General features: G+C 38.3%; 1 protein-coding gene and 1 pseudogene across 5 annotated transcripts; both read right to left on the bottom strand.

Annotated features, from left to right (window-relative positions):
• Window positions 1-2,949: 2,949 nt before the first annotated feature.
• On the bottom strand, window positions 2,950-4,910 carry LOC146304544 (leucine-rich repeat-containing protein 3 pseudogene; annotated as a pseudogene).
• Window positions 4,911-18,646: 13,736 nt separating this feature from the next.
• Window positions 18,647-52,555, bottom strand: LOC146304543 (poly(rC)-binding protein 3-like). 5 transcript variants are annotated; one of them, XM_084713421.1, is made up of 13 exons: window positions 52,418-52,555; window positions 34,927-35,095; window positions 34,769-34,792; window positions 34,650-34,682; window positions 34,438-34,554; window positions 33,040-33,171; window positions 32,603-32,731; window positions 30,703-30,846; window positions 27,828-27,869; window positions 25,952-26,030; window positions 25,362-25,420; window positions 23,205-23,374; window positions 18,647-22,697 (listed from the first exon to the last, which is right to left on the bottom strand). In XM_084713421.1, exons 2-13 carry the CDS (start codon window positions 34,999-35,001, stop codon window positions 22,643-22,645), a joined length of 1,059 nt encoding a protein of 352 aa, XP_084569547.1. In that variant the 5' UTR covers window positions 35,002-35,095; window positions 52,418-52,555; the 3' UTR covers window positions 18,647-22,642. The 5 variants fall into 5 exon arrangements, with proteins under 5 accessions (XP_084569547.1, XP_084569549.1, XP_084569550.1 ...); XM_084713423.1 differs by lacking the exon at window positions 52,418-52,555 and adding an exon at window positions 50,186-50,383 and having other exon boundaries at window positions 25,362-25,417; XM_084713424.1 differs by lacking the exon at window positions 52,418-52,555 and adding an exon at window positions 50,186-50,383 and having other exon boundaries at window positions 25,362-25,417; window positions 25,952-26,027.
• Window positions 52,556-71,904: the final 19,349 nt, after the last annotated feature.

Genomic DNA, 71,904 nt, shown 5'->3' with positions numbered 1-71,904 from the left:
ACCCCAGAGTCCATTTCTCTTTCTCCATCAAACAAACATAGATTCTTTATTTCCTGAGGGGAAGGAGGAGCAGGATTCTGATAAATGTTAAGTTTCGTTTTATTTTATAGTCCAGAGAAAAGAAAAATGATGCAGCACTGTCTTGTGATAAGAAGCAGCGACACATCTGACCCATCTGTGATACTCACAGACCCATGAACAGGCAGGAGCTGAGTGAAAATACAACTAGAAAACTGACTTAAAGGTGCGGTAGTTCAAATTTTAATTAGAAATACATCACATTTTACTATTCTAATTCAAAACAGGAGGAAACTGTCCTCAGAAGAAAAAAACACACCTTCTCTCATAGCATATGTCCAAAATCTGCATGTTTATGTTGAAGTTCACACTGCAGCGGACAATTAATAAACAAAAACAGATACTATTTATAAGACTAAATGAAAAATCACCATGACTCATCTTTCTTTCAAAGTCTACATTTTCAAATTAACTGACTTTTAATTCAACTCATTAAATAAATTAACTTTGTTCAAGGATTAAATCCAGGCATATATAAATGAAAAATACAGCTGCAACTGCATTTTAGTTGTAAATGTTTAGGTTCTGTTTGAGACAGTTATGTAACATTTAGAGACTTTATGATACTGAATTTTTGGGGCAGATGCCAATATAAGACAGATGTCGATGATATAATGGCCAGTATATAAATGAAGAATATTTTCACCACTTAACCTTTCCGTCAGACAACATTTTCTGACAGGAAAGTCAAAGATCGGTCTCTCCAAATCAACCAAACTCCATTGCTGAAATGATTAATTCTACCTTGCAGATCACAGGACTTGCTCACTAAAACTATTAGTTTTGTTTGTGTTATTGTGTGACTTTGGTGAATCCAAACTGTTCCTTGAAAACATGGAAGTCACATAATAACACAAACAAATAACTGATTTAGTCAGGGGTAGCCCACCAGCTGCTGTGTTCTGCAAGGTTAAATGACTGATTTCACCAGTGGAGTTTGGTTGAGCACTAGAGAGCAATATTTGACTTATATAACAACAGTTTTTCATTGGTAAACATTAAAAATACAGACCACCATTGGCTGTAGGTAATACACTGACTATGGATGAATGCCTCATACAACCCCACTTCAAAAAAATCTGAACTATCCCTTGAACAAGACTGTAATGTGCTGGAATTTTACTGTTGTTTCTGTTCTCATTCATAATTCTTCATCCTAAAACTGTATAGGAATATCAGAAAACTACTTTCTGTGATCTCGAAGTTGAGGAATTTTGCAATTATATAAACTTGTAAGAACATTCAGAGCTGAGACAGGCCAATCTAACTGAAGCTTTCTGTGACAGAAATTGATTATTTTCACTCTCAAAAGTGACAGAGTCATTAAATGTTGAAGCAAAACCTTAATTGTTCAAGCGTGAAATGTAATTCCTGGCTGCAATCCCACCTTTACTGTAAGATGTGGGAGCGCAGAAGGGTTCAGTGACACCAAATCTGCACTACTGGCTCAGGTCCATTGTGGATTATTAAATATACAAACTGTTAGCATTAGGAAGCATACACAAGGGAATTTAACTGTTAATACATCTAAATATTATCTGCCTTTTCCTCTTTCTCAGCTACTTCCCTCCAAAGTCCCCAGTCAGGATGTACTTTTTTGATATAATACTTTACGCTCTCACAAAAACAAACCTAAAAGCAGTATTTCTCTACAGCTTATCCTCCTCTGAGGCTGTGGGGATTATTTTTCAGGCACTCTGACTGACACCAGAGATGCTCTCAGGTTCACCTCACTCTGTGGAGGAATTCACCGTCAACTCTTAAACCACATCATAATATGCAAAACTGTGTGGGGTATTTGGCGAAGTTTCCCTTTGAGATGCTTTTATGCATTATACATTTGATTGAAGAATAATGATCTGCGACCGTCTGATATCACGGAAGGAAAACAAATCAAGAATGCTTCAAACCTCTGAATGTTTTCCTGCTGGTTTAAAGCCCCACTCCATATTGGCATTTTTATTTTCTATTTCTCTAACTTATTCGCTAAAAATGTTGATTAACCCTAATGTTTGCCAAATATTGTTTGACAAATAATTTAATATTGTATTCCATGTTAAAAAAAATTAAGTTGTGGCTAAAAGTGTCATATGTCATCTTCACAAGTGCACTGTCGTAACTCTTTATCACTTTTGACCATCTAGCCAAAAGTGGAGAGTAAAGCACCCAGAGACAAATTATATTTTGTGATTTTGGGCTAACATTATAAGAATAAAATTTAACTTGACTCGAGTATGCACCACACTTCGGCAATACTGTCCCCCTGCCAGAAAGGAGCTCTCTCTCTCTCTGTAGCGTTAGCAAATTACCTGGGGATGTTAGCCACCAAGCATAGAGCTCAGCTCACTCAGCTGTATATGTCCTGCTAAAGTCAACGCTGGCTTTCTTGAGGGACATGTGTAGGAAGCTGGAGGAACCGGGTCCCCTCATTCACCTCACCAGTGAGAGGGGAGAAAGAGGCACCCCGTCCAAGCATCCACGGGGAGCCTGACTCAGAATTTTGTCAGTTGAATCTCATAGACAGCCTGTCATTGCCCTTCATAATCAGAGTCTTCTGGCACTCTGACTGACGAAAAACAAACTTAAAAGACTGCTTGACTGGAAGAATCTTAGGCCACTGCGGCGTCTCCGAGACATGATTCGATTCTTCGACTTTCAGGGGGCAGCCCTAGAAATAACAGCTCAACCTTAAGCTGCATTCCCTCCAGCGGAGTTAAGCTAATGGCTTGAAACAGGGAGTGAGCACGACGCTTTGGCCGTAACGATTGTGGAAGCGGGGAGGGGCAGCGTTGACTTAACCAGCGGGGTATATATAGCTTATTAGCTGAGGGACATGTGGAGGAGTCTGTGAAAGAGCGGACACTGGGTGGAGTGCCCCTCAATGTCAGCAGACTCCCATCTCTTTTTTGTCGTTGTGAAGGAGAAAGGAGGAAGACTTCTGTTAGAGTGACCACTGTTGCTATCCATGCTAATTCTATGTTATCAAAGGTTAGCAAAGGGTTTTCAAAGGTGGGCGTCCTCAGGGGGCTCCAAACAGTTTCAGGAGAGGCTTAGTTACATTATTTACCAAAATATCAAAAGGAAATCACATAGCATAGCCTAAATGTGTGTGATTTGGTTAAAGAGATAGTTCAGAGATACAGTATTAGGAAATGCTTACTCTTTTTCACCTCTTTCCTAGAATCAGAAGGTAATAGATGCCTTTGGACAGACCTTTTTTGTGTGTTTGGTTTAGTTTTAAGTATGTCAAACAGTAATATCAGACTATCCTGGCTCAATTGTCCCATAGACACCCAAGGATGGACCAAAACTAAACAGCCTGTCCGTAGAAGAGCATGCATGTTTGGACAATTGTGCAAGCAACTTATTATGACTAATATGTCTGTTAATTGTTAGGTGGTGCCTCCTAGTGGACGTAGTATGTATAATAAGGAAGTAAGATGGCATATGGAGGAGATGGCGTGGATGGATGGCTCAAACAACGTACAACTATTAACCACACCCCCATTTTCTGTTTAAGAAAGAACGTCAACCTAAAACTGTCAGTTAACCCTGGCTAGAGTACGGCTGTAGGAAACCAGAGACCTTAATTTATTCATTCTAGTTCTACTTTGATGCTTTAAAAAGTCTTGGGCTACTTTCCAGCCTTTACTTATGATGATGGGATTTTTAAACCTCATCCTCATGTCTTTGTGCCTTATGCAGTATCTATCACAGAGAGCTTTATCACTCGCTGCAAAGCTGTCACTTATCAATGTTCCTTATGTGCCGTAAACATATTCATAGGTGCACTTTCATCAGTATTCTCTGGTGCACTTTCATCTGTATTCATGAGTACAGTTTCATCTTTTCTCAGACACACTAAAACACACTGCTGGCTGTGTCGTAGTCCTTGCTAATGTAGGAGGTACTGGGGAGGGACTTGAGGTACTCCATGTGCCTCCTGGCATCCTCCTGGTTGTGTTTGATGTAGTAAATGATGTAAGCCGTCACCATGGAGAACCAGCAGAACATGGCCACAAACATGGCCACATCTGTCGTCTTGTGGTGGAAATTGCAAAAGTTGATGCCCGAGTCCAGGACTTGGATGACTGGTTGTCCCACGTACTCCTCTTGAACTGACGTGTAGCAGCTGACCTCATTCACCGTCTCTGGGTCGAGCCTCAGCTCCCTCAGCGCCTCCTGCAAAGAGCACTCGCAGTGCCAGGGGTTGTGGGACAAGCGGACGCGAGCGTGGAGCTTGGCAAAGGTGTCCTTGGGGAGGCTGCTGAGGTGGTTGTTTGAAAGATCCATGGTCCGCAGGCTCTCGGAAATCCCTTGAAAGGCACCGACCTCCACGCTCTCAATGGCGTTGTGAGATAAGTCCAGTTCCCTGAGGTGGTGGAGCTCCATGAAGGCCTCTTTTGGGATGTGTCTGATCCGGTTTGACGAAAGCAAGAGAACGACAGTGTCCTTTGGCAAGTTTGTTGGGATGTTCTCTAAGTTGCGTGAGGTGCATTGCACCACCACTCCATTCCTGTCTGTGCAATGACAGATCTTAGGGCAAGCATAAGCAGTCATAATCATTGACAAAAGCCACAATGTTCCCAAAAACAAAAGAGGGCCACAGGAAGGTTTTATGGATGACCTTTGAGAGGTCCCCATTAGCAAGCACTCAGACTGAACTCAGCCCAAGGGGTTGCGTTGGCAGCTGTGTGTTGCTTTAGGTACCAGTGAGACATCCAGGAAGTTTAGTTTGAGCAAATTTTAAGGTTTATCAGATCCCAAAGGACTGCACAGAGGTTTATGATAGTCAGAGACACCACACCATTCCTGTCCATGCAGTGACAAGTACAGGTTAAGGGAGTCATAATCAGAAGCCACAATGTTCCCACAAACAAAAGACGATCACAAGAAGGTTTTATTGAAGACCTTTGAGAGGCTTATGATACTCTGAAACAGCATGACGTTGCAGTCCGTGCAGTGACAGGTCTTAGGGCAAGCATATGCAGTCATAATCATTGACAGAAGCCACAGTGTTCCAACAAACAAAAAGGAACCACAGGAAGGAGGTTTTATGGGTGATGTTCACCTTTGAGAGGCCCATATTAGTGAGCACTCAGACTGAAATCAGCAGAAGGGGGTTGCGTTGATGGAGGTGTGTTGCTTTAGATACCAGTAAGACATCCAGGAAGTCCAGTTTGAGTGACTTTAAAGGCTTTTCAGATGCCAAAGCACTGCACAGAGGTTTATGGTATGACTTTTATCACAGGAATGTGGGCTTGAATGTGTTGCTGAATGACATTGCATTCTGTTGCAGCAAAAGCTGAACCAGCTTCAACTTTATTGGCAGATGACCCTGCAGTTTTTGGTTGGACCCCTCTGCGCTGGCACTCCTGTGGCTTCATTCAAATGAATGAAGGGACAGTGCTAAAAGTCTGTCCGGACACAGCCTTAGTCTCGACATTTATGGAAACCAAGTCCCAGTCCAATACAAAATTAGCAAACGTGCAGATGTTTTCATACTCGCTAAATTAGGTGTCAAAGTGCAACCCAGCTGAGGAGAAAGTGTGAGGAAATCTTTTGACAAGCCGAGTCATAACTGTGTGTCCAAGGTGAGAGGGAATGTCTTCAGGGAAGACACCTGTGAGAGAGAAAGAGATGAAGCAGATAGAGGTCAGAGGGAAAATGTCAAGTCTCTCCTTTAAGTTCCTTTGTTTTGTATTTTGCTGCCTGCTGTCTAAGATTAGTGCTTTGCAGTTCTAAATGGTGTTAAAGGGATAGTTCATCCCAAAAATACAATTTTTTTCTCTTAACTTTAGTGCTATTTATCCATTTAGATTGTTTTGGTGTGAGTTGCAGAGTTTTGGAGATATTGCCCATAGAGACGTCTGCCTAGTCTTGAATATAATGGAACTAGATAGCACCTGGCTTGTGGTGCTTAAAGTGCCATAAAAAAGATTTTGAAAAATAACTCAAAAGTAATGTCTCTTTTACAGTTTGTCAAGCAGAGTTGCATAAACAAGAGGATGGATCAACAAAGGACTAGCTCCTGCAGTAAAAATGATTTAATGTGTAAAATCAAAAAAAGCTTAAAACACAAAAGGTAGGTATAGGGGATGGGCAAGAAATTCAAAGTTCCAAATAATCAGGAAAGTCCAAAAAACATAGAAACACTAAATTATCAAAAAAGGTGGGAAATGACCAAGACAGGAAGTAAAGCAACAGAAAGTCCAAAAAAAGTCCAGTAAACACAGACACACTGGCTGTAATGCCTAACATAAAGGCAAAGACGAATTGGCAATGAAAGGGGGAAACGCATGGTGGGACAGTTGAAACAAATGAGTTATCAAAAAAGTTGTGAAAAAGACAAAGACAGGAAATAAAGCAACAGACACGAAAGGAAATGCAAGAACATCAAGATAAAACAGGAAACGTACCTAAAACGCTGAAACATGATGATCTCTTTCCAGAAATCATGACCTGGTTTCTCAAGATAATCCACAGACCAAACTCCATAGGCAAAATCAGTAATGTTACCTTACAGACCACAGGAGCTGCTGCCTCGATCTGTTAGTTTGTTTGCATTATTAAGTGACTTTGGTGAATGTGAATAACAAAAGTCACACAAAAACACAAACAAACTAACAGATCCAGGCAGCAGTAGCCCAGCAACTCCTGTGTTCTGTGAGGTAAAATTGCTGATTTTGCCTATGAACTTTGGTTTGTTTGGAGAAAGTGTTAATTGGCTTCTATAAGAGCAATTAGTTCCATTGTATTTCATTATTTTTGATTGAAGGCAGACATCACTGTCCAAAACTCTGCAAAATTCCAAAACTGTGCTTGAAATACTTGTGATGATGGTTTATATGCTTTCAATCATTTTTTATGTTGTTGAATCCTATCCACTACCAGCACGTATTCAGTGAAATTCCTACACAATCACCTCTCAGACTTCCTCTTTTGTGGGCAAGCCAGTAAAGTTCAGCATTATCATAATAATAGCAAATTTCTATAGTATGAGTCGCTTCACTCAAAACGTGTCCCCGTGAGAAAACGACAAGGCATTAAACAAGGTGTGAGCTCATCAATATGCAGCAGATGAACTTTGAAACAGTGATTTGTGGTTAAATAAGAAAATTGTCTGTACTCTATAAGATTAACAACAGTGTAGCCTGAGAGACGCAGTGAAGGTCAGAATGCAAATTAAAACAACTGTAGGACACGATGCATTCGGGCTGCAAGGTAACAACACAAAGACCAGCTGATAAGCAGGAAACAGGAGGTGTTAAATGTCATGTTTTAGATTTTTCCAGGTGTCTAAGAATCAATATTGATAAGGTAAATGTCTCAGTCAAACTGCAGCAGTGCAGGAATATTATTGAGATGTGACTGGAGGTCCAAAAGAGCAGTGATCCTTGCAGGAATATTATAGGGATATTTTAGGAGATTTAAAATAAAAATAGAAATAGGGTTTTGCATGTGTAAACATAATTATTTTGGGAATTAGGGAGACAAAACCACTAGAATTGAAACAATTAATAATAAATATTTCAATTTTGAGTCCCAGTTAATTGTTAATATTTTTTCTAAGCAAAAATGTCCACAAATTTAATTGGTTACAGTTTCTATTCTTGCTCTAAATATGAATATTTCCTTGCTTTCTTACTCCTCTATGACAATTAGTTAAATATTGGTGTGTTTTATACATTAAACTACTAGAGCTGAAACAATTAATCAGATAATCTGTATTAGAAAGGGCCACAATTTACTGTGTCAATTAATTGTTACAGTTAATTTTTACACAAAAATGCCCAAAATGTAACTGGTTCCTGCCTCCACTCTTGCTCTAAGTATGAATATTTCCTTGTTTTCTTGGTCCTCTATGATAATAAATTTAATATTTTTGGTTTTTAGACGTGGTTTTACACATTAAAATTGCATTGCATTGGACTTTGGTGAAACCCAAATTGTGTAGGGACGATTAAACGATTAACTGACTCATGACAGAGAGATGTAAAAACAAAATTTAGCTTGCAGTCTTGCTCTTAATATGAATATTTCCCTGTTTCCTTACAGTTCTATGATAATAATAGAATATTGTTCTGTTTTGGATTGTTGGTTGGACATATAGAGACATCATAATGGTGGGAAACCTGCATTTGTTGTATATCCCAAACAAATAATTGACTAATCAATAGGTATGTAACAATATATTGAATATTATGACAATATCTACATGGTTAATTATTTTATTTTTATTTTTAGTTGATAAAAGCGCTGCTACTGACAGCTGCATTGATTTTTTTTGAGGTTGTAAACACATGACTCATTGCCAAAAATAATTTGCATCAATTTTTAGCATATGCTTAGGTTATGAATGGTTACTTTTTTTATATTATTAAAAAAGGAGAGCAGAAGCACTTTAGGTTAAAAGGAAAAGGGAATTTATACAAACAAAAATGCTGTACATATGAGGTTTATTATTTAACACAGGACATTTCTTTCAAGTTGTCATTTTGTCATAGTTTTTTGATATAGTATTTTTTATTCAGTCATCACTCACAGTACACTATATATTTATAGTATAATATACAATAAATATAAAAAAAATACAGACAAGAGAAACAGTCTGTGTAGTATGTCGTGACTGAAAAGACACAAGTAGTACATATTCTTATCTTTTTAACCATATCTTCAAGAAATACAAAGATAAAGAAAAAATAAATGAAGAAAGAAATAAAGAAAAAATCATGATCATGAGAATTATTGTATTGTGGTATTACCATACAGTGAGTTTTGGCATCTTTACTAATTAGTCTAGAAAAATAATCAGCAGATTAATCTATAATGAAAATAAATAGCTGCAGCTCTAAAAAAGACTTTAAATGGCCAGTTTCCAAAAGTGCCCTTAAGAATATTATATCTAAATGATGATGTCCAAGTCGGGAGAAATGAATCTTGAAATGACCAAACAGCTAAAAGAGAAAAATTCTGTTTGCTAATTTGGGCTTTTTCCCATTTTTAACAAATGCCTAATAAATCTAACACCCTGATGTATTGATTTCTTTAATTAAACTCAATAAAAAGAAGCAATAAAAAGTGAGTTCAGGTTGTTATTTGAGTCTGTACCTACCTGACAGCTTCGGTCTGTCCGGTACACATCAAGATGCAGTCACTTGCAGGAGGAGGTCCTTTTGTTTGATGAGACATCCTGGAATAAATAAATCATCCTTCGTAAATTAACATCTCCAGCAGCAGCAGCAGTCATATTATCCACACAATGCAGCCAGTCCAACAGACCAGATCCAACTGTTTGATCGCAGTTTACAACCTCCTGTAGTGCAGGCTTGCAGCAGCTGTGTGTCTGTCGGTGTGTGTGTGCGTGTATGTGTGTGTGTGTGTGGATATGCGCAGAGGCGCAGCAGTGCAAGTTGCTCCGCTGTGGTCCCATCTCTCCCTCTCGCTCTGACATAAAGGATCCCTGCTGAACCTGTGAGTCACCAGGGAAATAAATGTTATTAGAAACCCCTCAAAAACTTTATCACAGGACATCATTTCCACTGAGTATCATCCTGTCATGTCAGTGTATTTATTTTACATGATAATAAGCTAATTATGCTAATAATTACACACATACAACTCTGAGACTGGGCTGCACCAACAAAAATGTATTTAATCTAAGATTAGCTCTAATCAGGGTTTAGCAAAACTAGGTTTAAAATGAGTCAGTCCGAATTTAAAATTAAGTAGAGCTCTGTTATACAATTAAAAGCAGTTTAGGAAAGCCTAGTTTATTGACGTAAATTGAAATAAAATAGAATTTAATCAATATGCCCAAATTAAGATAACTAAATTAATAAAAAATCAATTTGAGCTTTGTGGGGACTGAAAAGTGCAGGAAAACCTGTTAGTTGTTATTAATAAGAATATTTTACATTGTTTGCTAGTTAACATTAGCTTAATATTATCAAAATATTACATTGACGTTTGAGTAGTAAGTAAAAGGGCAACTTAAATTGCACAACTGGGAAATAAATGTTTTTTTTTTGAGGAGGGTTACTAATGATCCATAATTCAGAACAGGGGAACTTTTAATTTTAAGTCCAGTTACGATTAATATAAATCTATACCACCAACAGCAGATTAGCGTAGTTTAGCATAAAGACTGGAAACAGGGAAACAGCTAGCTTGGCTGTATCCGAAGGTAACTAACTTCATCTACTAGTACTTCTAAAGCTAATACTAATAGCACTAATAGCACTAATTAACACTTTATATGTAGTTTGTTTAATCTGTCTTAAACCTGAGAGTAAAGTACAATTTGCCATTTTACGGGTGGGTTATGTCTTATTTTCTGACCACTTCCAGTTGCTAGGCAACCAGCTGAACCTACAGTTAAAGTTAAAAATCATGGAGGGCAAAAAAAAGTCTGGCACACAACCTTGGATTGTTGTTTGTACACTCCAATTTTTCAATCGACTAGACAAACAAGATATAATGTGTTAATTAGTGGGTTTAGAGATGCTGGTGATTTATTCTGTAGCTGGTTCATTTTTTTGCTGAACAGGCAAAGTGAGAAAACTTGTGGGAAAACTTCAGGCCTCATAAGTGACTACCACTTATGATGGACACCCAAGATAATTTCTGGTGTTTACTAGACTAAATGATTGGCAGATTTCTTGAAAAAAATATTTGATTGGATTGAAAATGAATTTTTGTTACTGCCCTATTGTGTAGTGTTCGCTATCACCCACTGTATCTGTACCCACTGGTGTATCAAATTTAAATTTCATGCTCACTTGCAGCTTTGAATGACATCTAAACCTCATCTTTGTGGTCTTCAGAGGTCTCCTCTGCCTGCATTAGCACATTTAATGTAATATTTTATCCCTGTACGTGTTTGTTTGAAGCGCATTAAAAGAAAGTGAATTAAAATATGTAGTGCAACAACATCACACCAAAGTAAAGTAAATTAAAACAGCAGTATTTTGCAAATAACCCCTGGGGCCTCAGGGCATTTTCTACTAACCTTTTAAAGGTATCTGCATAAAACATGATACTGATGTGTTTTATATCAAAATTTGCAGAAAAATCTCAACTTTCTGTAGAATGAGGCACCCATTTGTCCTAGAGCATGATATAAAGAGATAAAGCTGAAAAGTTTCAGTCCAATTTTTGAAATCCTTAAAATCTCTTGTAAAAAACATACCTTCACACATGTGGATGAATTATTTTTGTACTTAAACTGGATTTACCAAAGTCTTACTTTCATAAAAGTTTTGGGGTATATTAATAAAAGTAGATACTTAAATATAATGGCATTTTGTAATATGTAATAAAAAGTTTACAAAATATTAGTTTGTATGTTAGCTACAGAGTTAACAAAATGTTACATTATTTGTTTGCTGGAAAGGGCAATGTGACACTGTTTGCTAGCAAGCTAGAACATTTACAAAATCTATCATTGTTTGCTTGCTTGTGAAAAATAAGCTATAGATAAAAAGTTAGTTAGCTTACTTGGGCTACTCGTGATGGCTTGGCAGAGAAGATCTATTTTTTTCTTTGAGAAAAACTTGTTGGCCAAAATGATCAACTGGAGTGAAAGAAAGTAGAGACATGTCAAAAAGGTGGCCATCTTAAAATTTAAACCTCTTCAAGTGTGAGTTTAAAGTTAGTACTGGATCACAGTATAAAAATTTTTGTTTTTTGTTGTGAGTTTTGGTGCAACAGGATTAAATAAATCTAGGTTTAAGGAAAAACTGTGGTTTAGAAAACGGTATAAACTTAATCTTTCTGAATTAGAGACAGTTTAAAAGTTTGGTGCGACATAATTTAAAGATAAATCTTGTTGGTGCAACCCATCTTGAGAGACCCCTTAAGGTCCCCGAACCCCATTTTGGCGACCTACTTGCTTTAATCTGCTCATGCTCTTATTTGTGACTGATTGTTTGCCCTGCCTGCCACCCTCTGTCATTCTTCATAAACATTGATTACAATTGTCCTGCGTTGATGGAGGGCTTCAATACGGCGCCTGTCACACCCACACTGACAGAGGACCTCTGAGGATAAACTCCCGGCTGTATCGCTGTGACCTGAAGACCACCTGACTGCAGCCATGGCTTTGCAAAGCATCTGCATGATTAAACATGCAGAGTTTAGCCCTGTCAATTTTGCTGAAAGGCAGAATCATTGATTATATTGAGCGCTGTTAGCGCGCATGAGGTTACTTTATTGTGGCTGAATCCAAAAATCACAAACTCACTCATAAATATGAAAACAAATGAACACCAGTGTTTGTGCTGCTGCTGAATAATCAGGGTGACACATTTACTTCACTTTGTTTGGTCTTTAAAATACTTTAAAGTCGCCAAAGTGTTTGTTTAGTGCTCTCACTCATCCTGTCAGACTGCTGCCAAAACTCCTGCCTGGTAAATACATTCGTACACTCTGAGGAATAAAGGTGCTAACTAGAACCATAAAGGGCTTATTCGGCTTATCCCAACAGGAGAACCCTTTTGGTTCATGATAGTCCTATTTAAAACGGTTCCACTTGGAGTTTTGCATAGACTTCTATCTGGAACCCAAGTTTCACACAGAACTCTCAATGAGAGATTCTACTAAGAAAACTTCAGGTGTTTTTTCCAGAACCTTTCCAACTTGTAAGGTTGCTAACAAGAACCCACTCAGGGGATTCTACCAAGAACCAGTTTATATTCCAAGGTTTCTATCGAGAACCCAGCTAGGGGTTCTGTTGACAACCTTTTTATATTCCAAGGGTTTTATCTAGAAAACATGAAGGGGGTTCTACTGAGAACCTTTTAATATTTCCAGGTTTGTTTGTTTTTTTTTTTTAAATAAAACCCAGCCAAGGGGTTCCACTTGAACCTTTTTATAATCCAAGGGTTTTATCTAGAACACAGTCATAGGTTTCTACTGAGAACCTTTTTGTATTCCATGGGTTTTGACAAACTCCTAATGAAATCATTGAATAACTCTTTCTTCCCCTGGAAGAACTCTTTCTTCTTTGGAAGAAAAGGGTTCTTACTGTAACTCTTAGTCTTAGAAAAGAACCCCTAACATACCTCTTCAAAAAAGGCTTCTTCAGAAGCAAGTGGTTCTGGGTAGAAGCTCAGCTCTTCAGAAAGTACCCTTATTTCTAAGAGTGTACTCCTCCACAGAATCACAATGATATGGAGCCGAGCCAGCAGAGGGAACCTTTGTGTTGTGGATCTATCATAAAATAATTCATATTTAGACGTATTTATCATATCACCAGACTTATATTTTGCTGTTGATGGGCTGCAGTCACCATTCTGTCCCATCTGCACTTCATGCCTGGTTTGTTACAGATGACATTGTGAAGTGTCTGTCTGAAAGCAGCACTGTGCTGCCCTACAGTATATATTGACCTCTCCACAGCCACGCTCAGTACATTTGATAATGCTTTCCCGCTGCAGAGACCGTCTGACATTGGATTTTTTGCTCACTCTGCCTGCAATCGCTTTCCCTCAGCAGCGGGGACACGGTGCGTTTTAGCACAGTGACCCTGGTGTCCAAACTCAGAGTGGAAAAAGGAACCAGCCCAGGACAGGACTTCTCATGCTCAAGACATCTGCAGGATCTTCTCCATTTGCACATCGTCCCCCTCATGGCTTTGACGTCTCCACATTCTGGAGAAGGTTGTCTGTAAGCAGCTTACACAGCGCTGAGTGATCGCATGGACTCACTCCAACTTTAATGCCAAGCCAGCACAGGGGCGCAGGATGCCTTTACATTTTGGATGAGTCCAGTCGGACAAACCCTTATTGAACCGTTATTGAAGGTAAATTGACTCGAGGAGACACAGTCTGATGCACAGTGTAAAGGCCGCTTGATTTGCTGATGTCCTCTTTTGTTTGAGCTCAAGCCTCAGAGCATTCTGGGTGGGGATGTCACTTTCAGTTAATTCTGCCTTCAATAGCCCGACACCCATTAACCCCTAACTTACAGAGGTGGAAAATGTACACTCTAATACATAAAAGAGCTAAATAGAACCATAAGGGGTTCTTGTCCCTTTTTTTGCTTCAAATCTTAGAACTCTCTGTGAAAGGTTTCATCCAGAGGTTCTACAGAGAACACTTCTATGGTGTAATAGTTCAGAACCCTCTCTAGGGGTTCTGTCCAGAACCAGTCTATCTTCTAAGGGTGCAAACAAGAACCCACCTGGGGGGTCCTACCAAAAACCTCCAACATTTTTTTTTAATCTACAACACACTGACAGGGGGTGCTACCAAGAGCTTTATCTGGAACCCTGCAAGGCGGTTCTACTGAGAACCTTTTTATATTTCAAGGCTTTTATCTAGAACCCAGCAGGGGGCTTCTACTGAAAATCTTTATATATTCCAAGGGTTTTATATAGAACCCACCCAGGGTGTTCTACTGAGAATCTTTTTATATTCCAGGGGTTTTATCTAAAAATGTCCCAGGGTTCCTATGATGAACTCAATGTTTAACTTCACTGTGTTTAGTCAGCCAGCTCTCAGTGGCATAAGCTCAAGATACTAACGTTAACTCTTTGAATCCCTAACACTGTACCTCTGATTGGCGGCATATCACTCTCAAACAACCACAACAATGACTTGATCCTTGGCTGCGACTCAGACATGGCAGCCAAGTGCTTGTTCTTAAACAGCACTGCACTTGGACTTCTACTAAACTGAAGAATAGCGTCACACAATTTGCATTTGACTTTGTTGCCTTTCTGGATGAAATATTTCCACACCAAGGTCCATTTTTTTTTTTACCTCAGGCTAAAGAGTGTTTTTGAATACAAATTAACCTGTAGACTGTCATAAGTCATATTCAACCAATTAAAGGTTGGTTAACATCCCCTTTTCTGGGTTACATTCCTTAGATTCTGTCCTCTCTTGCTCCAGTATATGGTTGCAAAGGCCTCTGCAAAGGATGGATGAAAGTAATTGTGTCTTTTTTAAGTGCAGCAGATTATCATGATGATCCTTGGCTAATGCAGAGTGCCAGGTCAGATTTACTGTAGCTAAGCCTCTCAGGTGATTGAGGAGCTGGATGTCACATAATTCTATTATATGAATAACTGGCTCCAAGTTATTTTGGGAGAGTCCAGTTCATTTTGTGCACAGAGAATATTAGGTGGCAGGCAACTGGAGCACTTCCAAGGCTTCAGTGTACATGAAACTCTCACTGTTGAATCATCAGTACAAAAGATGAGCAACTGCATTAAAAAAGGTTCAAAAGGTAGAGGTAAAAGACTGTGTACATAAAAATGTAAGTACAGAAGTAAACTATGACTCCAAAGGCAGTATCTCTGGGACTTAACATCCCAATTCTTAATGTAGGGATTTATGTGGAGACAGTAACGGTGTGGTACTTTATTTGAGGATTTCTTTCTTTCTGAAAAATGTACTCCCTACATTTTAACATATTTTTAACATATGTGTACTATCTACTCAAGACAAGACAAGCCAAAGTAACAACATAACAAGATGAAAATGACATAAAAGATGTAATAAGACAATTATGATCCAATAAGACGAAAATGATGTAATTAGAGGCAACAATGAAAATAACATAAGAAGAAAATGAAGTAAAAGATGTAACAAGGCAATTATGACGTAACAAGACGAAAATGATGTAAAAAAACGAAAACAACATAAATGGGACGTAACAAGACAATTTTTACTTCACACTCTGGGTACATTTCGGAACCGGTACTTTTTCACTTGTACTGCAGGAAAGTTGAATGAGTCCTTCTACTTTGGGATGTGGTGGGTGAATGAGTTAAACATAGAACATCCATCCAGGAAGTTGGGCTTTGAGTCCTGTGTGAGGCATCTTTTATTCTGGCTTTCAGCTGAGACATTTGGATGTGGTTTCTTAATGAGGCTCCAAAGTGACGACAGGCTGTAATTTGCACCGTGTGCAGAAGATGAAAAGCATCAAAGTAATTGCAAATTATTTTGAAATATGGTCTTAATGTGAACATTCAATCAATGTCCGCAGACAGCCTGTGAACCTATTCTGAACATCTTTTCACCGTCAAGTCTTATCAACAGAAAAATGCTCACTGGGATTCAGAGCTAATTGGCATATCATATGTTTTGTTTTTTAATACATTAATATGCCTTCTTTGCAAGTCTCTCTGTCACGTTCTGTTATTTAATAGTACAGTATGAGTAACTCTGTTCTGACTGTTGCATTGTGGGACTCGACTCCTCCGTCTCAGCTGCAGGTGCAGCTCGTTAAACTCTGATACACTCTGCAAAGCTCTGCGCTGGAGCTCCGCCAATGATCGCGGCCTGCCAACCTATCAACTTCTCCGACAGCTTCTTTGCTCTCAGCAAAAAAAAAAAAATCTTAATCTTCCCTTGAATCCAGCCCTGAGCCCAGGGAGCATTATCTGTTTCACTAAAACTTTGGGCGTCCCCACCTCACCGGCATGAAACTTAACATTCCCTGGTGTTGTCTCGTGTTTTAAGCCGTCTGTGTTCTCTGAAGATAAACTCAGTGGTATTCTGGCCATTACACAACGCTTCACTGCACTGCCACACACCATATAATAAGACCTGCCTTCTGTCCTCAAGGATCTTGTCAGTCTTAGAACAAATCCACACATAGAACAGCTTATCCTCCCAAATATCTCCCGAGGAAAAAACCTCCAAAAATCCTGTGCTGTTTAAGAACTTTCCACCTGTTTAATGGTTAAAGCTCCTCTTTAATGGCCTCTTGGATTTATCTGTTGTTTTCCTCCCTAATCCAAGCTACGTTCCTGCACAGGTGCAAATTTTAACAGCACAACGGATGGTGTATCACATGCTCAGGAGGGGGAAAAAGGCTTTCAATCACTGTCTGAGATCTGGATGTTCACCGTCCACCCTGGCAGGGCAATTTACAGGTTCAGAGGCGGGCCAGCACCTTAGGATCTTACCTCTTTTCTGTCTGTTGCTGCCCTCCATATGTGTGTATTTGTGTGTGTGTTGGAGTCAGGGAAGTTACCAGTCAGCTGGTTTGACGTGTCAAAAATATAATAAGTTTTCTTGAGAATGAGTTTGAAAAAGTGAGGGTAATGGTTTGAGTGGGAAGGAATTAACCATGAAGGCGTAATATGTAACGTTTTCCTTAAAAAACATGTATCCCTTTCAGTCATCACTTATGATGATGGCGGTGTCTTTATCTGCAGAGACCCTGCTCTCTGCCATTATTTCCTTATTTTCTCCTTATTTTCCTGTGCTCGGGTTGCTTTACCAAACCAAAAGATCAGTTTTTGGCGTCCTCGGAATGAAATTCAACAATCAACTATCTTTCTGGTGCATTTATGAAAAGCTTGGACAAATCCTGCACATTCTACCTCTTTGAAAACTGATGGAAAGGCCATGTAGAAATTATACAAAGTACATATATATATATACATACACAGATACATATATACCTCTATTTATTCAGGGAAAGTTCACTGAGAGGGAGCCTTTTCTTTTGCTCCTTCAGAAACCTGTGAATAATGTCAGTTTGTGGCGCCTTTTCATTCACCTGTTTTGTTTTTATGCGCGTTTCCAGTTCATGCATACAGAAGAATCAGAAAAAAGCTTGGTGAAACATGCTGAACAGATAAAAGCAAAATGCTACAAAGTGCATGATTCTGACAACTATTACATGCAACAACTATACATTTTGATGATTTTTGTGCCTGTAAACTGTCTGATTCAGTGTTTGTAGCTTGATAACTCGTCTCGATGACAGAGAGACCGATACTTCTGTTACCAAAATGTACTCGCATATTTTCGATGATGTAGGCTGGAAAAGCCTCTATTGTGTACTCTTCTTCTGCAGTAGTTTATAGCAATTGATTGGAAATCTATGTCAAATTACTGTCATTACTGTATTCTTTGTGGAGTCTGAGTTCAGATTTGAGCAACCAAGAACAGATTAAATTCAACTCATCTAACTGTTAATTTATTATCAAAATACAAGAAAAGATTTGATAAGATTTTAACCCAGGAGATAAATTATCCAACTGACTATACTGTAGCTGCGGAAATACAAGTTGAGATAGCGACCTATAACTAGAATCATCACCATTCTCGCCAGTCACCAGTCATTCTCTAATTAGGACAAATTAAAAGTAAATTAGAGTGGTAATGATAACGGTTATTATTACAAGAAATTATAGATATTCCTGATTTTCCTGCAAAAGTTCCTGAAACTTGTCTAAGACCTCAGATGGTCCCCAAACCTTTCTTTGACCACCACTGCTCTCAACAGTAAGCATGCTGCAACGCTTAATTGTATCACTGGTAATATTTAATTGCCTTTTTCAAATCAGATTTTTAAAGTTAGTTCCAGCTATCTTAAAAAAAGAATAGATGAGATTCCCATTTAAACCTCATAATCTAATTACCATAATCACTTTCCATACAATAATTAGCTGCATTCGATAACTATCACAATCTCCCCTAGGGGATTTTTGCTCGACAAAGGCCCGTGTCAGCTCATGGTTCATCAGGCCTTAATGTGTGCGCGGGGACACTGTAGAAATGATCTGAAGCACCCAAGAGAAACCAGAGGGAAAAACAAGTCACAGAAAGAAAAAATGAAACTTTATTTGTTTTTATACTTACCAACACTTTGAAATTAAAACCTATGTAATTACTCACAACTAATATAGATCTGCACATAGCAAATAAATCAATCGAAAATAGTTACGAAGTTCTATCACTTTTTTTTCCCAAACTGCAATACACACAAACAAAAAGCTGAAAAAACAAAAATAAAAACATGTCTAGTCATTCTTTTTTTTCCTGCTGTTGCTGCCACATGAAAAGTGGATAAAATTCAAAAAATTTCAATAAGCTACACAGCTCTCCTGTATCTAGGCTAATAAGGAAATAACTGAATAAATAATTGCACATTGCACCCTATTATTGCATTAGTTGCAGTTTGTTTCAAAGTATACTCAGCCATATACACAAATGTAAATACAGTTCAAACACTGAGTAACACATGAATATTGATGTTATTAAAATCACACCGCCATCACTTACAACTCAATATTCCTGCTTAGCAATCAAATTCATATTACACAACAAGACCTTTGTCAAATGCACACGCCAACTGTGCTAATAAGCATTAGCAACCCTTGTTTTGTTATGTTTTTAATTCTTACATATGTGTACTAATTTGAAGCAGACATTTCAATGGTACACATGCACTGATAACAGTTGTATAAAAGCCATAATACCCTTGAGGATGTTCTTTACTGCTTTACAGTGCTGTTGGGAAAGAATGCCCTCTTAGGTATTAGCTAACTGTTCTAAAAAATAAAAACAAATGCAAGTTCGCCCAAAAAATAATAATTTCAGTTTGTTCGTTTGACAAACATTCCCACTGAATAACAAGCTATGACAACTCAAAATAAAAAGAAACACAAATTTATAATTTCAATGCTAGCACTACTACTCGAGTTCACATCAAAATGTAAGAATTATTGCAGAATACTCATTGACTATGCATGGTTCAGTATAGCGATACAGCATTTGGTCCATTTACATAATCACATGTATGTCATCAAAAGAAGCGCTTAAAGTTAAAGGGAGAGTTTGACATTTTGGGAAATACATTTGTTCACTTTTTTTTGTTAAGATTTAGATAAGTAGATTAATCCTGCTCTCATTTCTGTATGCTAAATGTGAAGCTAGCAGCTGGCTAACTTGGGTTAGAAATTAAAAATTAACAATATAACCCTAAAAGCAGGTAAGTTCAGCAATTGACACATATCTTGTTTGTTTAATTTATGTAAAATTAGAAGTGTAAAAATAGGTGATTGTACTAGTAACCACCCATAAACAGCATTCATGGACCACTACTTCTTCTTGGAGTCTCTGATGGTTGCTAGGCAACTCTTCCAGACCAAGAAATAGTCCAGGTTTTTAAACATAAAAAATTATTTTGCTTATTTCAATCTGTTTTGGAGAGTTTAATTTGCTTTCTTGCTGAGAGGTAGCTGTCTGCTAAATATGAAGCTTAGACAGTAAGCTTAACTTATTTTAGCGCAAAGACTGGAAACAGAGGGAAACAGCTGCCTGGCTCTGTCCAAAAGTAACACAATCCACCCACTTACACCTTATTAAATCAATGTATCATGTTTGTTTAATTTGTACAAAAAACACTTGTTATGGGTGGGTTTTGTGTCGGGCTAGGCTATTTCCTGGTTGGAACCACTACTCTTTACTGGAGTCTGGTGTTTGCTATGAAATTTGTCTGAACCAAGAACTAGCCTGTGTTTTTGTCAAGTATTTTACTTGTTTAATCATATTTTAATTTGCTTTCTTGCTGAGAGGTAGCTCTTTGCTAAATATGAAGCTACAGCTAGCAGACGGTTAGCTTAACTTCGTTTGGCTTTAAATCAAAGGGAAACCTGCTAGCCTAATACTGGGGATTAAACATAAAATTTAGTAAGTAAGCTTTATTATTATTTATTTAGCTCAACAGAGCCAGGTAGCTGTTTCCCCTTGTTTTCCGGCCTTTAAGCTAAGCTAAGCTAAGCACCTGCTGGCTGTAGCTTCATATTTCCCCACACAGGCTTGAAATTGTTATCAATCTTCTCATCTAACTCTTGACACAAAAGCTGTTAAGCCTATTTCCCAGAATGTCAAACTTTTCCTTGAAGCTCAGCATAGGCTATTGGAAATAAAAACAAAAATAGTGGTATGTATGATGAAATTGAGACACTGAAAATGCAGAATGTTGATGTGTTGGACAGTAGATAATGTGATTCGACAATAACATTCAACAGCTGTTTGTGTGTGTCAGAACTTAACGGAGCTCAGCTGAAGCTCGGAAATAAGATGACTCAAGCTGTCCAATAGTATTAAGAGCATCCTTATGAGCAGAATATGCGAGGGATGGTTGAAATACTTAATTATACCAAATATCATCCACACCTCCCTCTCAACTTAAATACAACAAAACTAACTTAGCTTAAGTGTCATGATCAACAAACAAAAAGTCATATGTGCATCACCACACCATAAATAAATACATACTGGTTTTGCTGAAAACCAGTTGAGCAGGAATTGTCATCCAACCTGTCCTCTTTTTAAATAAAAACAATTAAGTTTTAAGCTGACATAGTCGTGACAATAAAAAGACATTCAAACCTAATGCGTCAAATCAACCGTATGACAACAAAAAGAACATGACAAGATGAACAATCTTGAAAAAGAGACTGAGTGGTCACGTCCGCCCAGGCCCCGTGGGTTCCCCCCAATGAACCCCTGAACATTCCTTGGCCCAAAAAATACCATTCGGCTTCGTCCAAACGTCAAGAGCTGGCTTCTTTCCCTTGGTTTTCACTCTCTTTAAAACACCCCAAAAACCCCCAGTTTTTTTTTTTTGCTATCGTGCTAACAAATATTTTCCGCGACAAAGGGAAGGAAGCCAAAAGGTTTGGACGCAACACTTGGCTTTTAAGTCCAACTAATTCCTCCCACATCAGAGGCAGTCCAGAGTAAAGTGTTGAATAGTCTATTGCATGAGCGCCGCGTAGTCGACTAATGTGCTAAGTCACAATAGCCTTTTGTACAAAACAAATACAGTATAATAATAAATTAGTAAACAATCATTTAAATTTTCAGTTAGTGTTTTAGCCACTGATTTTTCACTAATTCCCATTCATGCATCTATACACTAATAATCGGTGTTGATAGAAGGAGGCTATGTCGGAAAGTTTTTCATTTGGGCAGGGAGTAGGACTAGACGTGAATGGCCAAAAATGCTGAAAAAGTTTGTGGAAAAAGAACGGGAACGCAAAGATAATATAATTAACATCTGAAGGAACACGTACACTGAACAGGCTTACTCAAATACACAACAATACAACATTGAACACATGCAATATAAGCAATAATGTAAGTAGAGGAAATTAATATGAGAAGGGAGGCTCTAGGAGTGATACCATTGGCTTAAAAGGGTCATGTGATGCAGCAAAGAGTCATGGGTAGAGATTGGATTTATAAGTAGACAAAGATGCAAATTAGGACAAAAGCAGAACAGTCCAATTTTTTTTCTTTTTAAATATATATTATCAAAATTTTGATAATTTGGCTACATCCCACCACACACTCTGCCGATAGCATCACTGAGCAGCTGTAATATGCGAATAACTACGTTCTACAAAAATGTTCAATCTTTTACGAGTACTTTTTATACTTTTAAATGATGTTCTATGACGCAGCACTGACAGAGAGAGAGAAAGCAATAGATAGAGAGAAAAAGAAAGAAAGTTTAACACAAGTTGTTCCTAATAAACATTCAACATGCTTCAACAGTTCTCTAAAAAACCTAATCAACAGAGAATTTTTTTGTTTTGTTTTTTAATTTTTTTTTCTGGCTCTCTGAAATAAAAAATGAGCGCCCGACCCCCCCTGACGTATAAACGACTTTGAACCAGGGCGGGAAGGTGGTCAGGGTGTTTTTTTCGGAGAGCCAGAGCCAGAGTCCGAAGGGCTTCATCAGGGTTGTCTGCGGTAGTCAGTCATTGGAGAGGGCCAAACGGAGGAGCCAGTCAGGGATCTCAGGATGTGGTCATGGAAGATGGGTCGTTCCACATGGCCGCCACGTCTCTGAACCTAAGGGAAGATGGAGGAAGGACGTCATTAAGGCTGGGTTGCACCAACAAGGTTTTAAACCCCAAACTTTTAAATTATTTTAAAATTCAGAAAGATCACATTTAAACCTCTCTTTAAACCTCAGTTTAGTTTTCACACTAAACCAAGATTAACTTTAACTCTGCTGCGCTAAATCTTTAAACTTCTTTAACCTAACTTTTAAAACGGTTGCCTTTTTGTGATGGAATGAGCAACATAATTAAATTTGTTGAAGAAATAGGACAGACTGAACCCAATTTAATGTTATCTTTTTATTTAGCTAGCAAACAGTGTAAGATTTTTAACTTTTCAAATGTATATAGACAAGAGGCTGGATATAGCTTTGTGTTCATTAAAATGAGAAACAAAAGTTTGTGCAACATCTTGACAAACTGAGAGCAGCTAATTGAGCACTTTGCTATTTCAAAACATGCTGTATCTTTCAGAGTACCATGCAAAATGAGATGTGAGCAGCCATTGGGTTCTGACCTTGCATTGATGAGGTACTGGGCCAGGCTGATGTTGGCGGGGGTCCCTGTGATGGTGATCTGGCGCTCCGATGACCCTTCCATGGCGTTAGCAATTTTGATCTGCGCCCCAGACATCTGACGGATCTCGTTGATTTTGGTTCCCTGGCGTCCGATTATGCAGCCTATTAGCTGGGAAAAAAATGGGGGCGGGACTTAGGATGGCCAGAACACATTTTTATCTGACGCTATATTTGACTGGACAAGAACTCGCTATGATGCATGTGAGTACGGCCAAGTCACTGTCAGCCTTTCAGATGTAACGTTAATACTTAATACTTTGGTCCAACAAGTCTTTTCCATTAAGGACATTCACTTTACAAAGCTAACTGCCTGTGGCTGCACTATAACTCTGCTGAGGAGACGGAGATCTCAGTAGTTGAAGCTGTCAGATTATATTGCTGGAAACTCCACAGAAAGTGAAAGCCATGTTAAAAGATTTTCTGACATTGTGGTCTAGCAACATTTGTTAGCTCCTGACCAGTGCCAATGTTTGTTTCTGTTTCATGCTGTTATTTTTGGAAACTTAATTTATAATTCAGCCAGTGAATTAAAAATTCATGACTGTCATCTCTCAAAAAATGGATTAGTTCATAAATATGACTGCAATGTCACATCAACCTTTATGGATTTCCTGAAGAGTTTGCTGTCATAATGTTCCATATTTTGTTTTAAAGGTGCAGTATATTGGCAGTGGCAGAGACAAATCAGCACAGAGTGGCCACAAATGATCAAAAGTGCTGAATAAGTGCAACAGTATCTCTGCAATACTGTCGACAATGCTCTCTTTAAGTACTAGTGGTGCTGAAGGCAAAAGGAAGACTGTTGTAATTTAAAAATGGACGCCCTGTCAGTTTTTAAATGACAGGTCTTTCATTTTGAATTTTACACTCTTAGAAATAAAGCTGCTAACTAGAATCATATTGGCCCTTTTCCACCAAACAAGCTCTGGTTTGTGAACCAGTTCCATTCCAGATTTATAGAACCTTGGTGCCATCTTGTGAACCAGCTCACATTTCCACCAGTTTTCAGTGGAACCTTGTAATCAAGGCTGTCATCAACAAAGGGCGCTGCACAACAACCTGTAGAACATGACACGCCAACTTTAGTTCCCAAGGAAAACCTGCTATTTTTGGGGATGGGAACCAACCTTTCAGGTTCTGAACCAGTTTCTTTTTGGTGGAAATTAGGTGTACGAACTGGAACATGGCCAATTATTGGTTGGTTGAAAAGGCCTATCTGGGGGTTCTATTCAGAACCTTTTTATGTTCAAAGGGTACTAACAGGAGGTTCTACCAGAAATCCATTTATATTCCAGGGGTTTTATATAAAACCCACAAAGCGGGGTTGTCCCCAGAACCCTTTTATATAATAGGACAAATAACCCTAGATTTTGGAAGGACATGAAAAGGGAAGGACATGGTTCTCTGGATGAAAAAATGGTTTCAATGGAACCCCCTTTCTCCACAAAAGTTTTTTTTTCCAGAAACATATGGTTCTGGGAGCCTAACATAACACAGAACTGTGAAAGAGTTCACCCAAGATCCCCTATGGGAGGTTGATGCAATGTTGCCCAGCAGAACCTTTTGTGGGTTCTATCCAGAACCTTTCTGCCATCAAAGGGTGCTAATAGAAACCCACCCTTAGGTTGTACTGAGAATATTTTGATATTCCAGTGTTTTTTATGTAAAACCCACCCAGCGGGTTCTACAAAGAACCCTTTTATATTCAAGGGTTTTCATCAAGAACACACCTAGTGTGTTCTACCAAGTAGTCTATGATATCAGAGAAAAAGGAATTCAGAGGGTTCTACCAAGAGCCCTTTTATATTATGGTAAAATGAACCTTTGATGAACCCTTATTGAAAGAATTCTTCAAGGGTTGTTGAAATCTTTACCAAAAATGGTTCTCAGGATGAAAAATGTCTCTTTATCAACCCCTAGTATTACAAAGAAACCTTGACAAACCCTTTCTTCAAACAATGGGTTCCGCAGAAGAACCCTTATTTCTAAGAGTGCAGTGTTATTAGCAGATTTATTTAAAGATAAATCTTCATCAGAGAAAGAGAAATGTCGTCACAAGCGAACATTTTGCACATTATGACAAATGTTGTACTCACATCATTGGGAATGGTGAGTTCATGAGTACTGGCCTGGTTACTGGCATCCAGACCTGCTGCTGAACACAGGAAGCAGACGGACAGACAGAGAGAGAGAGAGAGAGAGAGGAGGGAAGGAAGAGGACATAAAATAGAGTTTGGCACACTGAGGGAGCAGAATTGATGAACTGAAGTTCCTGGAGTTTTTTCATTCTCTGACTATTGACTGGTAACATTCTGTGTCAATGCAAAGTCTGGCTCAGCTCTGAGCAGAGCCTAAACTCACTGTAATACACTGACAATGATTTTACTCTATTAATGGGAATAAAAACAACCTGAGGCATCATTAAAAAGGATACTAAAGGGAAACCAAAGAACAAAAGAAACCTCAACATCAACAAGAGCAGACCACCAGCAGGCCATGTCAATGGCAGAGCACCACAGAGACCATTAGGAGGAGAACGACGAGAAGAAGAAAAAGAGAAAAGGACAGAGACAGGAAAAAGAAGAGAAAGAGAAAAAAAAGGAGGAAGAGAATGTGTTTGTCTCTACAGGTAAAAACAAGAGAAGGAGCTTTGGTAAAGAGGGTCGTCGTGTAGGTGGGTACGTACCGGGGAAGGCAGGGGTGGTCTGTCCGAGGGGGGTAAAGGGGGTTTGCTGCATAGCCAACTGGTGGAGCTTGCTCAACTGCTGAGGGGGGGAGGAGGAGGACAGCAGAGCTATGAGGTCATCGTTAAAAAACACACTCGTTCGCGCTCACGCAGAGACACGCAGACACACATACAGGTCTGTCCGAAATGCTACAAGAGTAGAGAGAGGATCTGAGGACAACAACACAGACAGGTGAAGGACAAAGACCAAGAGAGACAGAGAGAAGAAGAAGAAGAAGAAGCTCATAGAGGACTTGGCCTTAGTTATGTGACCATTCCTTCTCATTTAAAGGACCATGGTGTTTTTGCAGATTTTGAAAGCATATATATCTTTAAGAGTGATTTCGGTAAGACGTCTGCACCGTTTTGCTACAGTTTCCAGGTTAAATTACATGTTTCAACCCCAGGAACTACTTTTCAAGGAACTAAAAGTTTCCTTCAAGCCTTTCCTGGTCTATTTCAAAAAGAACCATGGAGATCAGGTGAATCAGTCCTCTCATGTATGAAAAAGCAATGGCTGTTTTTAACTCTTGACTATACAACAATAATGATGCCATTAGGCAACAGATGGGCAGTATTATTTGTCCGACTGCAACAGGGCCTCAGTTTCCAATTCCTGCTGGATTTCAGCTTCACAATCAATGCTCAGTAAGACCTGGACTTCGCTGCTGGTCCATCTGTCATACGCTTTCTTCTGGAACTCCATGTTAGTGTGTCAAAGCACAATGAATGGCTCATGATGTTTAAAAATGGCAGGTACTCAACCAATCAAAAAGCCCAGTCCCGAAAATTCCTGGACTTTTGTAAACGTCACAGTTTTATGTTTGTTTGTTTTATTTTAAAGTTCTTCTTGTCTCCACTGTTTTACTTCCTGTCTTTTTCCTTCTGTTTTTGATTATTGTTTGTTGTTCCCTGATTAGCCTCCCTGTGTATTTAGTTTTGTGTCTTTGCCTGTTTATCTTCGTCCTTTTCAACAAGCCTCGTAGCGGTTTCCCCAGTGTTTCCTTGTGGATTTTCTTTTGGACTGCTTCGTAACCTTGTTGTTCCTGGTTACCCCCACTTGAGTGGAGACTTTTTGGGAGGTAATGTCCTTGGAACATAATTTGGACCCTGGTTCCTGCAACGGAAAGTTCATCCACAGTTGCTGCGGAAAGTTCCTGTGGTGGCAACACAGCACAGACTGTCATTTCCTACCTTGGAAATCGTCAAAAGATGCCACGCTGAGCTCCATGTTGGCATTATTATTTTTTTCTGTTAAAATGGCATTAATGCAGTTGCAAACGGAAACCTTTTAAATTCAAGAAATGTCTTGTTTGTCTTCTGTTTTTGATTTTCTGACAACATGGTGAATGAAATGCTTCCTGGCAACTGACATTTAAGCCTTGAATGTCAGAACTCCTTTGAACACACTAACAAAGAAGAGTTTTTCAAAATGGTCTAAGCTCTGAACTGCATTTCAATTTTGCAAAGAAAATAATGAATACATTTAAACACTGCTGCAACAGAGTGCCTTTACCAAACTAGTTCCAGGTTTCTACTGCATTTTATTGATCAGAAGTGAATTGAAAGCACCAGCTGCAAAGAAAAAACAGAAAATCACTCTAAAAACTTGGTATTTCCAGCCAGATCTGGTCACTTCTTCAGGCCAAGTCCCATGAGGTTAAATGCCAAACAAAGGGCAGAAAAGTTAGAAGATATAGGAATTACATATCAGAAAAAAGCTGTATTAATATTAACAATTAATATTAATATGGGTGGAAAGAGAGAAAAGAGCCTGTGAAATTTTGGATGCAGCGAGACAGAATGATGGGGACTGCCTCGAGGGGTTAGCACTCACATCTGGATGTGGGATGGCGTACTGTCCTTGAATGGTATAAGCCTGCAAACATGAGAAGAAGAGCTTATTGTTATCGTCGGAACAAGCCCACAAAAGTTAAAAAACACACATAACATCAATTTTTGACAAGATAAAACTGTTGACTCAAGATGTAATTTAACAAAATTGACATTTCTACAACTCAAGCATTTTGTAGACTCATATTTCTTATCCTTTGAGCTAAATTTGTAGCCACATTACAAGAAAGTCATGCACTATAGACTCCCTGTCATGTTCTCCTGCTATTCATCAATCAGATCCAGTTGAACTAAATCAATAAGGGACAACTGAGACAGTGGGGAGGTGACGGGGGAGGGTGTGGAGGAAACCAGAGGAGCGGCCCTGAGAGGAGTAATGTGTCTTGACCTACTGCTGGTGTGGTTTGTAGGAGCCACAGAGGTCAGAACTGAGCTAAATTTCATTTTATCAGTCGAGACAGCGACCAGAGCTGTGCTGTCATCAGAGAAAAATAACATGTTGTGTCCCTGCATCAACTCAGTGTAGAAAAAGTGAAGTGGAAAACTAAAAATAAACTCCAGGTTCAGGTATTATGTTGCTTTCTCAATAATTTCCCTAATAGAAATTTTGAATTAATCAAAATAAAAGTGAAATGTGGTAATTTTTTCACCTTTTAATTGATGAGAAACTCTCATGATCAATCATATATTGTTGATAGCTTGCGAGATATAAGGTAACATAAAGCATGCCAAAGATGGTCAAATATAGACAACATAAAGGATGATCTGTAACAAGTGATCCTCTGCAGCACCACAATATTTCATTTGAAATGATATTTTGACACACATTTTGCCTTCAATAAATATCACGCATCCTGTGATTCGAAAATTGCGGTAGACCATATTGCAATTTTGATTAAATTTCAATGAATTGTTCAGCCCTAGTTGATTATCAGGTCCTTTATCAACTAAAATACCAAACATTTGTGAGGATTTTATTATTTTATTCATCTGATGTGATAATAAACTGAATATTATGGACAAAAACGTATGTTTTGCTTGAGATATTTCATTTTTATGTTTATAAATTATTTATTTTACTTTATTTCTTGACGTTGCTGTTTAATTTGTTATGTTGTTTGGTCATTTGTCTTTTGCTGCTGTTGTTTTATATGTCATATATTTACTGCTACAGTTCTCATGAAAAATAAAAATAAAGAATAGCATATTGTTTTTTTAATTGATTTTTTGAATATTGAATTTCTTGCTTCAACGCTTAAGTTTTGTTCAAACAAGCAGTTCGAAGACCATCTTTGCCATCTTCTGACAATTTGTGACAATTCATCTCCAGCCCACTAGTTGCCCCCGCTGAGCTTTTCTTCTTTTGTAGATCACCTGGTTATCTGACTGTCAACATACAGCTGCTGCTGTGAGCGCACCAGTTGCTGTCCTGCTTCCATCTGTCCTCATCATCTTGTTGTAAAGTAAGTAAATCTACTTCAATGTGTCTGCTTTTGGATCCAGACATAAACCCGACAGATGTGTTTGCTCAGGTCTGATAGATATTTCTGTCTCAGTTAAGTTAGCATGACGACAGTCCAAAGTTATGAAACTGAATGAAAACTTTTTCTTCTGTCAGTTTAGAGCAGATCTATTCAATATCTTTTATCATCTAGAAATAGAAATAAGAAGTACATAACTGATTTTATTTAAATAACATGCAAACATTCCAACTTTATGACTGTTTTAACTGTTAATTAGAGGATCGTCATTTTGGTAGGAGACTAATTAGTCCATTCATTGGATATTCTGTTGTTAAACACAAAGACACTTTTTATTTTTTTAAAAGATTTAATTATGTTTTAGCAAAATGAATTTAAAAAATATGTTACATGCAACTTTTTGATTATTAAAGCCACAACCTACTTTTAATTTTGGAATGCAAAGGTACATAATGTTCCTTTTCCAGTTGTGAAAACTAATACATTGAATAAAGTAAATAATATGGTGCATTATTGGACTGAGACATAGGGAAGTTATGACCGGCCCCTCTGCTCTTAACCTTTTTTAGTTGAATAGGCCTGGTTTAGAGTGTTTTTAGTGCTTTTCTATATTTTGATTTGAGCTCCTTTGAGTCAAGGTTGCCATTTGATTTATTTTATACTGTTAATTTGTTATTTTTAATGAGTTTTATTAATTTACAGCATCTTAAAGTAGTTATGTTTCAAATTGATGGAAACTGAGCCATCAGACAGACTTTTTTTAGCTAATATATTCTCCTTCAAAAGCATATAATCCCAGCATCCCAACAAGTAATTATCATATTATAAAGGAAGAACAATATTAATATAATGGTGATATATTTTGTTTAAAAGGGTTCAGTGACTGCCTGTTTCGCTGCCTGCCAAACTCCATTTACATTTTGCCCAATTTAACTGTTATAAATATGAACATGACAAAGGCATGTTGGACACTGTGGCTGTTGCGTTGAAGCATGTTTCCTTAATCTGTGAGGACACATCATGGTCATTTTATGATGTATTACAGTAAATATATTACAGATTTCTCCTTTAAGTCAAGTTGTTTTGCTCTGTACATTCAGGATTTGGAATGCGTCCCATCAAAGGTGAACACAAGGATGTTTCACCGCGTCTGTTCTCATCAATTAAAAGGTAAGTTGGCCAACTTCCCAAAAAACTTTTATGTTGTTATTCAAATCCTGCGTTAATGTCATTTATCCCAGTTCTGGTTGGAGTGGCCGCGGGTGATGGATGACAGTGAGGGCACAGTAAACAGCAGTGATGGTTTCATGCTAGTCAGGTGGGGGTGGGACAGTGAGGACGGGAGGAAAAGTGAGTAAAACCTGGTGCGACACTAACAGGCAGTGGCTGGTGCTGCAGTAAGAGGCTGAGGTTGGCTGTGGACGCCCCCAGTGGGTCTGCTCTTACCTGGCCACCTGAAAAAATGACAGGGGTGGAGGCAGGCTTGGGGCGGTAGGGGATGGTGGCACCTTTCGGTGGGGACTGAGGAGAGCAAAGGAGGAGAGAGTGGGGGGAAGAAGAAGAAGGAGGAGGAGGAGGAGGGTGAGATGTGGAGAGAGTGTTAGAGCAGAAAGAAAGGAACAGAAAGAGAGAAAGAAAAGAAAAGAAGTTGCATAAAGTGAGACCAAGAGGGACAGTGCCTGAGGGAAGACAACCTGTGACACTCACACAAAAGTGCTCTTCACTGTGTGTTCATGCTGACGGAAATCAAATGTCCAAATCGTGGTTCAGTGCACAACTAAACTTGGATTTACCTGGAACATCACTTTCAACTGGATAATGATGACTCTACACACTGTATTGTAAAGATCTGTTCAAGTCTAGAGACTTACAGTCATGTCACATATGTCCTAGTATCCATGGCTGGTGCCATCGAGACGGCCCAATGGAGAACTGGCTGTGCAGATAATTCATTATTAACATTAATGGTGCAAGAAAAAGAGATACAAAGTGTGTAGCCCTCATGTTGTACGTTGAGGAGAGTCAGCTGACATAACCTGAACAAAACAGTGGGGTTTATGCTGCAAGATAGAACATTTAATACTAATTTTGACATGTACCTACAAGCTAGGATCGATAATTTCTGCTGTTCTGTGTAGCTTGTTGCAAAGCCAAATGTGTTTGCAGCAATACAACAAATGATTGTTTTCCAGATTTGCAAACCAACAAAAGACAGCAAAACACACAAAAAAACAATCAAATGCATCAATTATTAAATTATATTAACAGTAGATAAAAGACACTGACTACGTTTACATGCACAAAGTACTCAGATTTTTTTGGCCTAATTTTGATAAAGACGGTATAATAATAATTAATATTAATTAATATTCCATTACTATAACAGTTTGCAGCTGTGCACACTCCTCTGAATGTAAGTCCTTCTTTCTTTTGTCTAAACACCTTCTTGAAAAGGTCGGCCTTGCGATATTTACATATTCTAAAAACTAGATGTGAGGGAAGTAATCAATTCTTAGATGCATCATGATTCTCTCTTGAAAGGTTATGAATCGATGCAGAAAAGTCAATAATCAGAAATTTAAAATCATATTCTCAACTGGTCCAAACTTGATGTTATTTATGTTTCTATGAATTGTTTATAGTGAGACTCTTCTTCTAACCTGAATTGTTTTTTTGTGCGTGAATTTACCCAGCCTTGCACACTGTTGGCTAGTTGGACTGTGTTCAGCACAGAGCTGACCATGTTTCACAAACTGCATTAAAAACAGAATAAATTCTGAATTTCAAATTGGAGTATGCTATTCATATAATCCATATCAAATTCAGAATATGATCATATTATAGTTTAGTATATTAGTGTGCTTATAAACGTAGTCAGTGACCAGCTTTACTGGTATTTGTGTTTCAGTTGTAATTCTTAAGATTTCCACAACGTCAAACCTTGTTTTTGTGAAGGATTCACAGGAAGTGATGCAGCATATCACTCAAAATTAGTGTGATTTCACTCATGTCTTACAGGAATAGTGCCAAATGTTGTTAAAATAATGTGAATTTGTTTGGCTGCACTGTAAACTGATACAGCAGTGGCTGTGGGAGTGTTTGCTCGAGTTACCACCAATAACAACAAGTATTGGACTGAGGACTGAAATCTTAAGGATTAAAGCTGTAAACAGCCTACTTTATCTTCCATATCAGTCATTTCAATCACAACATATCTTCAGTGTAAATAATGTTTCCTTCATTCCTTTGATATTTTCCCTTCCCTCCCTGATTGTACCTCAAGCATCACCACACATATCTGTTTGACACACTGGATGATGGCTTCTGGGGCCCCTGAGATGGTCACGGCTCTCTCGGTGGAGTTGGGGAGCATGTCGCCTGCAACCTGGACCTGAGCTCCTGTGGACTGAAGGTAAGAAAAATGTTTATTAAACAGGAATTTAATTGAGGAAATGAATGTAAAGCATACATGATTAAAACTGATACCTGAGCAGAAGAATTATCTCTGAGTAGATCCAAATTTAAAGTTAAGCAGAGCTTTGTTGCACAACTAAAACTAATCTCGGTTTAGTTTTAGTTTAGTTTAGTTTAATTTAGCCTTAAACCAAAATTAAATAGAGTTTAATCAATATTGAGATATTCCTCTAAACTCTGGCCATATCTTGTGTCATATTGTATTTATAGAGGCCTTTAGTACAGAGGAAGACTCTTTACCTCTCTCATTTCTTTGATTTTGGAGCCTCCTTTGCCAATAAGGGAGCCACACTGGCTGGCTGGGACGACGAGCCTCAGGGTTACAGGGGGTTTACTGGTGGCTGGACTGTTGCTCATAGAGTTGATTATATCCTGAAGGGAGAAAAGAAAGAGCAGGTTTTATCAGATTCATGCAGCAGCTCCTGAGCAGTGTGTGCAGAAATCCACCTTCATGCATTTATCCTGTCAAAACTGCAGAAAAGTCTCTATTATTTTTTTTGTGTACCTTTAGTATATTTTAGTGTAACTTCAGTGTATTTTAGTATAACCACCCTGGCTGTTTAGGCCTCTGCATGGCGTTTTGGAGACACTCTGGTCCGGCTCGAGGCGTGCTGCTGATCCGGCTCCCAAATCAAAACACAGTACTGGCCCACTTTCAAAGGGTGCTGCAAGGTTAGATCAGCACATTTCTGTCCTACATAACAGGGCCAAGACTGCTTTGTATTCCATTTGGAAACAAGTCAGTACACACACTCAAGCACACTGCTGGAATGTAACTAAGTACATTTACTCAAGTACTGCACTTAAGGACAAATTTGAAGTACTTATACTTTACTTGAGTATTTTCTTTTCATTTGAGTGTATAGGTTGGACAAATTTAGTATTATTACTCTTTTTTAATTCTTTTATACATAAATCTTTATATTTTATCTTTATTTTATAAGTATTCTATTGTCACTCAAACGTGAGTTTCTCAGCTGTGGGATCAGTAAAGTTTCTCTCATCTTTAGGTGATGAACACATGAAAGGGATAGTTCACCCAAAAAATGAAAATTCAGTCATTATCTACTCACCCTCATGCCGATTCAAGGTCAGGTTTAGTTTTTTAGTCCACAAAACACTGCTGGGGTTTCACCGGAAAACAGTGTTGCAGAATCTCCCAAAAAGTGGAACTGAATGGTGACCAGTTTTCAAACATAACCCAACCTTCAATCAGCATAAGGGTGAGTAAATAATGACTGAATTTTCATTTTTGGGTGAACTATCCCTTTAATGCATGAACTATAATCCAGTATATATTCTAATATGCATTACTATAAAATGATCCATCTGCAAAATGAGTATTTTTACTTTTGGTACCTTACTCTAAGTATATTTTAATGCTAGTTAGGCTAAAATGTAACTAAAACTCTGAGTAGCCTTTAAGAAGAATACTTTTACTTCAGTAGTTTTTTTAAACAACAGTAGTTTACTTTCTACCTCTGTATCTAGACATTATTTTTGACCATGTTTTTACAGTGTATTATTAGTACTTTTACTCAAGTAAATGATCTGGATACTTCCTCCAGTACTCTACATGTGCAGTTTAGTAAAAACTGTACATTAAGCCTTTGTCGTGTTTGATGATGTCTGTTTTACCTCCTCAAACTTGTAGGCGATCATGGCGAAGGCCTTGAAAATGGCATCTGTCGGCCCGGTGATGGTGACTATCCGCTCAGGACAGTTCCCCTCTGAGATGTTGATACGGGCACCGCTCTGTAAATGAACAAAAGACACATGATTATGAGACAAAAACACACACATTAGGAGTGTTAACAAGTCTGAAGTATTTTCAGAAAGTTTCAACGTACATCTTCGCGCATTTTCTTCACCGTTTCTCCTTTCTGGAAGTAGAAAAAAAAATTATTAAGATATTTTTACAGGCGTTATGATGCTTTACATGCTCTGATTGTGTGATTGTGATAAATACCTTTCCTATGATGCTTCCAACCTCCTGCAGAAACACAAAAACAAACAATGTTAGGCTCGTAAAATAATCTGTTTCTTCTTTGACAGATAATTGGATGGACAGATAGCAGGAAGTTGAATTAATTGCGGAGTTTCTGTGGTGGTTTTTTTTTTTGGTACCTTGCCGTGCATCAGCAGCCGGATGGTGAGGGTCACATTCAGTCCACCTTCTGATTGGACCTTGATGGGCTCCATGTCGGGATTGGATGTGAAGGAAGGGGCGTGGTCACGTGAGAGAGGAGTTCAAGGGCCAACGCGAGTGTGATGGTGGAGTCAGCCAACCGGTCACCTGCAGGACAAAGGAAAAAATAAAAAATACAGACACACCGTTAGTCCAAGCAGGGACTGAGCTGCATCTCCTGGCTGAAGACGTGACATTTAGGCTCTTTAGTGAGTTTAGAAGTCAGTGATGACGTAGTTTAAATGTTGATTAATTGTGCAGCCCTATTTATTATCTATTCACTTTAAATTTATAGAATTTTTAAGTCACATGTCACTTGATAACAAGGGTAAAACAACTAGAATAAAGTACGACAAAAGAGCGTCTTGCATGGCTGCACAAATAATCAAAATATCATTAAAATTTCAATATGGCCAAGTGCAATATCCAAATCACAGAGGCACCAACTTTTAGATAAAGAGAAAACATAACAAAGTTGTTATGTTTGGTACAGACCCTGACCCAGACCCAGAATACACTAAAAGATAAACTTTAGTGATTCCACACACAACAACTCAAGGATTGATAAACATAAATAGTAGAAAAATGATATAAAATAGAAGTTATAAACACACACTCTACACACTTTTCACTAATACAGATGAATGTGTAGGATAATTGTACACATGTTGTGGTACACACATAGAGTGTAGCATTTTACTAGGGGAAAAAATGTCAATTGTATTGCTGTTAAAGGGATAGTTCACTCAAAAATGAAAATTCAGTCATTATCTACTCACCATCATGCTGATTGAAGTTTCACAGGAAAACAGTGTTGCACAAACTCCCAAACAATGGAAGTGAATGGTGACCAGTTTTCAAACAGAAAAAAACATAAAATAGCTTCATACCACTTGTCTGGTTTAATCCAAGGCTCCTAAACTCCCAACATGCCGTTTGCACACCGTCACAACACACACACACACACACACACACAGTTCAGACAGTGTGCATGTGAACGTGGCTCCAAGCTGAGGATCTACAGTGAAGATTCAGACTAAAAACATGGTGGAAATAACATTTCTTTAGTCGACTTGGCATGTTGAGGCTTTAAGAGGCTTGGATTTCACCAAACAAGTAGTATAGAGGCATTTTATGTTTTTATTTTCACTTCCATTGTTAGTGAGATTCTGCAACACTGTTTTGTGGACTAACAAAATAAACTTGACCTTCAATCAGCATGAGAGTGAAAAGATAATGACTAAATTTTCATTTTTGGGTGAACTATCCCTTTAAGTAGACAAATATGTTTTTTGCCTGCTCTCCTCTGGCAGGACGAAATTGCAAAATGAACTTGTATTTTTTTTTCTCGTAAAATCCAATAATTCATTTAAAATAACAAGCAGCTTGTTCCTGGGAGAACAAAAACACACTCAGTAACCTCACCAAAAGCCTCAGGATTACAAAAAATCTAACAAAATCTGCTTTATTTATAGATGAAGAAGTGCACCAGGAGGTAATTCTACAAATTGGCAAAGTCTTTTTGGAGCTCAGAGTCAGTCAAAACAGCACAGAATTATAAAATATAAATAGATCACTGATAAATGTCAATAACAGTGACAAACCTTGTGTTCTTTTCAGTACCCCTGAGAAAATGAAAAACTATATAAAGACAAAAAATAGAAAATAATTAAACATCGAGTGGTTTCAATGAGACGTACATGTAAGATTTGCACAGCAGCTGTGACTGGTGGCAGTTGTGGGAAGCAAATTTGGACAAAAATTGGGCTGTTGTCCAGAATTCACAGAGATTTGTTGAATTTCTGTTCATTGTTGTAACTGTAACGTTGTAACTTGGAACTGGTAATTAAAATCTCAAAATCGACTCTAAAATGCACATTAGCCAGTGGAATAAAGCTAAAACTGGGCTGATGTGTGCTGCTTAGTTTAGCAGCCAAATGTTGAATCAACTGAAGTCTGTAAAGATTGTTTACTTCAGCATGAGTAGAGCGAGGTGCACTAATCTAAAAGAGATGAAGATTATTATCAGAAATAGCAATGATAAAAATAAAAAAGGGATTATTACCCCCAGGGGCCCCAGTGCTCCTTGTTTATTTTGTAGTTTATGCACAAGATCAACTTACACACAAGACAGCATGATGCTGGTTTAGTCTTTTTTTGTTGAACCCCCTGAATTATTCTTTTTTGAACTGATTAATCATTTTTCAGGCAAAAATGTCAAACCTTTGCAGGCTCCAGTTTCTTAAATGTGAGGATTTTCTGCTTTTCTTTGTCAGTAAATGAAGATTATGTGGGTTTTGGACTGCTGGTTGGACAAAAGAATCAATTTGAAGACGTCACTTTGGGCTCTGGGAATTTGTCATGAGCATTTTTAACAATTTGTTGACATTTTATAGACAAAAAATTAAATAATTAATCGTGGAAGTAATGGCCAGATTAATGCATATTGAAATAATTGTTAGTTGCAGCCCTACATGTGATACATTTTCCTCAGCTTGTGTAATAAATAAAGTACAGAAAGAAGGAGGAAAAAGGGCCCCGGCAGCTGTTTTTTTTTTGTCCCCAAGGGAGAAAATGCGAGAGTATAACAAAAGATACTATGGGATGTAAAAATGCTCCAACAGTCTTTGGTTACTGACAACAAAATGAGCTGTGGTCTGTTTCTGTCCACACAGTCTGATGCACAACACAACATTTGGCAATAAAAGCCATTGAAATGTAGGTCAGCATATGTCTCTTCAGTCACGAGATGAGCCATCGAACGTCGAGCGCCATATTTATTTTTATCGAGCCCATTTCAGCTGGAACGCGTCTAATTCTGCCTGACAAGTGATGTAATGACTCAAGGCTGCAGCTACAGCAGCGACCACAAGAGGGCGCTGCAGCCCTGACAGTGGATCTACATGCACTGCAGCCTGAGCTGGACAAGCTTTAACCTGATGCACAACTTTTCTCTTAATAAATCACTCATAAATGTATTGAAAATTCATAAATTGTGAGATTACAGATAATAAGCTTTAATGGCTGCAAATGAAGATAAAACCAGCATTTTTTAAAATAGATTGTTGTCTGAAAATGAGAATTGAACAGATTTAATATGAGATAATATCTATTTTTACTCTCTGCAATAAAATAGAGATGCAGGCAACTATGTCAGTACAAGAATGATAAAAAATATTGATGATTTTCTTGACATTTGGCACTTTTTTTACAGAATGTAATGCTGAGCTACAGAATTTACTACATTTTGAGTTATAAAAATTATAAAACATGATATTGCACAGTATGAAATAACATAAAAAAAGGTTCAAAACATAAATGACAGCATCTACAGCTCAAAAACCACAAGAATTTTATAATTTTCATCTTATATTTGAAGTGAAACACATTTCGAGTGAGAGACTGCAGGTTCTTACTGTAGAAGATAAACTGACCTTGATGGGAATAGATGAATTAAACCTGTCTGTAGTTAGAAATTTGAGCTGAACATCTTATATTCAAAGGAATTAATTGTGATTTATTTTTTTTTTTGTTCCCTGTCAAGAAAATTAGATTAGAGAGGTAACACAGGTAGAGTGTGAGACTGCAGGAAGTCTGTGTTTTTAGTTGAAATAATGATTGCAAATGATAAAATTAACTTCTTAAATAATGAAAAATTAATGTACTCAACAATAAATGAATGAATGAATGGAATCAGGGACGTGTGCAGACACTTCAGGAGGCGGGTTCACTCCTCTCATTATTTATAAAAACTAAACTAAATAACTAACAAAATACATTTTTACTCAAGTGTTGTATTTAAGTACAATTTGGAGGTACTTTATCTTACTCTTTATTCTTCATACTGCATTTATCTGACAGTTTTATGAGTTGCAGTAGAAATTAAGACTCTTTCACACAAAACATTTGCAGTTTATAATTAAGTTTATAATTTTATAATAAATTTAACTACACAAAAGTTCATGCAAGTTCAGCTGAAATGATTAGTTGATTAATCTGTCTACTAACAGACTGACAGAAATCATTTTTAATGTTTATGTAAAACATTTCGTAGTCTCAGCTTCACACGTCTTTTAATAAATTTAATGTATTTTTTAGTGATTTTTTGGTTTGTCGAGCAAAATATTGTGAAGGTGTCACTTTGGCCACTGGATGATTGCAGTTGCATTATAAGATTCTTGCCTAATTTACAAATTAAAATAAAAGAATTAGAAAAAGAAGTAAGAAAGAATGTTTGGCAAAGAGGGCAGGTGCTTGAGTGCCACCTGGGGTGGATCTATGCCTGAATAGAACAGATAAATCATATCTGTCTGGAGGCAGTCGTATAAGTACAAGAATAATGCAAATATTGCAGATTTTTCCTGATATTTCTCACCGTTTGCCACAAAAATCACCACAGACCTTCACGTCTAACGCTGCAGCTACAGTTTGAGTCTGATAAAAATGATAAAACATACAGAGGGAAACATCTACACCCTGAAATATGAGTTAAAGAATCATTTTTCCTGTGCTGACAGACGATGTGTGCAGAGAAAAGCTCCTGGAGCAGCTGACCTTGACTGCACAGACAGATAAAGTCACCGTCTGCCAATCAGAGGCATTGTTGCTATGTGGAAACGGACTCTCCCTCCCATCCTCCCTCGTGTGACGGCTAATTAGCAGATGGAATATGCAGTTAGGGTCTCTGCAGAACAGAAATGGTTTGAAATGAACAGAATGGATGAAATAATTGGCCTGATGGAACAAAGCACGGACGTGTTTCGGCAGGTTATCAGACTAACGGATTGTCTGTTGAACTGTTTGACCTTGGTGTCACCCTGCTCCGGTCTTCATCATCGGCACAATGGGAGCCCAAATTAACAGCTTGATTCCCCTGAACACGTGTAAATGTTGTGCAGACTGGTGGTCCAGCAGTGTGTCGGTGTGGGAGGGGACGTTTGATGATGTTTAAGCTGCTGAAACTGTGCATACACAACTGACAAAAGCCCCGCTGCTACATCACATGGTACAGAAACACTTGTAAAACAACGCCGTTTTGATCTGATGCCAAATGATACTCATATAATAATCATTTTCAAATCATTCCACCACTTCCTGATTGATCAACAACTGGAAACACAGTGGATAGTGAAAATCTGGAGTGACATCATGCCTTTTTTCAAGATAAAACAACATATTTAGCTACTAGCTACTGTGAGGAAACAGCTAATGTTAGCATTCAGCCACTTCCCAGCTAACATTACTTTTTTACATAATTCAATTTTCAATTCAATTGATAACAGTATGTTGAGCTTCCCTCCCTGAGTGTGACATCAGAGGAAAACGGCCACTTTGACAAAATGGCTAGCAAAGTGCTAATTGCAAAAAATCAGGTGGCTAACAGCTGGAGGACATCAGAGGGGAAAACAGGAAATATTTTCTTTCTAAAATACGATCCAGTTTCACCAAAGTCAGTGAATAAAGTTCAGTGTTTTTTTTGCAGTAAAAGCACATATTCTTCTTCCATGCTTTGTTGTGTCACAATCAGGAAAGCATTTCATTCAGTTCAAACTTAGTAATGCCCCCAGGATGAGTCAGTAACCGTTTTTTAAGAAGGTTTTCAAGAAAAAACAAACTCTGAAATATTAAACATTATTAAATATATATGAGAATATCTACAAAATGATTTTTGTTGACATTGTAGGTAAAGATGCTGGCATATAGGTGACATATAGTGCAATTATGTGTGATTAGAAACTCTTAAACATCAATTTTAACTTCATGCAGACTTTCAGGACGGTGTGATTTCAACTGCTTCGCAAAAATTTCTCTCTATCTTGTGTTGTGTTTTATTCTCTTGTGTTTGTTTAATGAACCATACAGGAAACTTAAATGTTCAGTTGCAGTGTCTGACAAATGATCCTAAACCCAAATATACTTAATTTAATATAGAACAGGGAAAAGCAGCAGATCATCACCAGCTAATCAGCTCACTGTTTCAGCTCTAAAAATAAATTTTCCAAACGACAAACACACCCTGGTGATTACAACATACTGAGCTGTTTAGGGACGATGCATGTATATTGATGAGCATACAATGAAAGCAACACAGAATAAATGGCAAAACATTTAATTTGAAAATACTTTTTTTTTTTAAGCTTTTACTTACACATACACAGCTTTGACTGAATTGGGTTAAATTCACTTTACATGTAAATAAAGTGTATTATAGTTTGATTTTATACGTTTGTGCTACGTATGTTATCTTGAGACAAGATAAATGAGCCTGTTATCATGAGAAAATGAGTGTTATTTCAAACTAATGAGATAAATTAACGCATTATCCCAAGAAACCAAGCACTGCTGTCTCAAGATCACAACACAGCTTAAAATATTTTGTTATCACCTCAAGGAAATAATCTTTGACATCTTGAGACAAGATGAATTTAACCATTATCATGAGAAAACGAGCTTTGCTATCTTGATATATTGAGACTCAAACTCATTATTACGAGAAAACAAAAGTTGTAATTTCAAGATTAAGACATCTCGACACGACTCTAGTTGCTGAGTTGTTTTTGTATTTATATATGCAAAGAAAATTAATTGCCTACTATTTTGTAATCAGTCAATCACTTAAGGCATTTTTCAAGCAAAAATGCAGGTTCCAGCTTCTTAAATGTGAAGATTTGCTGCTTTCTCTGTCATTTATGATAAAAAAAAAAAATCTTTGAGTCTTTGAGGTTTTGGACTGTTGGTTGGACAAAAGAAGACATCACTTTGGGCTCAAAACAGTGAAGAGCTTTTTTTTATGTGACGCTTTTTAGACTGATTGAATTGATTAATCAATCATGACAGTAATCGTTAGTTGCAGCCTGAACTCCACAGTTATGTTAGAAATAAGATATTTTTTTGCAGGAGTATGACAGACCAGAAATCGTTCCTCCTCTATAATCTACGCTGCCTGCACAGCTAAGAGCTGAGGGATGTGTTGGTCGGAGGCCAGGGGAGGTTCGAGAGATAAGGACAGGGATTCTGTTGCCAGCTGTCTCTCCAATCTCCCAGAGGAGACCAGATTACATAAAAAGCCTTAATCCGGGTTTAAGACCCAAGCCAGCGGTGCAGGTCCTCTCCAGGGGCCGGAGGGGAGGGGATGGGGAAAAAAAAAAAAAACCTCTAAGATTGACAGCGAGAAGCGAACGGGACAGTATCTGTGCTCAAAGATGAGAGTTTCGTTCAAAGATTTCTTGTTGAAACTTCTTTTAATAAATCACATGTGCAAATGCTTTCTCACTCATATTTTGCCTCCTTTCTTCCTCCACTGTTGCACAAAGACAGAAAAAAATCACCCTCCCTGTGATTAAGACTAGAAACTGTAGATTTGGGTCAACAAAAACTGAACGAGATGAACGAGGTCAGCGTTAAGAGCTGAATAGTCGTCCTCCCCGACTGTATTTTGCTCATACATCCTGTAGCATAATAGAATTAGGTCAAGGCCCCGTGAATCATTTGCCCCAATGGGCTAAAACCTCCCAGCAAATTGCCAGTTTTTTTATTTTGAGGTCTGAATTTCTTGCTTACTTCTTACTTAAAAGCTACCAAACTGCACCTGAAAAGCTCCTGATTTTGAGCAGATTTCAAAACCACTTCTCCTGCAGATGATGTATGTTTTGCACGCGTGGATTTGGTCATTTTCCTCCGCCTTCTCTTTGTTAATCAGGCAGGAAGTTGGAGGGGGGAAAACGAGAAGCACAGCGAGGGGATGGCAGGGAATTTTTCATGACATCTGACGGGGAAAGTGGGTCATGCTCGGTGTTGCAGCGCTGCTAGCCTCCTCCTCTATGGCGGCTATTGAATTAATCACGCTTTACGCTCGGCTGGACAACGCACTGCACAAAATGGCTACCCCCCACCACCACCACCCCACGCCCCCTCCTCCACCTCCACCCCCTCGCCTCCCATCTCTCCCTGCGTCTGCTCGGCGCTCGCCACAGAAAAGACTTGTGCATTTGCTCTTGAAGAACTTGAATCTACGGTTCCTCTTTTTTATCTCTTTATGTGCTCCTTAACAATGAGGGGATGCTGCTGTTCTGTGGAGCCACTGGGGTGTAAATGATGCAAAAACACTCGCAAATGGATGAAAAAGCAAAGTTAAGGGGCGATTTTTGGCCTGTGAAAGTGCCTTTCTAAGCTGGAGAGGACGATTGGTCATTAATAAACACAAGAAAAGACTATACTAGCGTTTAAAGGTATTAAAAATGTGTAATAATGAGGATTACATGTTTCTATTTGCCTTTTTCTTCTCTTGACTCTGACAGAATGAAAACAGAGATTGCTGCAGACGTGGAAACATCTCATTACGGCTCAAACTGGACGCTGCTCTTCCTCTTCCGCCCTGCACTTCAGGCCGAGAGCCGCTGCACAGTTAAGTGACCATCAACTCGCTTTGACCCCTTTGACATGAAGTGTGGAAAAACTGCAGCGTGCATAGGAGGAAACGTTCAGGACGTATTTCTCTTAGAGCTTTCCTCACTCATTTCTTGTGTGAAGTTTTTCATTGTTTCATTTTAAAATTGTCAGGAAATAGCGAAAATGCCCAAAATTACATTTTTAAATGATCACATTTTTCCAAAACTCCAAAGATATTCAGTTTTTTTGTGACAAACGGTGAAGACACCCACCAAAATTAGCTAGATTAAACTAAATAACAGGCTGGGAAAACAAGTTTTAGGCACAGTTTTTCATTTTTTAAACTTTAACTTGACTTGAAGGGTGGAAAACTGCAGCGTGCATCTCAGAATATCAAGAATAAGAGAAGAAGTTTAAGAATAATTTCTCTTATTGCCTTGAGACACCTGTCCTTAGTCATTTGTTGTGGTTTTGATAGATGAGAATGCAGAGTTCAGAGATTGTTTCATTCATAAAGTATCCAAGAATAGTGAAAAAAGATACGAATCACAATTTCCTGAAGCCCAAAATGACATCTGTGCATGTTTTTTTGTCCAAAATCCAAAGATATTTACTTTATCATGACAAAAGGTGAAGAAAACCATCAAATGTGCATATTTAAGAGGGTTGGAGCGCAATGTTTTAGGCACAGTTTTTCATTTTTTAAAGTTTCAAAACTATTTCTCTTATACCTTTTAAGACAACTTTCCTTGGTCATTTGTTGTGGTTTTGAGAGTTGAGAATGTAGAAATTATTGCTTGTTTTGCTTATAGAATGTCCACAAAATGGGAAAAAACATTACAGATCACAATTTCCTGAACCCCAAAAAAGGCATCTTCACATTTTCTTTTGTCTGAAACCCCAAAATATTCAATTTATTGTGACAAAAGGTGAAGAAAACCATCAAAATGCATATTTAAGGGGGTGGGGACAAAAATGTTGTTATTTATAGACAGTTTTTGTACTGCAAACTGCAACTTGCTTTGCCTCTTTTGACATGAAGGATGAAAAAAATCTGCAGAAAGCAATTCAGAATATCAAAAATAAGAGAGAAGGTTGAACTATTTCTCTTATAGCTTTGACAGTCTTTTCCATAGTTATTCATTTTGCTTTTGACAGGTAAGAATGTAGAATTTATCGATTGTTTCATTTATAAAATGTCTGAAAATAGTGAAAAAAAGATACTGATCATGATTTCCTAAAGCCCAGAAATGTCTAAAATCCCAAGATATTCAATTTCTTATGACAAAAGGTGAAGAAAAGCACCAATATTATATATTTAAGAGGGTGAAAAGACAGAGTTTTATTTTTAGACACATATTTTAAACTGTGAATTAATCATATTGTGTTGTAAAATGACCATACACCAACTTACTTTGATCCGAAAAATCCTGTAGACTTTATTCACTTCTTATGGTTTTGAGAGGTGATAATGTAGAATTTCTGCACAATAGATTCAGTTTGAAGCCATATTTATGGATTTTAGGTGCAGGAAAGTAACTAGCACCTCATGTTTATGTACAAAATGAAGATTAATTCATTCAATTTTACATTTACAGATATTTTAGTTATGTTTATTGCTCAAAATGGACATAAAGTTTTGGTATTTTGGGCTGCAAATATGTGATACTTTATGCAGATGATGATCCTTTCTTTCAATCAGAGTATTTTTTAATTGGACTGAATCACAGTAGCACCATCAGATCGAGGTTTTAACCATGGTATAGACATGAGGCTTCTATATTTATAAACCATATTCTCACTCTTAGAACATCATTTCGAGGACTGGCCATTTGAATTCCCATTTAAAGGAATAGTTTGTGATTTCTCCAATACAGTTGCCCTTTGACTTGTTACTTGCCCTTTTGTTTTGGTCAGTTCCTCACTGTTTGTTGGTGTGGATGCTACATCTCAAAGAATGTCTGATTATGCCAGAGCATCAGATTCCCACTGGTGTCAGTTTAGATGATATAAATACTTTATTATGGAAATTTGCCTTCGGTTTTATCATAATACATGTCCTAACAATACAACATGCAGTGCATACGTTAGTGCATCATCTCTGCACACATAACCGTAAAAAATACAACTCAAGAAGATAAAAACACAAATCATTTGAGCATAAACGTTCATGAAAATACAACTCACAATTCATGAGTCTAAACTGCACACACCATATCACATTTATCCACTGCAGTAAAATCAGGAGCAACACCCTGTATCCTCGTCTAACAGATTATGATTATACGATAGAAACTATTGACTTAAACCACAAAAAACAACCATAAAAAAGTCATAATAAAGTCAAATTTCTGTGCATGTTTTAAATTAATGGTTAATAGATTGTGTTGCAGCATGTAACTCGTTTTAAAATCACAGACTCGCACTGTCAATAAAGTAGCAGACAAACAGAGAGACAGAGAGAGAAACAGAGACACATCTGAAACCCTGTAAAGAAAATCATTAAATGGACGGCCGGCGGTCTAATCTAGGCCAGAGCTGCTGTCATCTGTTCCATCCTAATCCACATATCTACAGAAATGTCATTATGACGTTTTGATATAAAACCCTGCAGGACTGACTGTCCAACAGAGCTGAGAGGCCAGAGAGGTTTCACCCAACGCAAAATTCATCATCTGCAGTGACAATGAACGATACATCTCAAGTGAGAGTCTTTTATGGACAAATGGATGTGTTTTAACTGTGAAAATGTCAAGTCACGTCAAGTCAGGTTTGATTTATGTTGCCCAGAATCACAAATCACAGTTTAAAACTCCCCCAAAACCCTCTTTTAACAGAAAAAATGGAGGAAACTTTGGGTTTTTTGGGTTTTTTGTGCCTCTTTGTCTCTTTCTGTGCATTTAATGATATTAAACAGAATCATACTAAGTCGAGAAAACTCACTTAATTTGCTTTTTATGGTCAAAATCATCCTTTTGCATTTGGAGAAACGTCTGAACAGGGATTCAGTCTATCTCGCTGAAAGTCAAAGTAAGTTCATCTGCATTATTCACATGCTATTAAAGGAGGTGTCCGAGTCTGAGTTATTTGACCTTTAACTGCCAACTTTAAACAGCCGCACTCTCAGTCTTTTAAAAATAGACATACAACACAAACTGCAGACCATAAAAACACCGAATTTAAAGAAAAAAAATTTTCTGTGCATGTTTTACATCATTTATAAGAATGTATGTTGAGTTGCAAAGTTTCCAGCTCCTAAAATATCTTCTAGTGACATTTTACTGTCAGTGTGAGCGTATTTTCTTCTAGAGTTCAAGTCCAGTTTGGCAAACGGCTGTTTTTCAGTGAGGGATGGTGACTCAGAAAGTTGAAGAGGGCATGTTTTGGTTAAAAGCAGCACAAAGCAAGGTCAAACTGTGTCCAGCTATTAAATAGCCTACTTTTAATTAGGATGAAAAGGTAAAAATAGGTGAATAATCCACACATTTGCCATTTCAGACACTGTTAGGCAGCTATTTAAAGCTTTATCAATGTTTCTCAGCAAATAAAAGCTCCTTTAAAATCAATCAAAAAACAGTTTGGTGGTATTTAAATGTGCTTGCCTCTATTTGATTTAAGCACCATATTTTACCCTCACTGTCCAATTCTTACACATAATAACTATATTTTACCTTGTTATTGTGTCTAAATCGTCATATAAATATTGCAGAATGATTTTTAAACCCTTGCTGTTATTAATTTAATGATAAAATAGTAAGAAAACAGAGCGAGACAGTAAACGTCAGCTGTATGCAGCTAATCAACTCAACCATAAGAAAAGGTTTATTTGTAATGTAGCCAATATGTTCGACCCACGACAGGCTGAGATCTCCCCACGTACGTGTTTGTGCTCCAATTAAAGGAGAACAAAAGGAAAATTAGCGTGCATGTAGGGCAGCGGAGGGGGAGCACATAGGGTGACCTCGATGATCCATATGTTTTCACCAGATCTGTTCAAAGAACCTCCGTTCCGCATGGAGGGACTTCTCACTTTCCGGACGGCTCGTGAAATTCAGTTTGGAGAGCAAAAACCTCTCAGGCTGGGCTGCACAAATCTGGATCCGTTTTTAATCCAGACTGAATCACGGTTTAACTTTAAATTTTGTTGCACCAAACTTTGAAACTAGCTTGAAATTAAGAAAGATAGAATTAAAACTCTCTTTTAAAAACCACAGCTTAGTTATTACTAGATTTAAACCTAGACTGAATTTAATTCTGTACATTAAACTCCCATTTAATTTATGATCCAGTATTAACTTTAACCTTAAGCTTGAGGTTTTAGCCTTTGAGATAGATTGAGCAAAATAATCAAGTTCCTCGAAGAAAGCTGACGGACAAACTGAACCCAGTTAAGTTTTATAGTCTCTTCTTTCTTTCAGTCCATTTGATAACAACAAGTTTTTCTTGAAGGAGGAGAAATTAGAGATGCTCTGAGCCATGATGAGGAGACTCACTGACTTTTTAGCTAGCTAGAAAAAAAATATAAACCTTAGTTAACTTTTTAGCTAGCTAGCAAACAATATAATGATAAGTAACCGAAAACAATATAACATTTTATTATCTCTTTGGCTAGCTAGCCAACAATGTAACATTTTATTAACTTTTTAGCTAGCTAGCAAAAAATATAACAGTTACACTTTTTTTAGCTAGATAGTAAACACAAAGTTTAGTTAACTTTTTAGCTAGCTAGCAAAGAGTGTAGCATTTAGTTAACTTTATAGTTAGCAAGCCAATAATATAATTTTTAAATGTTTAGTTAATTTTTATAGCAAGCTACTATCAGTATGTCCTCTAATGCTTTTTCGTAAGCTAGCAAACTATCTAAAATTTTGTTAACTTTTTAAGTAGCTGGCAAACAATACATTTATGTTTTTTGTTTGTTGTTTGCCTAGCAAACAATGCAATATTTTGTTGAAAGTTGGCAGTTTGCCCTCCTTTTTTACACTTAATAGGTCCAGATGGCGCTCAAATTTATTTATTGATTTATTTTAAAAGCTCCATTTTGATTAAATTCTACTTAATTTTGGTTTACATCACTAAACTTGAATTTACTAAAGCAAGTTTAGTTTCTAATTGTGCTCTGATTAATTTAAAATCAAGAATTTACTCAGTTTAAACCTAGTTTAATCTTGGATTAAATGAGTCTTTGTTGGTGCCACCCAGTCTAAGAGTCAAAGTTTGTGACAGGGAAAGCAACAGGGATGAAGAGGGAGAAAAAAGGAAGATAAATAATTGCAGGCGATGGTCGCTCCTGTCAAAAACAGTCACTGCAGGCAGATCAAGTAGAAGAAATCGAGAGGAGTTGCACTGAGTCCTGAGGATCTCGCCCTCAGTTTACTGGTATATGAGCAGCTCTTGTCTCGTCTGGCGCAGGCTTTTGTTGTATGTGGTGCGGTGTGGTGCGGCGGAGTGGCGAGCAGGAGGAGGAGGAGGAGGGGGGCGTCTACCCCATCGGCCTTCCTATACGCCACTATGACAGTGCTCTCAAGAGCTGTCAGCCCACATCAGCAGCCCAGCATCCTGATAGCTCAGCCTAAATCACAATCAAAACTCCGGCCACCACATCCTCACCACAACCAGTCAAATCAGAGGACGCAACGAGCGGAGAAGACACGGGGACCAACTATCACCAAGTAGCTTTAAAAGTGCCTCACTATGAGTACTATGTGTGGCCTGAAAATAGTCCAGGAGTGTGGCGGGGGTGGGGGTTCCAGCGAGCTTTACGATGCAGGCACACCATGTTGTGCTGTGAATGCGGTGCTAAGAGCTGAGCGTTAAGTCGGCCATTTTAGATTTGCCACAATTTGTAATGTGAGATCACCGCTTGTCACAAAGTCATGGCTTCCATACGTGGAGCTTTTCGCCGCGCAGTCATGCAGAACGGCTCGAAAGCACGTTCCCCCTTTTCCTTTTTTCTTTGGTTTCCCCCCTTTTTTTCGCTAATTGTTCTTGTCATTTCCTTCCAAACTCGTTTCAGTCATTGCACTATTTTAGAATTCTCACCTTCTCCTAGACTTTCACTGCCAAACAATGAGCTTTTTTCACCCCAAAACAAAGGAGTTATTCATCGGCAACTCGCTTAGCTTTTGAGCTAATGATGAATGACATTTTTGCTCTATGACTAGCCGAGAATAAGGCCATCAGCAGCGCTAATATCAGCATGACGATAATTGGAATAACGATCTTGATGTATCAATTCCGCTCATCTTATCAATCCTGCAGTTAAAAAGGTCAGTCCAGCTTCAAGATAAATAGCAGTTCCTCCAGTTATCATTCAGTCTTCAACAATAAAACCGCTCATGCTTGAATCAAAGACAATGAACACCCAAACAGTGATAATCAAGAGACCCCTGAAAGCAAAACCGACTGACCAGAAAATTGACTAATCTCTGGGGAAAAGCAAAAATATTTCCACTGCATGCAGCCACTGTATTCAAACTTCTGAAAATGCTATCGACTTCAAAAAGCAAATTAGATAACGAGTCAATAAGCCGTCCTGTGTCACAGCTCATTATCAGGATAATGATCAGTCTTGACTGTGTGCAAGTTATCAAGTTAATTAATTATTGATGGCATCACCCAACTCTACTTGGACTCGTATTTCATGGAAGTTTTCAACAGTTTGATGCCTTTGGAAGTCAAGAATGTGTTCATTTCTTAAAAAATAAAAAAATAAATTATGCATTTGAGTAATACCATTAAAAGAAAAAAAATCTGAAGCACCTTGATTTAAGATTTACCAAAAATAAGAGCCACAAAAAGAGCGTTTACCTTTACGTAGTGCAGGACACCGTAGATGACGACTACTTTCGGCGTTGCAAGATTAAAAATCGCAAAGGGAAAATGATTTTTTTCCCCCCCTCTTCCCTTCTTTTGCTCTGCCCAGGACAAACCGTGCCGTCCGATTGGTCCGTACCGCAGGGTCACATGAGCGAGCGGAGGAACACGTGACGGTTCTCGAAATTATATGATGAAACGAAGCCGACTGGCATCCTCAGTGGGTGCAGTATTTGTCGTACTCTGTTTGCTGTACCGTTTGGTGTCAAGTGTAAATAGGCCGTATGATGAGGCGTAATCTGGGTGACCATCACCCACCGCCCACCCCGTCAGCCCCCCAGCCTTCCTGAGCAACAAAAGGGGGGCATGCCCAGTGAGGCACGCGGGCATCGTGGGGGCATGTCTGTAGATGAGGTGGTCTGAATCAGAGTTGTAGCCTCCGGGGCGCTCAGCTATCCCAGGGGAGGGTCGAGCACCCCTGAAACCCACCGAGTCTATTGTCCTTGTCATTCTTGATCACAATCGACACAAAAATAACCCAGATTCTTCCTCAAATTATGCTTTTCTTAGATTTAAAACACTCTCGGGACAGTTGAGGAACTTTTTTTTTTGGAGCTTTATGCACCCAAACGCCTCCAAGAAGCAGAGGTCAAACTCTTAGACATGCACCCGCAAAAACACCACCATGACATGCAATCCTCTGCAGCCCCACCGCTTTTTTAATCTGCTTCTGAGTTGTGTGTGTGAGTGTGTGTCTGTCCGTGAGTGTGTATGTGCAGAATTACAGAGCTTTGGAGGCATCCCATCCCAGATTTTCCAATCCAGCACAAATCCAGCCCTCATGTCAGATGGACAGTTGTGTGCGGAGCTTAATCTGACATTATTAGGGTTGGACGGCAGCAGCAGAACGTTTTAAGGGAGCGGACAAGGGAAAGCAAACAGTGCATTGGGGTTGTGCTGTTGGGATTAGGGGCAACGCAGACAACGGAGAATGTGTTTCTCCTTATTGTCAATTCATTTAGCACAGACGCTCTCAACGCAAAATCCAGTCTTAGTCCTGTATCAAAGGCTCCAAACATGCATGTGCTTTTAATTTTTCTACCTTTACAGCACAAACCTACCCACCCGACTGTAAAATGGCCCATGGGATAAACTACAAATAGAGCATTAAATTTGCTCCACATTGAATCATAAAAGGAAGAGTGTGTGGGGTAAAATAGAGCGTCACGTCAGAGGAAATCTGCTTTATATTCCAACGACACTGTTGGATCACCTTCAAAACCTAAAAACCAAGACTGGTGGCAGCACTGGGAAAAAAAAAAACTAGTTTATGTAACATTCTTGTATAATTGAGTAAGGTCTAATCCTTGTTACTGCCAAATGCACTCAGTCCGTTGAGAAATGACATAATCTGTCAAAAGTTGTTTGATGGAGCAGTATTAATGGCTTAGAGGGCCATAATAAGCCATCTAAATAAAAAACTGAGGTCATAAATGATTATCTACTAGATAAACCAACAGTATTTGTGAGCTGAAGATCTCTATGGCATAAGGAATTTTTAAACCTGATTAAATCGTGGCTCCTTTTCATTCTGCTTTTACCATGGTTAAATCATGGCCCCAAACCAATAAATATTCCAATTTAAAATTTGACTTTTAAAAAAATAAATACAATAGCTGCCTTTTTAGAGAGATTGAGCAAAACAATCAAGTTCCTCAAAGAAAGTTTAGGCACAAACTCAGCCTGGTAGAGTTTTATGATGCTAACTAGGCAGCTAACCTTAACTTAACTTAACTTAACTTTTTATCTAGCTAGCAAATAATGTGACATTTTGTCTTTTTGCTATCTAGGAAAGAATACAATGTTTTAAGTTTATAGCTAGCCAACAAACAATAAGACCTTAACTTTAACCACCTAGCAAAACAATTAAATATTTTTTATACTTTACTTTTGATTGATTTCACCTTACATCAATAAACTTGGATTAGCTAAACTGTTAACCACATTAACTCATTTTAAACTTCGCTTTGCTAAACTGATTAGAATTGATTTTCTGTTGGCGCAACCCAGTCTACATCAGACTAAAACCTTTAAAAATAAATTTTGTACTGAAACAATAAAAATATTGAAAAGGAAAAATAAATCTTGTTTAATAGAATGGTCGAGTATTCTCATTCAGGCAGTTTTAACAAAGCACTTCTTTAGGTCAAAGGTCAATCTGCTTACCGGTTAAGATGTGGGGAAGCTCCTTATCAGGAGAAAGGAGGTGTAGCCTGGGAGTTTAGGACCAAGGTGGCAGAGTATGGGCACACTAAGGGACCAGGGCAGCTCCCAGGGACCTATAAAGTTGACTAACCCCCCGCCCATGGCCTCCAGCAAGGTGATGAACCCACGCTGATCCACCATACACAGACCCCCCCACCCCACCCACCCCTACCAGAGCTCATAGCCATCCATGAGTCCAATCAGGGTGTCCGGGTCCTAATGGAGGCAGAAGGGCGTGAAGGAGAGAGTGAGAGAGATCACAGTGATAGTCAATCCGACTGATTGTTGATGGACACAGGAGAGTGGTGACAAAAAGGGGCTGAGTTGACCCCATTCATGGCCATGTCATGTAGTGTGAAAAAGTGTCTGAAAATTTCTGGACTTTTAATACATTTTTAGAGGTTTATTACGTGGAGTGAAAGTCTGTAATCTGGGGAAATCTTTTGGGAAATCAAGTAATATCAGAATATTTGACCAATGGGTCATTTTGCAGTAATAAGTTGTTTCATAAGCCCCTTTCACACAGGCAGTCTGCTTCTGAAATCTTCAGGAACATTTCCTGGATGGGGTCATATGTGAATGGGAGCAGGGATTGAAATCTCACTCTCAAGTCCATCACGTCACTCAAGAGACACTGAGGACAATCTCCCTGCTTTCATTGTTAAACTGGGTGGAAACATTTAGAAAGTTTTGTTAAAAAAAAACTCCATCACTAAACCAGTCTTTAGGTCATTAGAGCACCTCTTTATATTGTTACTCCTTACATTTTCAGAACATGCTCATTACTTTATGTTAATAGAAAACGAAAACAACATAAAAGACGTAACAAGACAAAAATTACATAACAAGACGTAACAAGACGACACAGGCAGAGAGGGTGACTCAACTGGAAAAGATGAGGTTCAGTTAGCTTTGCTACTTAGATACTTTTTACTTTTATACTTAAGTATTTGTATCTGTACCTCCAGGTGAGTACAGGATGAGTGTACTTTTGCCACCTCCAGAATTGCTGTGGTATGTGTGAAAAGGCACAAGGAAGAAATGCTCTTGAGGTTATGCCAGTAATTTACTTGGGACCTTGTGTGAAAGAGGCTATACATTTATATTTAACTGAAATGGAAAAGCAGAAAAGTAAGATTTCAACTAGAAAATAATGGAAAAGGTCAGAGAAATGCTGTACCTTAGAACTGGGAAGTCATTGTTAAGTGATGGGATTGTTTATGTGTTAGAGTGACTGGTCATATTGGCTTTGAGTCCTCTGCAATCGATGTTGATTTTCCATGAGTAACCAGCAGCGTGTAACCACAGAACTGGACCGTAGCCAGCCAACATAGTGGGTATCAGTCCAAAAACAATTCATACAAATAGCTGTGGCTGGATTCCAGATGCTTTTCATTCTGCGTAAGGCATTAACATATCAGTGGTACCCTGATTACTATTTTGTCATCATCTCTGATAGGTTTTGAAAATATGGATCCTCACATATACCTATAGTCAAGAATGGTTTGGTCCTGTTTATGAGGAAATGCAAAAGATTCAATATGCAACTTTAGCATCTGGTGCACCACAAGGCACTGTACTGGGCCTCTTGCTTTTCTGTAAGTGCTTTGGCACTTAACTTTATTTCTGTGCTAATGATACGCAGTTTTCTGATTAACTAAGTGATCACTGCTACTCCCTTATCCAACATTACTTATGGGTGTTGCTAAGTTCATATTGGCTTGAGCTATTTCTACCAGACTTTGCAATCAATGTTGATTTTCCATGAGTAACCAGCAGCATGTAACCACTGACTGTCAGAGAACCGGAATATAGCCAGTCAACATAGTGGCTATCAGTCCAAAAAACAATTCATCTGTATATCTTTGGCTGGGTTTCAGATCCTTTTCATTATGCTTTTAGTCATTGATGTATCTGCAGTATCCTGATTTTTATTTCATCATCATCTCTAATAGATTTTGAAAATATGAATCCTCACATATAACTATAGTTAAGTATGATTTGGTCCTGTTCATGAGAAAATATGTCAGAAGATTCAAAATGTGACCTCAGCATTTATAATGTAAACTGGGTGTAGTCCCGATGTGTACATATGTGGTGTCATTTCTATATTGATCATTTGGTGAATATTTTTTTATAATTTGTAATCCAAACTGTTTTTCCCAAACATATGTATTATGTTGCTTCTTTGTACTAGCTGTAATCTTTGAGACATCTGTCTTATCCCATATAGCACGTCTGATAATCCAGGTTAAGTCAAGTCAGTGTATTTATAGAGCACACTGAAAAACGATAAACATCGACCAAAGTGCTTTACAGAGAGATTGAATTAAGAGATTATTTGATTGATGAATACAATTGAACAAAAACACAGGGGCAATCAAATATAAACACAGGAATGATCCAATGAAAACAGAGATAAGAGCATGTAAATAAATTGATAAAAACATATAATAGCTTGATAAAGTGATCACACAAACAGCATTCCACAAGCAAAAAATAAAATACAAACAATAAAAACCAGCCAGTGGTCAGACATGTCTTCATGTTGGCAATTAAGAGGTTAAAGAAAAGTGATAGGGCTGGCTGCAGTATAGGTCATAAGCACCGCCCCCTTCATGTGAGCAGATGTGAACTAGGCAAAACTAAAACATCAAAATACACGTCAAGTTTATTTGTCCCATAGATGGTTTCTGTCGTTTCATGTCTTTCTTATCACACTGATGTTTGTTCAAGTGTTCATTTATCTGATCAGTTTGGTTTAAATTAGTTATTAGATTATATAAAAGCAGGTTTCAGACTCCAAATGACATCACCAGCACAAGATGACAGCACTGGTACGCGGTGTATTTTGGTTTGAAGTTGAGATCTGTTGTCTGTCTTTTCTTAACAGCCACGTTGAACTGTGTTTCCAGTCCATGTAGCGCGTACAAAAACTTTTCGAGAAGTCAGTTCAGAGGTGATATGGTTTCTGGTTTTGGTACCAGTGAGGAGTGTTGGTATATTTTGAAACAGATGCAGCAGGATACGGCTGTATGATTGATTCCTACACAGGCTAAACAGGCACGGCTAAAGATTGGGTCAGCTCAGTTTTATTTTGGTTGGAGGAAGTTTTTTGCCTTCCAGAATTGTACCTCCTCAGTGTGATTTAGAAGGTATATTTTTTCCTCATTAGATTTAGGTTGCAGTTTTTCTTTCCCCCATTGAAGATGTGACTGTTGTCTGGTGTTAGTTGGAATGTATTGTTTCAATAATGCAGCTGTTGTAAAGCCTTTTGCAGCTGTAACTAAGATTAAGGGTGGTTTAAATACACTTTACTTGGAGCACAGGAAGTGATAATTAGTACTTTGGAGCCGTCCTCTTTGGAAATCTAATACAAACAAATCACTGAAGTATTTTACCCACTCTGCTGTTTCACAACTGAAATGTCTGTAAAAAATTAGCAGTAACATTAACCATTTGACGTGGGCAGTCTGAATGAAAAATATGTACCCTGGCATACTTATTTTTTTTCATTTTATTCCTTACTAGTTCCATCTTTTACCCTGTAAAGATTTTAGGAGCTTCAATATATTTTTCTTGCAGTTTCCCAGAAGAAAGGCAGTTGATTTTGTTCATTTTCTTTTCTGTTCTGTTCTGTTTTATCTGAGATTCAAACCTGCAGTGCTTTATACACAACGCTCGCCTCTGTATTTCTGTATTCGACAGATAAGTGATGCAATAAATGATTAGACAGAACAGGCAGAGAAATAAAACAGGTTACAGATAAGATAAGACAGCTACAAGTTTGTCGTCTGTTGGAAATGTCAGAAAGTTACATCTTCAGTGAATTTGTTCCTGCAGCCTGGCTGCTTAAATCTGTAACATTCTCATATTTATTTGGAAAGCTGTTGTTCTATGTTGATCCTCTTTTTATTTACCCATTGGCCCTCCCCCCTTGAAGGAAGACTGAGCAGATTGAAGCTGTGTAGAAACCTTGAAGGTTCAAAGGAGAATGTCCTAATAAGCTTAAAGGTCCAGTGTGTACGATTTACAGGGAGAATATGGCAAAAATGGAATACTGTATAATCTTTTTATTCATGTATAATGGTCAAATTGTTTAGTCTAAAATAGTGTTTTCAGGGCTGCAACTAATGATTATCGTATCTATTATTTTCTCAATTTATTGATTAAACGCTTGGTCACAATCTTGTAACTTGGGGAGGACAGAAACATTATAATCATTTAAAGGCACACACTCCACGAAGTTATTGTCCCTATATTTCTGGTCTTTGAAAAACCCATGAACTCAAATTTTTTGGTCCCATATTTCTCTGCATGAAAGAGGATTCAGATATCCTTACTGTTATGGAGTATGAGGGTTATAAACACACAGAAAGGAAGCTGCACTTAAACATAAATAAATGTAATCTCACATGAAAAGTAGAAGCCCTTTTGAACCCTTTTCTGTCTGATAAAGTCGAACCATGTTCTTTTATGTTGCTAGTTTATCCCCGATAGCCATAACCGAAGCACTCTTGTGTTGTGGGAACAATAAACCTCCCGTAAGTGTTCGGCATGCTCTAAAAGCCTTTGCCCAGAACTCTAAAGCCGCCCCACACAAAGCGACTCCATGTTCCTAATGGAAAATATCGCCTGACCCTGTCCGCTGATGTGGTCAATGCAGCCAGTAATGGGTGCACAACGCCTCCCGGCAAAAACCGATGATGAATAGACTTCTGTTTGGTGAGGAACTTTGACTGTGTCTGATTCCTTTGGGCTCAAACACTGTGTTCTTGCTTTGTTACTGTGCAAAAAAATAAAAACAAGATACTGTACCATGCAGATGCACGATGCAAGGCACAAGAATATTTACTTGTGAAGTTTTTCCAAGGCCACTAAAGAAAACAGCACACACACGAGGGAGAACATATTACACATTGATGAGCAGACGGCACTGAGTCATGGAGGGACGCTGCACTTCCAAAAAATAATCCTACAAGCTGTCTTCTGAAGGGGGATAAATGAAATATTAACCTTGCTTTTTCTGCAGAGATTTTGAAAAAGAACAGAGAATAAGTCTAATAAAAGTTGGAGGAAAACATTTTGAAAGTTGAGAGATGAGGTTTACCTTTTGCACCTCTGGAAATCATTTTCTTGAGTGTCAGGCTGCAGATCACTGTCTCTCTTTCGATCTCTGGGCGTCCTGCAGGGATTTGGTCAACCACTGATTCAGTTAGCTGTCATGAAATACAACTTCACTTCCAAAAAGGCTTGAATGTTGTGTAAAATGTAAATAAAATAATAATAGAAAATGATTTGTAAATCATTTCATTCTGTTTTTATTTACATTTTACACAAGGTCCCAAGTTTATGAGAATTAGGGTTGTAAGAAAAGCACCTCAACATTTTGAAGGGAAGTCTTCAAATTTATGCTTCAGATATGATCCCACACAACATAAGATAATCCTCATGTTTTATTTTCAACATATGACGGCTCACTAAATCCTTATTTCCTTTTTGACAATCCTAATCTTTTCTCATCATCTAAATGTCCTGCCTTTACAGATAAAATATCCAACATCAGGCTCCACACACAACCAAAAACAAACCCTCTCCTGTTGTAGTGGCTCAGCCTGCTTTGTTAAAAACTGAGTTGTGCGTAGGCTCGTTACTGGTACCATCGATCTCACCTTTCTAAAGAGGATCTGTGACCGAGTTCATACAGGTGCATGAAAGGCATGAAATGAACTCAAGTAAAGTAAAAGCTTAACAAATTTGAGCATCTCGATGCTAAAGAGACAGATATTTTTCTCAGAACTTGCTGCACCAAACCAAAGCTGTGTTGGTGTCTGTATCTGGAGAGACGCTGCCTGAATTTTCTTATTTTCCTCTTTTTTTTCTGGGCTTTGTCCTGTTTGTCAGTGCTGTGTAGCCTTCAGCCAGCATAGTGTGCAGGTGCAGGAGGAACAGACTGAGGACCACTTTGTCTGTATTCAGTGTTGTTCAGAGCTGTGTGCGTGTTTATTTGTGCTTTAGATCATAATCGCTGTGAAACAATCAGAAAATAACCTGATTCACTGCTTTGTTTGATCGGTCCTCTAATTCGCAGTCTCTGTCCCTCGCCCTCTGTCTGTCTGTCTGAACTTTCCTTCTAAAACACTGAATACACAAAATAATTCAAACAAACTAACAGATCGAGACAGCGATTGACCAGCAACTCCTGCGTCCTGTAAGATAAAATTACTGATTTTGCCTATGGAGTTTGGTTGGTTGGCTGAGAGAGAGTCATATTTTACATTCTAAATATAATATAGTCTGATATTGATTTGTTTTAATTCTAAATTACATTTGGCAGCTGACTCTGTCCACAGAAGTACATTCCTTAGCTTCCTGTCCCGACACTGCTGCTGCTTCTCCGAACTGTGTCGACTGTGATCTACTGTAGTTAATCCACCTCAAATAATACGAACTATCCCTTAAAATTTAGACGATTTAGTTGATTTCTTGTCAACAAATCAAGCTGAATCTTTCTTGAACAGCTTCAGTAACACAGTAGATTTTGTTGCTTACATTTCCAGTGTGTTTAGTCCGTGCTCAGACACACACAGAGGTGTTTACTGCTTCTCAGTGTGTCCTCTTCAATCCGAGGATTATACCTTGGTGGTAATACAGGACAGAACATTGGTATTGAGTCATAACAAATACTGTACGAGGGAAATCTATTTTCATCAACACAATGCATCGACACGTGGGCTCCCCTGGAACAATCCCGATAGGATTTAGCCTCATGCCATGCGATGAGATCTGACATGTTAAGATGCCGGGCACATACAGCTGTGAAATCAGATGAGGATGATGAGCAGGGCAACCATGTGCTGAACTATAGTGATACGAGCCAGGGGATTATGGGTACGGTAACTGCAGGGCAGCCAGTGCAAGAATACACATCTGGGATGGAGATGATTTACAACATAGAGGTCTGACGATGGATAAATCGATGAACAGATGGATGCATGGGCTCATAAGTGGAGAGGACGACTGGTGCATTGCAGAGGCAGAGCAAACCATTTTCTTAGCCCGTCCAAAGAGCCGCGGTGATAGAAATTGGACCTGACCATGCCAGAGGCTGGAAACGAGACACACTCGCACACACATGGAGGAACATCACTGAACCTCAGAAGGACAGTTTTTGACGCTAGCAAAGTTAGAGGGCCCGTAACACAAACACTCGAGACGACCTCAGGGGCCGCGAGTAGAAGTAGAGTCGACTGAAACAGCCAGACTGCATTTATTAAATATTTCAGAAGCTGCAGATGTATTGTACATTCACACAGCGGACGTACAGTTTGCCTGACATGAATAATTAAATGATTAAAAAAATGATTCTAGTTGCACTTTTATGGGAACTCGAAAAGGAAAAATGTCCAGAAAAGTTATTAATTATTTGATGAACATTCAGCCAATTTTAGTCCAAATAATACATCCATACAATTGTGGAGAATACAGGGCTGAAATTGATAATATTTTTTTAGATTACTCTTCAAAGGAATAGTTTGGATTGTTTGATGAAGGGTTATATCAGGTACTTATCCACAGTAGGTGTATTACCTACAGTAGTTGGCGGTTGACATCAAGAAAACGCCATCATACAGGCCATATATTTCTCTCTCCAAACCAACCAAACTCCATATTATGTCATATTATGTCACAGATGGTGGTCTGCCTCTGCCTTGAACTGTGAAGTTCACACAATACAACACAGAAGTCACACAGTAACACAAACTTACAGATCGAAGCAGCAGTTTAAGCCCACCGAGTCTGTCGGGTCGCCATGTTGGTGAGGCTAAGATCAGCTCGTGAACAAATACAGTGTGCACTGAGTGATGCAGACTTCATTATAAAGTCAACAGTAACTTACATAATTCTGACCTGATTTTAATTCATCTTTTTAAATAGACATTAAGATCAAGTGTAAATTATTCTGAAAACAAGTTTTTGTGAGTTTCTCCAAAAAATGGATATTTCTGCATCGTAATATTGTTGTAATTGTGATGTTCAAAACAAATAAAATGTTCTAAATAAGTAACAAATTGTTCAAATTAAACAGCAAATAAGAAAATGTTCTGAATAAATATAATATATAATATTTAAAAAAGCTCCAAATAAATAACAAAATGTCCAAAATAAATAAACTGTTCGAAATAAATAAAAAATGTTCTAAATAAATAACAAAATTTTGTAAACAGATAACAAATAAAATGTTCCAAATAAATAATAAATCATTTAAATGCAGAAATTTGAACTCCTGTTCTGTTTTTTGTGTCCTTATGAAGTTTATACAGGACACTTGGTTACAGTATAATCACACTGTACAAATAAACTTTATTAAAATCTCTACTGAGTGAACTCCTCTAGTTTGTGATGATTTGTCCTGTTTTAATTGCACAAGTGTAACAAAAAAAAAGGAAACAAGCAAAAAGACTGAGTGTGCGAATTACTCCCACAACCTAAAACAAGGATGTCTTGAAAACTGAAGGAAATAATCGATGACAGTCTGATAAAAATAAAAAATAAAGTCCATCTAAGATAATAAGAAGCTGGAGTGGTCTCAGATTTTGCACCACTTCATGGCTCCCCTGCCGGGGCTTTTCATAAAGCAGTCTCTCTCTCTCTTTTTTTTTTTTTGGCTGCAGTTCTTTTTTTCCAGATTAAGTGCTGATACATCTCGTCTCTGTCCTTGTTGCTAAGCAATCAGAGCTGCACTGTTGCTAAGGACCACCTGCCAATCACACGGTCTGAGGGTGACTGTTGGTACTTTTGATTTTATGTAGATGGAAGTTTTAAAAGGCCCCCGACTGTGTTTAATGATCACACAGAACACATATATACAGTGATTTCTCTCTCTTTCATCCACACACACTCACACACACGCACAGATACACACACACACACTGCCTCCTAGCTGAAGCTGCCAGTGTGGCAGAACCAGTTGCTTTGACAAAGGACACAAGTTCCCCTGGGTGTCAGGAGGACTGAAGCCTTGATGCCCTGAATATAGTGGAAGTGTGGCTGTTTGCATGAGACTGTGTGAGTGTTTGAGCATCTCTATAGTGTTTGCAAAGGGCCTGCGTGCTTATTCTACACTTGCGAGGACTGATTGTGCTCACAAACACAAAGAAGCTGTGGGTTCAACTGTGAATTTAGGGTGGAGAGCACCGGGTTAAGGTGAGGTTAAATGTGTTCACTGAAGCTCATATGTTCAGCTTCAGATGGGATTTTAGTGACATGCTGAGGCAGATTTGAGGATCAAAATCTATATGACCGAAACAGAAAGAGAAAATCCTGGATTTGGGTATTAAACACAGATTGGAACAGATTGGAGAATATTCTGACATAAGGGTGTGTGGAGTTTTAAATAAATAACATGTACAGTGCAGTTTATAGTGCAACATGGAGATCCAGAGTCACCTCAGTGAAGAACTTCAGCTTAATGAAGCTGACAGTTCAGTGGAGTTGTGATAATACACTGCGAAAAAGTGGCATTTGTTTTATCGTGTTCTTGTGTTATCATGCTGATGATGGTGTAGGAAGTTTGGTCCCAGTAGATGTAAGACTAGAACTCTGTGATCGACTTGGGGGTTTGAGGAAAAACAGCATTTTAGAGAAGCTACATCTGAAATTCCTCAAGTGTGATGTATGATATATGGAGAGCTGAGAAGATATCCCTTCTGCATTACCATTAAAAAGAGAGGGGTTGCTGAAAGGAAAGGAAATAAAACTCAGCTAGATATTTTAAAGTTATTTATTTAATTTGCATGTGACTGGAATATATGCATCACCATGGTTCATATTTGTCTATTTGTCTATTGACTGAAGCTTGCAGTAGAGCAGAGGTTCCTGCAGATGTGGAACGATGAACTCTACTTTATACTTGAAACAGGACTTTAAGTTTGAAAAGTATCTACTCCGTCAGAACAGGAGGGATTCACATGTGCGAAACTGACTAGAGCTGCACAATTAATTGAAATGATCAAAATCATAATTGGCCCTTTTCCGTACGCAGAGCTGGAATGGCTCGACTCAGTTTGACTCAGCATGTCAGCCTGGCGTTTGCATTTCCGGCTTGTAGGTGTGTCTTTTACCTGAAGACGAGCTCAGGGAGGCACGGGTCGAGCGGCTATAAAGCGGTGGATAAACCGTTCAGTATACGGTACGTCTCTGAGATAAATACGCTGTTTCCTTAAATTATGTCCTACACATCAGATTTGACAGACTTAAAAAAACAACATCTTCATTTGTTACAGATTCCTGCAAAAAAAAAAAAATCACACCAGTCATTTTAACGTTTTTCAATCAAAATAAGAATAATGATATTACCTCTAATATTACAAATCATGTTGCAATTGCTTTACCAGTCAAAATATTCACAATTAGATATTTTTTATCAAAATAATTCAGCCCTAATGCTGACTTATTAATTATCAGGGTTCAAGTCGAACATCTCTTTCTACCTTATCAGTCTAAATAAAGAACCAGAGCCACTGTGTGTTGGTGGACTGCCCTCTCCTCTCGCCGACCCAGCTGTCTGAACAGCAAATAGTGAAGTGATGAAAAAGAACAAATTTATGCAGGAAAGCTAAAGAAAACATCTCGAAAATGTCAGACGACACAAAAGGAACCAGACGAGATGAAGCCGAGAGAGAAGTGAGACAGACGTTTGTGTGAATGAGGCAGAAACACTCGGAGCTCGTGTGTGTATGAAATCATAATGTGCTGCTCCATGCATTAATAAAGAGCTGAGCATTGACACAAACGCCTCTGCAGACATGAAGTTCTGGACTCAGATTTTTTATCTTATTAACGTCTCTAAAGAAGCAAACCTTCTCTTTAATTTTCTCTTTCGTTCGCTCAGATTATGTAAAAGCCTGTGCAGGATGAACGTGGATTTGCTGCTCACTAAAACGGACATTCCTCATGGCTGCAGCACCATATGTGGAGCTGCTCACTTAGCCCATGCATGGCTGCCTTTCATCATTAGCAGAAAATTTAAAAAAATCTAATTAGGCCTCATAATTTCAAGCATTTCTCTCCCCCCCCTTGAGTGGAGATCCAGAGGCTTTCATGGCTGCACGAATGTGTGAAAATGCAAGGAAAATGTGACATAATTCAATAAATATGAGACAAATCCAGAAAGTCATGTCAGGACATTAAATCATTGCAGATTAAAGCCCAGCAGGGAGCGTTTGTGATTTGTAATTCTCGCCATCGTCGTCGTTATTATGTTTTAATTTGCATTCACGTCTCTGAGGGACTCTGTAAGGTAGCATAAAGCACTCAGCTGTGACAAACTGGAATGAACCCTGCAGCTCAGTGCTTCTTTAACAGCCACATTATTCACACTCATTTGTTTTTTAAAAGTGCCGCTTCACAACCGCTCAGAAATAAAGTTTCTTAAACAAACGTTCTTGAATATTTTAGGAGTTTTACTTTGGATGTTGAGGCTTTTTAGGCGGTCCGTCAGTTGTAAACACGCCGTTATTTCACACGAATCATTTTGACGCCACAAATCTGCCATTTTGGCCGTAGCCATCTTGGTTTTTTGGAGGAAGAAGTGACCTTATTTGGGCAAGAGGGTGGAGCTGAGGGGGATACACTTTAAAATGCCTCATTCTGATTGGTTAGACTGAGAACGTGAAGACACATCGTGGTAGCAGCTTCGCAACCCAATGCAGTCTTCAGAATAAAGATGCTAACTAGAACCATGAAGGGTTCTACGGCTTCATCCACATAGGAGAACCCTTTTTTTCCTGGGAGAACCTTTTATAAAGGTTCCACTTGGAACTCTTTAAAGCAGTTCTGCTTTTCAACTGAGAACCTTTTTATATTCCAGTGGTTTTATCTGGATCCCACCCTGGGGGTTCTTCAGAGAACTTTTCATATTTCAAGGATTTTATCTAAAGTCCACCAAGTGGGTTCTACTGAGAACCTTTTTATATTCCAAGGGTTTTATCTAAAACCCACCCAGAAGGTTCTTCAAAGAACTTTTTTTTTATATTTCAAGGGTTTTATCTAGAACCCACCCATGGGTTCTACCAAGAACCTTTTTATATTATGCTACAAAGAAACCTTGACAGAGGAGTTTTTCAGAGATCTCATCAGTCTTTGAAGAGCATGAAAAAAGAACAATATAAACAGAGGAAATATAAAAATAGAACAACATATAGAATATAAACAGTGGAAAGTTGAACTGACACCAGTGTACATCAGAAATATTAAATACAAAACATGTTACATAACTTTTACCACAACTGTCGAGTTAATTTCATTTAAATTTAACCAAATATCACAAATCACAGTTTGCCTGAAGGAACCGTGTCTAGTCTCTGTTAGCTGCTAGCTGAAGACTCTCAGTCCTGTTCTTAGTTCCTGTGTGTTTCATTCTAGGACTTTTTTTTAATGAATTCATGATGTAGAGGCTGTAATGTCTTTATGTTTTCCCTCTTGTTGAATACATGTTGTGAGGTGAGGGGGTGGAAGCTGTTTTAAGAAGCTGCTGATGCACTGAGTCACATTGAGATAAAATGTAGTGGTGTGCACATAACAAATCATCTGCATGTAGTAAAGGAAAATACAAAAATGCATAAATATAGACATAAGTTTCAGCCTTTAAAGCCCATATTGGTCAGGAAATTGAGCAGTTAAAATAAACAGTAAACCGTGTGTGTGTTTTGTGATGAGTTCATGTCAGTGTTTCCTCGTTTGGGTGTTAAATATTTTGACTGCAGCTCCTCTGAAGCAGCGCAGTCCCTGGATGTGGATGGCTCGTGTTTTACAGCTTTAATAAGGTCAAAGAAAAGCACAGACAAATCATACTGTACGTCTCCTCAGTGATGAGCTTTGGCCTCGTTTCACTGGGCCTGGACTGGATGTGTGTGTGTGCGTGTGTGTGTGTGTGTGCAGCTCTGCTGGAGGAAGACGTGATCTGAAGTTGGTTGACTCATAATCTTGGCATCGCCACAGGGACACATGATGATGTGCAGGCTGCTGGCGCCCCCTGGTGGACAGAGTCAGTACACAGACGTAAATGAGTCCAGCTGACCATGAATGTCACATGTATGGATCACAAATTACTGAGAGATGAGACAAATCTTACAAAACACTTTGTTTTATTAGGACCAACACTCTAATTCCAATTTTGTGGTGATTTTTTTTTTTCTGTAAGGATTTACATGGAGTCAAAGTGGAAAAGTTAATTTATTATTTTATAATAGCTGAGGAACATACAGATTAATGTAAATAATCAAATAAACTGTCTTTTTTTTAGCTCACTCATTGTAATGGGCAATAAAGCTGGAAAAGCATGTATCTGTATAATATAATAAACTTTATTTATGCAGCTCTTTTCAAAACAAAGTTAGAAAGTACTTAACCAGGATAAAAACAATCTAGGACTGTAATGAGGAAATAAAATCAGACAATTAAGAATATATTTAAAAAAATATATATACCCAACAATAATAAGTAGTTTTGTATTAGTATTGTTTAATAAAAAAGTTTTGGACATGAAATGAAAATGTGTAATGCACTAAAAAAATATGATAAACAAAGACTGGTGTGTACAATGCCACTTCCTCTGGGACCCACTTGATGGCGCTCTGAGGTCCACCAGTGGGCTGCAGCTCAGTGGTTGACATGTTGTCATGATTATGTTAACAACATAATACTTTAATCCACATTTTATTATTTTTGGACAAACCCCTACATGATTTAGTAATAATAATGATAATAACTTTATTTATGTAACACAATTCATGCATAAAATGCAACACAAAATACTGAACAGAAAAGCAGAAAATAAAACCATTTAAAATAATAAAATAACCATTTTTTTTTAAAAAAAGTAAATAAAATAAAGCAAGGTAAGACCAGATAAAAAATGCTGAAACGCTGAAATGCTGCTGGTGGGGCTTGCAGCCGTGCGGAGGACGGATCAGAACCGTGGCGCAGACATGTTGCCGCGCCTGGTAGAATTTCTGGGTAAGACATCAACTTTGTCAGATGCAGTATTTTAATAGTTATAACAAGGAGAGGAAGAAGAGTAAAAATCAAAAACCCCACTCACTTAAAAACTTCACCCTCACTTTTGTCCTGATCTCAAACGATCAGTTTCAGCCATTAAAATCAATAAAAGAATGCAGATCAATTCATCAAAAAAAAGGATGAAGTGCGGCATAATTCAACCAAATCTTCAAAAAATGATCAAAACCTTCATGAAAGAATGCAAAATCTTTTCAAAACTGAGTCTGGGTTTTGAGTTGGACTCAAAATAAACTAACTATCAAAGGCCAAATGTCAGCCTGAAGTTAATCAAAGAAGTTCCCATCATAATTCATTCTGCATTGTGTCTTATTCAAAGCAGAGGCACAACCTTAATCCTTTCACTCTGCATCTTGACTTCAGGGCTTTTTTTTTTCTCTTTCTGCTTTGTCAGAGCATCACACAGCAGAAACACATTAGCATACTGGAATAAACAAGAAGAGAAGAGAGAAACTTGATTTTTGCCAACAAGTCCTCCTGGGAACAGAGACAGAGACAGAAAGCTCATCAAGCTGAGCAGTAAAGTGGAACTGTAATGACAAAAGCAGCTACAGCTGTAATAAACTGATTCTTAACGGCAGGAATGACAGCTTCGACATGAGCGCAGTGTGAAACATCAGAGAGGTTAATGGACATCACACTGAGATTCATACAGCCATGTTCCAGTAATAACATGTTCACAGTGGAGAAAACAGCCCCAGATAACTCCTCTTTAAAGTAAATATGGGTAACCTGTTACTTAAGTTCAAATTTAAGATACTTCTGCTTTACTCGAGTATGTCCATTTTATGCGTTTTAGCTTTAGTTACTTTTTACTTCTCAGGTTACAATTTTTTATACCTTATATCCTGTCCAATCAAGGGGAATCTGCTGTTACATAAGCTAAATATAACAAATTCCAAAGCTACCAAACTCCTTTGGCAAAAACTGTAATTTTACCTCACAGAACCTTGGAGTTGCTGATCTACCACTGCCTCAATCTTTTAGTTTGTTTGTATATTGTGTGACTTTGGTTAATCTGAAGTAACTTTTTAAAGCACAAAAGTCACACGGTAACACAAACCAGCTAATAAAACAAGACCAGAGGAGACCAGCCACTCCAATGTTCTGTAAGGTAAAATTAGTGTTTTTGCCAATGGAGTTTGGTTGGTTTGGAGAGAGCGAAATTTGGCTTATATAACCGTGGTTTCCCATCAGAAAAGGTTCTCTGATGGCAAAGTAAAGTGGTGAAAATATTGTAAATATAGCATACACTTATTTTAAGTGGCTAGAATACATTTTGCTGCTGACTCTGTCCACAGCAGTACATTGTTTAGCTTCCTACACCAGTAATCCTGCTGCTTCTCCAAACTGGGGGTGTATCGACCGCCATCTACTGTAGGTAACACACTGACTATAGTAAGTACCTCATACAACCACACTTCAAATAATAATAGCTTTCATTTTTATAGCACCTCTCATACATAACATGCAACTCAAAGTGCTTTACAGTGTGGCATTAAAAACAACAACATAGGTAAAAAACACAAGAGAATCAGTTAATCAGTTAATTACAGTCTTTTTAAAACTCTGTTATGCAGTTTTCTGGCCAGTCTAAAGTAACTTTAAAGTCATGCTGCTCTCTGAACCGTGGTTCTCTCCAGGCGATGACTCAGTTCTTGCAGGGGGATCCCGAGGCGTTCCCACACCAGATGGGATATTTAGACCCTCCAGCATGCTCTTGATCTTCCTGCTTTTGTCGTCTCCCTGTTGGTCAAAATAATTGCCACAGGGAGGCGTCCTGAACAGATGTCTGAACCAGCTGAACTGTCCCCCGTCAACAAAAGACAATACTGACTTTATATCTGCAGTCATTTTAATTTATTTCAAATATCTGTGACCTTAGACTTTCAAACAGCTGTAAAGCCTCTGGACTGCCTTTGTTTGATTATTTCTAACAATTATTATTGTGCAGGTCAATCCTCTGTCCCACATTAAATATACTTTTGTTTTATGTTCTGAGTCAGTAAACATGAGCACAAGCTGTGTCTCAGTTCCGTTCAACTGTACAGACTGTACAGACTAATTCCAAGCATTACGTCTGTTGAAAAACAAACTGTAAAAGTGACAAAATGACACTCATTAAGCTCGGTATGAAAACTAAACGGTTGATTTTTGAGTGTGCTGTTGATGCTGCTCACAGCTGCAGACAATTAAAACAAATGACGGGAGTTCGTAAAGACAGCTGCAGGAAGATGATGGAAAACAAAAATAAATATTCACTCTGCAGAAAAAAAAGTTTTCTACTTTTTTTTGCATGTTTAATTAACAATAACTGTACAGTAACAATCAGAATATGTGACATACTGCAGAATAGTATCATTGCAACTGTTAGTTGTGCTTTGGTGACCCCAGGTGGACCCCAGTAATATTGGTTTGTCCCAAGTTCCTGCTGCGTACTGACTGTACGCTCACCTGCCACTTCATTAGTTACACCTGTTCAACTGCTCGTTAGCACAATCACATGGCAGCATGTAGATATGGTCAAGACGACCTGCTGAAGTTCAAACTGAGCATCAGAATGGAAAAGAAAGGTGATTTAAATTACTTTTGCTGCCAGGCGAGCTGGTCTGAGTATTTCACAAACTGCTGATCTACTGGGATTTTTACACACAACCATCTCTAGGGTTTACAGAGGATGGTCTGAAAAAGAGAAAATATCCGGTGAGCAGCAGTTCTCTGGGTGGAAATGTCTTGTTGATGCCAGAGGTCATAGGAGAACAGTCAGACTGGTTCAAGATTGGTTGAAGACTGGTTGAAGCAGATGGACTACAGCAGCAGAAGAACACACCGGGTGCTGAGGCTGCAGTTCACACAGGCTCACCAAAACTGGACAACAGAAGATTGGAAAAATGTTGCCTGGTCTGATGAGTCCGGATTTCTGCTGCGACATTCAGATGGTCGGGTCAGAATTTGGTGTAAACAACATGAAAGCATAGATCCATCCTGCCTTGTATCAGCGGTTCAGGCTGCTGCTGGTGGTGTGATGGTGAGGGGGATATTTTTTTAGCACACCAACTGAGCATCATTTAAACACCAGTATTGTTGCTGACCATGTCCATCTTCTGATGGCTACTTCCAGCAGGATAACACACCATGTCACAAAGCTCAAATCATCTCCAACTGGTTTCTTGAACATGAGTCCACTGAACTCCAACAGCCTCTACAGTCACCAGATCTCAGTCCCCCTTCTCCCCAGACTTGAGCATCTCTACAGGAGCTCTGCAATTAATAATAACAAGTGAGGGCGAGTCCTCCACTGTAGGTTGATCAGCTGTTTCTAACTGTCCGTTGTCCGTCAGTGTAAAGTCCAGCCTGTTATCCTGAAAACAGAAGCCCACTGCTCTGAAATTACACACTCTGGATGAGCCTCACTGCTGCCAAACTCCATTAACATTTTGCTCAATCTAACAGTTACAAACATCTACTCCTTTAGAGGATTATTAATGATTTATTACGACTCGTAAACAGACACTTACTCATTCAGCAAACATTCAGAATTAATTTGAACTCCAATTAATGTGAAGCAGGCAAACTAAAACAGTTATTCCAGCCCAGAATAGAAATGTCAAAGGAAGTGTCTCTGTCTGTGAACACAATCCAGGCAGGAACATCATTTCTAGGAAATGGGTTTGAGTAATTAGGGGACTGTAAAAGGAAGGGTAACCCTGCGGATTTTAAATGCAGCTGCTAATTATATTAAACAAAGAGACAGCAGAATGTTTTAGATGAAAATGTAATATCATAAATAATAAATATAAGAACCGTATAGATAAACAGAAATAAAGTGTGACTATTTTGAGCACACTTAAAACTTGATTAGAATTCATCTGGAATTGGGACACAGCTTTTATTTTGAAACAATCCTGCATATTTAAAATGTTTCCAGACTTTTGAAGGACTTTATTACCCCCAAACAATATGATAAACTGCACCCTCATTAAAGCTTAAATCTCTCCGAGTTTGTGAACGTCTGGGGGGGATTCATCCATCACTGCAGACGTCTCTCTGGTTGCAGCGTTTAACGCCTAAATTTTTAACACGAGATGCTGTATTCGGAGACAACACTTCCCAACAAAGTGCACACAGACATCTGACTTTAGAGATCTCTCATTTTGCTGCAGTGTCACTCAGTAAATCAGCCTTCAACATGAAGATCTTGCTTTCTAGTTCAGCCCTTTGAAGGCTGGTGAGACATTTGATGCCATTTTATCCCAGAAAGTCAAGAGCACAGAGCTTTTGATCCTGAATCAATATGTAATGTCAGAAATGTCAAACTGTGTGACTTTGCAGTGAAAAAACTTGCGTGGTGCTAAAAAACATGGGTAAAATAAATCAGAGGCTCAATCGCGAGCTCCAACCAAAGATTAATGATGTGTGAAAACGGTCGCCGCTGCTGGTGCTGCTGCTTCTGCTGCCCCACAGGTTTTCAACAAGGACTTTTATTAAACAGGTCTTTTATTTTGACACCATATCTGGGACAAATGCCAGTTTACACCGTAGAAAAAGGCTTCGCAGAAGGTCGGGAGCTGAGTCAATTTTACAAGCAAGGTCAATATGCTCCATCTATCCCCTGTTTTATAGACGCACGACTGCCACAACTGAATTATCAAGTTAATATTATGAGAAGAAACATAACGATCAGAAAATAATTTGTTTTGAATCTATAACTCTGTCTTTTAATGTTGCCGCGGGGACTATTTTACTTGTTTTATTGCTGCTTCTCCTCCAATTACAGTTTTAGGCTTTATAACACTTCTCTGACACTCTTAAAATAATGCGACAGGGATTTATGTTATTATTATAGTGCATCAGTAGAGAGTTTACAAGTGCTTTCTTGTACTAAATATTATCTTTCATATCTCCTGTGGGCAACCTGGGGCTCAGGAACCCCTCAAGAGGTCACAAGATATTGATATTGTGTAGCATGACTTTGACTTTATTGTGTATGATGGGATTATTTTAATCCAATACTGTGTACATGTGTGTCTTTGTAATTCGATCACATAATCAGCAGCCACCTGAGAGTGTTAAACATGCAGGTAATTCGTCCTCTCCCTCCCTCCTTCATCCTCTGCAGTGACAGGATTTGTCTCTGCTGAGAGAGGCACCACACACTGTGTTTTTTGCTAATGTTTGGAAGCAAACAATTAAACATTTTGTTATATTTTTAGCTAAACTGTGTAATGTTTTCGTTTGCTATAATTAGCGAGCAAACAATATATCATTTTGTTGACTTGTCTCTGTTTTGTGATGTGACTTTATAACAGGAACCTGCTGTAAAGCAGTTTTAACTGTGTCAGGCCCATTTAATCATAACTGATTTTATT

Source organism: Lutjanus erythropterus, chromosome 24 (genome assembly GCF_056507025.1).
Source record: "Lutjanus erythropterus isolate fLutEry1 chromosome 24, fLutEry1.hap2, whole genome shotgun sequence".
Classification (NCBI taxonomy): Eukaryota; Metazoa; Chordata; class Actinopteri; order Lutjaniformes; family Lutjanidae; genus Lutjanus; species Lutjanus erythropterus.
The sequence above is the reverse complement of the archived record's forward strand: the minus strand, read 5'-3'. Positions and strand labels throughout refer to the sequence as shown.

Bases quoted from the DNA above. Each gene is read 5' to 3' on its own strand.
- LOC146304543 (XM_084713421.1), bottom strand. From the start codon at position 35,001: ATGGAGCCCATCAAGGTCCAATCAGAAGGTGGACTGAATGTGACCCTC. The intron at 26,031-27,827 runs GTGAGTGCTAAC...TCCCCCCCTCAG, and splicing joins ACGCCATCCCACATCCAGAT to CAGTTGAGCAAGCTCCACCA. The intron at 25,421-25,951 runs GTACGTACCCAC...TCCTGTGTTCAG, and splicing joins GACCACCCCTGCCTTCCCCG to CAGCAGGTCTGGATGCCAGT.